The 72,089-nt window shown below is 38.1% G+C and overlaps 2 protein-coding genes across 6 annotated transcripts; one reads left to right on the top strand and one right to left on the bottom strand.

Annotated features, from left to right (window-relative positions):
- Positions 1-20,856: 20,856 nt before the first annotated feature.
- Positions 20,857-43,381, bottom strand: AASDHPPT (aminoadipate-semialdehyde dehydrogenase-phosphopantetheinyl transferase). 3 transcript variants are annotated; one of them, XM_040976878.1, is made up of 7 exons: positions 43,085-43,381; positions 41,393-41,618; positions 34,967-35,088; positions 34,205-34,366; positions 26,400-26,471; positions 24,669-24,819; positions 20,857-20,959 (listed from the first exon to the last, which is right to left on the bottom strand). In XM_040976878.1, the coding sequence occupies exons 1-7, from the start codon at positions 43,265-43,267 to the stop codon at positions 20,937-20,939; spliced, it is 939 nt and encodes a 312-aa protein (XP_040832812.1). In that variant the 5' UTR covers positions 43,268-43,381; the 3' UTR covers positions 20,857-20,936. The 3 variants fall into 3 exon arrangements, with proteins under 3 accessions (XP_040832812.1, XP_040832813.1, XP_040832814.1); XM_040976879.1 differs by lacking the exon at positions 20,857-20,959 and having other exon boundaries at positions 24,543-24,819; XM_040976880.1 differs by lacking the exons at positions 20,857-20,959; positions 34,967-35,088 and having other exon boundaries at positions 24,543-24,819; positions 41,427-41,618; positions 43,085-43,340.
- A 106-nt stretch (positions 43,382-43,487) lies between these two features.
- On the top strand, positions 43,488-58,137 carry KBTBD3 (kelch repeat and BTB domain containing 3). 3 transcript variants are annotated; one of them, XM_040976877.1, is made up of 4 exons: positions 43,488-43,651; positions 51,467-51,711; positions 53,399-53,460; positions 56,265-57,903. In XM_040976877.1, the coding sequence occupies exons 2-4, from the start codon at positions 51,694-51,696 to the stop codon at positions 57,865-57,867; spliced, it is 1,683 nt and encodes a 560-aa protein (XP_040832811.1). In that variant the 5' UTR covers positions 43,488-43,651; positions 51,467-51,693; the 3' UTR covers positions 57,868-57,903. The 3 variants fall into 3 exon arrangements, with proteins under 3 accessions (XP_040832811.1, XP_040832810.1, XP_040832809.1); XM_040976876.1 differs by lacking the exon at positions 53,399-53,460 and adding an exon at positions 48,443-48,556 and having other exon boundaries at positions 43,506-43,651; XM_040976875.1 differs by lacking the exon at positions 53,399-53,460 and having other exon boundaries at positions 43,525-43,651; positions 56,265-58,137.
- Positions 58,138-72,089: the final 13,952 nt, after the last annotated feature.

Below are 72,089 nucleotides of genomic sequence, written 5' to 3'. Positions count from 1 at the left end.
AAAGAAAAAGAAAAGATGTGTATGGAAGTGAACAGACACATAGTAGATTAAGGAAAAGGAAAAGCAAAAAAGATGCATATAAATCCAGTTAGTAAAGCTCATCTTTGCTGAGTGGTTTCTGTGACAGATTCTGCACTATGGGTTTCATGTATTATTCAAGTCCTGGCTTCTGACCCAGCTCCCTGTTAATGGCCTTGAGAAAAGCAGCAGAAGATGGGCCAAATCCCCGGGCCTCTGCACCCACATGGGAAACCCAGATGCAGCCTCTAATTCTCAGTTTCAGCCTTGCCACAAGAACTGAAGCCAGCGGAGGAACGAACCAGAGGATGGAAGATTCTCTCTCATTCTCTCACTCTCTTTTTCTCCCTTCCTGCCTCCCTCTTGTAACTCACTTTCAAGTAAATAAACACATTTTAAAATAAGAGAGCATGCAAAACCGCAGTTCCCACTAATAAGATGTTTGGTAATACACTGGTGATGACCTGAAGAAACTCTGACTTGTCCAACTACAGTTGTTATTTCTGTCACTCTCTAAAATATCTGCATGTTCCTGACCGCAGAAACATTTATTTTCTCTATCAATGTTCCTTTTTGTACTACTTATTGGATGCCATCTATACTAGACAACTCTAATGTTATTCCTTACCCCAGAAGCAAACCATTTTATACAGAATAAAACTCTTTTTTGTAATATTTATTATTATTGGGAAGGCAGATTTACAGAGAGGAGAGACAGAAAGAAACATCTTCCAACCACCGGTTCACTCCCCAGTTGTCTGCAATGGCCAGAGCCGAGCCAATCCGAAGGTAGGAGCTAGGAGAATCTTCCAGGTATGCCATGCAGGTGCAGGGTCCCAAGGCTTTGGGCCATCCTCAACTGCTTTCCCAGGCCACAAGCAGGGAGCTGGATGGGAAGTGGAGCTGCCAGGACTAGAACAAGTGCCTATATGGGATCCCAGCACATGCAAGGCAAGGATTTAGCAACTAGGCTGTCACACAGGGCCCCAGGAACAAAACTCTTAAAAATTAAATTTTTAAGACATATCTTCAGTCTTATGTGTGGTTACTGATATAATTATCAATGGTACATATACTGAAAACTGTAAGAAACATCAGGCAAATATCCTTAAAAGGGTAAGATCAGGGCCCAGCATGGTAAACCTAACAGATAAAGTATTTGCCTTGAACATGCCAAGATCCCATGTGGATGCTGGTTCCAATCCCGACAGCCTCACTCCCATCCAGCTCCCTGCTTGTGGTCTGGGGAAGCATTCAGGGATGGCCAAAAACCTTGGGATCATGTGGGAGACCTGGAAGAGCCTCGGGCTCTTGGCTTTGGATCAGCTCGATTCTGGCAGCTGCAGCCACTTGGATAGAGAATCATAGGACGGAAGATCTTTCCCTTTCTCTTCCTATCTTTATATCGGACTTTTCAAGAAAAATAAAATAAATCTTTTTTTGTTAAGGGCAAGGTCATGCCATTCTTCATTTCTTCCATTCTAGTAATGCATCTAATAGATAGGACTCCAAGAATCTTCCTGACATGAAGATGAAGTCTGTGTCTTAGGACAGGATCATGGACACGATTCCTGCCCATTTAACAAGAATTCTCAGTCATACATTCTGCTCTGTTCAATATTGGAAAGAATTTTTTAAAAAATAGTTTAGCTGTCATTAATTTGGATTACATGTATATTCAACTAAACCTTGCAGTAAGTGGTACAAGAACATAACTAATATTCTAAACCCACAGATCTAGTCCATCATCGAGCCAGATTCCAAGCCTACTCTAAATTAGATTAAGATATAATGACAAAGTCCAGGGTCACTAAAAAATAATATGGGAAACAAACACATTTTAGATTTGATTCTCCAGGAAATACTCTTAGTTGGATTTGGAGATTCAGATAAAATAAATTTCTTATAGAATTGTCTGAGGAACTGGTATCCATCAGAACGGGGAGTCAGAAACGTGGGGCTGTGATTTCGTTACAACAAACACCTTGGTTGGTCCTATGGAGAGATTCAACGGTAGATGACTCCTCAGACATATCTTAAATTGGGGCTAGAGGGCATTTCCTTGACTCAAACCTCAATAAATCATTGGATGTTTGCTATGCCCAGTAACTATGGGTAAGAAGGCCTCGGAGAAGGGGTTTAGCCAGTACACACTTCCAACTGGAGGAACGAGTACCTTGATCGTACAAGGGTCCCGAAGTGGGACAAGGGCTTCCATTACTAACAAAGCCCAAATGAGTTAGAGCCAACACAATTCAAATCGGCTCTTCAGAGCCATTCATTTACTTCAGTGTGGCACAGGCCCTGAGAAGGCACGGTGTGGAGCTCTCCGAGGAGTACCAAGGTGAGTTGGAAACATGTCCTGATCCCTAGGTGCCATGCAAAACTAATACTGACATGGTGATAAAAAAAAAAAAAACATGTAAATACATGTGTTTGGAATTCAGAGGAGAAAGGAAGTTATTTACATCTGAAAAACAAGCACTGTTTTGATGGAAATCCCAGTACTTTGGCTGAATCTTGAAAGAACATAAGATTTAAATAGATGAGAGTGGAACTGAGAGATCTTCCAAAGTGAATAAATGAATAGCTACACACAAGGGCAGGAAAAACTCATTTAGCTGAAGTAAAGAAATGAAAGGAGGTAGCAAGACTTATGACAAAGGAAATTTGATTTCACTAAGAGCTGTAAATGCCTGGAATCAGTTGCATAAGCACAGAACGGCTTCAGTTACTACAACACCACCAGAAGCATTCCAAGGATACTAAGCTGAATTAAAACAATGACCAGATCCAGTTATTTGCTTGTTGGTAAAGCAGTCACTTTGACTGTTGTACTAGATAAGCCCTGTCATGTTTTTCTTTCATTAGCTCATCTTATTATTGTGTCAATATTTCAGCCCTGATTTTTAATCTCTCAGACATCATCTTTAAAAATTACTGTTTTTCCAGTAATGGTTATCATTCATTTTATCCACTAGGGGAAGCTCAGTGACCTCAGTCAATCCAATTAGGGTTGACAAAGGCTAAGGTACAAGATGGAGACTTCCAAGGACACCCAAAATCAGCATCCATAGCATCTCTAAACTTCCAAAAGAAAACAGTTTCATGGTGAGGAAATATAAAAAAGAAAACGATTATTTATGTATAACTACGAGGAGTTTCAGTTTAGGAAAACTAATATTATCAAAAAAAACCTGAGAATTTATTTTTTTTTGTGCCAAAAGAATCTTTTAATTCCATGTTTATGAAATTTCTGAAGTCTCCTTATATGTTTTATTTCTGTTATTAATGTAATAGGACAAAAGTGAAAATAAATTAATTAAAACAAAACGGAAAAGGAAAACGTAGCTTCACTCCAAGATGACAACTTGTTTCTACACGGTGGCTGGAAGTGTAAGCTCAGGAATCATGTCCTGGGGCTTGTGGAACTCCATGAGCACCTGCACATCCACCATACCTGGGAGGCCTCATGCTGGATCTGACATTTACTGCCTCTATTGCTTGTCCTCCTTACTAAGTAGCTTTCTGCCTAAGTTTTCCTCTAGAAAATCATTAAACTGCTATTCTTCGTAAGGAATTTGAAGATTGCATTATTTGTGGCCCTAAGAATGGGGGTTGGCATCAATGAAGCTTTCTGTAAATTTCTATCATCACTGTCACCCTGATGCATGCTAGTGATTCATACAAACCTTTGCATGTTGACATCTGCACAGCTTGTGATAATACACAGTTCTCATCACCTGGTTACTTAATATTGTCTGAGTCAACTGCATTCTTGTTCTTGATAACTCAAACTACTTACATTTAAACACACAAACAACTCCCCTCCACACACCTTTTTTTAAACCCTGAACATCTCTGAGTAGTTGCACTTCTACAGATTAGACAGCAGTTTTCAAAATTCTTGGACACCTGGATCCTAGCACCCAGCATTGGCTCAGGTACACAAATGAAATGACAGCGCTTAAGTCAGCAGGACTTGCTTCTCTTCATTTGTGCTAGGTCTGTGTCAGCATAGAGAGAGTGACTGGGTAAAATGAGAGAAAACAGTATCTTAACCTGCTTTTCCTTGCAATAACAAAATACCAAGGCAAGATAGATAAATAGCCAGGTTCTAGTGTCCCACAGGAATACTATATTATGTACTCTTGGAAGAACTGGGAAAAGAGCAGACATTTGGTATAGCAGTTGAAATGTCATGTCCCATATCAGGGTGCCTGGCTCCAGTCCCTGCGTCCAGCTTTCTGGCACTGCAGACTCTGGGAGCTAGCAGTGAAGATGCAGGGAACTGCACCCCCATGGGAGACCTGAACTGAGTCCTTGGGTTCCTCCTGCCTTTGCCCCAGTCAAGTCCCTGCCGGTGTGGACATTTTGGAAGTGAACCAGTGGATGTGACAGATCTCTCCTTTCCTCATTGGCCCCTCTATCCCTGTCTGTTTCTCAAATAAATATAATTTTAATGTTACTTGGAAAAATAAAACTATGCAATAGTTAATGCGTGCACACACTTCTGTTTATGTACACACACAAAAAACTGGAACAGTTTCCAAAAATAAACGAGCAGAAATGGAAAGACTAATTTCCTGATTTTGTCAGTTTTCATTGTATATATGTATATATATATGATGAAACATTGCACCATACCCTAAAATTATACCAGTGTTATATGTAAATAAAAATGCTAAGCAAATATCTTAAGAATATGTTAAGAGTATCTTGGGCCAGGTAATTTGCAAATAGCTTATCCATTCAGGGTTCTAGAGTCTAGAAGCCCAACAGCCTGGTACAAAAAAACAGAATTTGGCAACAGCCTTCTAGCTGTATGTTAACATGGCAGAAGATGGACAATGCAAGACGGAGCAAATAAGCTGTCTCCAGTCGCTGCCTTGTCGTAAAATCAGTGCCATTTTGGGACTCTCACTCTCATGACCTCACCAAATCCTAACTACTTCCCTACTGCCTTGTCTCCAAATACCATTAACATGAATTTGAGGATTAGGTTTTCAACAAATGAACCTGTGGGTTAGAAGGTTAGTCCTATTTCTTATACGATCTTCTCTTTTCCCTGGCTTTTACTTAATAGTAGTGTCACAATAGAAGATTAAGAAGCACCACAGAAGTGCCTATGGAAAAGTATGAATATTCACTTGATTAAGAGAGGAAAAAATTCTCTGAGGTTCACAAGTTATCCAGTCAAGCATCTCTTATTTAGAACTTGGTGATATAGGGAGAAGGCTCTCACCTTAACCCATGGGCAAGATTGAAGGTCATGGCCACTCACAGTTCACACAATTCTTCAAGACAACCCTCCAGGTTGGTGGGACCTCAAACTTGCCTTTCAAGTGACCCAAAACTGCTTCCAGGAATTGTTCAAGGCTCTTCAAGATGTAAAGGGTAACTATTTGAGAAGAGCTTGAATCTATTAAACATAGTACCACCATGTTCATGTAAAACTACTTGACAGATTCAGGTATACAAAGAATACAGCAGGCCTTACCAGGTTCTAAGGTTAGGTTGCCCATTAAGCCACCTTCCAGTATAGAATTTAGATTTCTAAATTCAAACTTACCTTTCTACCTACTGTAAATATACAGTATATTCTTTATCTTTTTTTTTTTATTTGAAAGGCAAATTTACAGAGTGAAGAGGAGAGAGATAGATCCTCCATCCACTGTTTTATTCCAGAACTATCTGCAATATCTGGAGCTGAGCCAATCCAAAGCCTGGAGCTTCCTCTAGTCTTCCCATATGGTTACAAGGGGCCACACTGTCTTCTCAGCCCATCAGGAGGCATTTGAATAGGAAATGGAATAGTTAGGACTATAACCCATTTGGGATACTGGTGCTGGCAGGCAGAGGACTAGCCTGTTGAGCTACTGCCTGGGCTCCTAGAGTATATTTTAACATTTTCTTGACTTGGTTAATAACTTTTTAATATTTATGTTGTAAGTTTCAATTTGTAATTTTAAATCCATGATGCTTCAATGAGCATTTGCCTGGAGCAGCCTGTACGTTCTCTACTACGTAGGAACAAAATGGCAACCTAAAAGATAGGCAGCCTAATAGAATTTGATTATAAACAAGGACAAGTTTACTCCAACTAACAGTACTAAAACAGGTAGGGGTAGGGACGTTAAAATGGCTAGATGATCCAAGTACATTAATTATCCAGGACCTAATACAATGATATGCAAATATTTAGTCAAATGAAGAGATGAATGAACTCTAACTTTTCTGAAGTCTCAGACAACTTGAGACACTTGAAAACAGCCTCTGCTTTGATAGAAGCATTACTAATACGTGCAGGTACCTTTGTGCATGAGAAGCAATGAAACTGATGGACAATAGCAATTGCTTTGAAAATTGCATAAAACGTATATAGAAAGAACTGTATTTCGCTTAACAACCCATTGAGATACTCAATGTGTAAACCAAAGATGTTACAATTGGAAATAACTACCACTTATGCACAGCTCCGTGATTACATATTCAAAGAAATGCACGCTATTTATTTGAATGTGTAATCCTATCTGAACGGAAACATTCACAAAACTCATTTGGTCCTTTTATTTAGGTCTCTGATGGCTCATTCTAGAAGAATGCAAGCACTTTCTCCTTTTTTTATTTTTCAAAGCTATTAACTGGAGAAACATAATTTGAAACATTTTATTAAAATAACACTAAGTGATGAGTTCTTTGTGGTACTATCACATTAAATTGTAATTCATATATATATATAGTGTATGACCCCAATAACATTCTACTGAGTAAAATGCCTTAGTGTGGAGCAAAAACAAAATTTATGTGTAAAGGGAAAAATGATTCCATTATAAATAAAAGAGACACTTCTTGCTTCCCCTGCTGCTTCAATTATTGGCTTTGGGAAAATGGAAAGTAAGCCTTTATCATTATACAAATGTTTAGCAGATGATGGGGAGAGACTCCCCGGAAATTAGAATAATGCTTTTTTTTTTTGCAGTGTGTGGGCTTTTCCAATCCTTGTACCAGCTCTAGAACCACTGACAGGGGAATGGTATGATTGGAGCTGAGAGAAGTTTTGAGTTCTAGTCTGATCTTAGTGAGAGTGATAAGGGAGTGTATGCAGTTGCAGCAACCTTAAGGGGAGTTGGGAGTTGTGGTTGGCAGTTGATGATACAGGGAGATTAGGACTGGCAATCAAGCAGAGTGCACTGCCTGACATCTCTCCCCAACCATAGCCCTTTATTCAGCACTCTAATGGACTTACCATTAAACTGTCTTCCAGAAACCGAAAACTCACAATTTACCATGAAATCACCATCTTCTCTTCTTGGTTCCTCCTTTTCTTCTGGATATGTTAAAAATCTCATCCATCCTAATAAGTATTTTTTAATATTGAATCTCTGATAAATTCTGGGTCTCATTCTTGTCTCACATATGTTCAACCATAAGCATTCTTTCCTCCCTGACTCACTATCTCAGAAGGGACACTTTCAAAGATAAAAATGGCAAAATTAGACTGACATGAGAAGGATAAAAGGATTTTAAACATCTCTTTGTGTGAGTTGTAGGCTTCACATTTTCCCCTCTCTGGGCTTTATCAAGATAAGAGATAGGCACAGGTTATTACTTGGGAGGAATATTTACCTCTGGGGCTTGAGGCGAGTAAGAATGGGCTCAGAGCACCAATCTGAGCTAACTCAAGTCTCACCCAGCTCATTAAAGGAAAGAGAAGAGAAGAGAAGAGAAGAGAAGAGAAGAGAAGAGAAGAGAAGAGAAGAGAAGAGAAGAGAAGAGAAGAGAAGAGAAGAGAAGAGAAGAGAAAAGAAAGAGAGAGAGAGAGAGAGAAAGAAAGAAAGAAAGAAAGAAAGAAAGAAAGAAAGAAAGAAAGAAAGAAAGAAAGAAAGAAAGAAAGAAAGAAAGAAAGAAAGGAAGAAAGAAAGGAAGAAAGAAAGAAAGAAAGAAAGAAAGAAAGGAAGAAAGGAAGGAAGGAAGGAAGGAAGGGAGAGAGAAAGAAAGGAAGAAAGGGAGGGAGGGAGGAAAGGAGGAAGGAAGGAAGGAAGGAAGGAAGGAAGGAAGGAAGGAAGGAAGGAAGGAAGGAAGGAAGGAAGGAAGGAAGGAAGGAAGGAAGAAAAGTCTTTCTGAAGAGCAAGGTGTCTTTAGCTCAAGCAGTTGTTTGTCTTATTTCTGGTTAAGCTCAACCTATGAAAGCTGCTGGGCCACTCAACATCTGGCACAGCTGGAAGAACTGAGCCCTCAAAGTTTAGAAATCTCATCAATTCGTATCCCTACCTGATGCAATCTAGCTTTCATTCCAGTTACTTTTACAGAAACAACTCCAGAGACACGTCTTCTCCTATTCAGTACCTGTGAACTGTCAGCACTTTCCAGCCTAGTTGCTACAAGGCACTCTTGTTCATTGGCCGTCTGGGATGTATCTGGTTCCCTCCATCTTCTAAAGTTGCCCCTGTGCAGACTGAACCTCATGCTCTTCTTCCTCAGCAGTCTTTGCCTCTGTGTTCTGCATAATTCCTCCTCCTAAAATCTTAATTTATCATGACTTCAATATCCACACCAGTAACTCCTGGATCTCTTTCTCTAGTTCCAAAATCTCACATAACCTCCAGTCTCACATTACAAAATGTCTGCAATGAATCCCCTGATATTTTTCTGACTTTTCCAAATGAATACGCCCAAAGCAAAATCTAAGAATCTCCCTATCAAACCTGTTGTAAAACATCATGCTTCCAGACATTCATGCTCAGAAGTCTAAATGATATTCATTCGTTCACTGGAAAATAAAAACACTAATTGATCACCTGTCACACAGGAGGCACTGAGGCAACACTGAAATGACTGATGTGTACATATACCTGTGACAAGCATCCTAAACTCTTGTCTTCACCTGCTGCCAAGTTCTAACAACTGTGTATTGATAGTATCTTTCAAATTCATCTTTTCCAAGTATCCTGGCTACTACTTCAAATTCAGATACTTGTAATTGCTTATACAGGTCATTCCTGTGTCTGCTACTGCCTTCCCTAATACAACCCTCCTTTCCAAAGAATTTTACAATCTTTATCCAGATTACTTTTCTGAAAGCAGTTTTCAGAGGTTAGAAGCTAACAAAGAAACAGAAAGACAGCTCCATTTCAACTACATGATCACTGACCAATCAGCTATCTTTTCTATGACTCATTACATTATGAAATGAAATTAATGTGGTGAGCAGTTTCCTAACAGTTAAGATGTCCAACTGGGTCCCACCTAGAATTACTGAAGTTTGATATTAGGCTCTGGATCCTGACCTCACCTACCTGCTGAAACAGATCCTGAAATGTAGCGATAATGGTTCAAGTGATCGGGTTTCTGCAACCTGCATGGGAAACTAAGACTGAATTCCTGGATCCCAGCTTCTCCATATTAGACATTGTAGGCACTGGGGGAGAGAAAGAAAATGGGAGTAAATTCCTCCTATGACATGAATATTTTTAAAAAATGGGTCTAAATATTCTTTCCTCATCAGACATACTCAAATAACTAATGAAATAATAAAACCACTGTTCTTAACATTTTCATGTTACTTTACAAAATTCATGCAACATCAAGAAGTATGTCCTATTCCTGCCCTGGTTGCTTCATTTCCCATCAAGCTTCCTGCTTATTGTCTGAGAAAACAATGGAGGATGGTCTGAAGTCTTGGGATCCAGTAACCACATGTTGAACACCTGGAAGACGCTTCTGGTTCCTGGTTTCAAGTTGGCTTGGCTCCAGCCATTGCAGCCATTTGGGGAGTGAACCAGCAAATGGAAGATCTTTCTTCTCTTTGTAAATCGGCTCTGCTTTACGATAAAAATAAATAAATCTAAATAAAATAAGTATGTGTAATTGTAATACCTTTTTAGATATCAGGCATAACAAAGAAAAGCAATTTACCAAAACTCATACAGTTAAAACATAGCAAAACTGAAATGTATGTGATCTGCATCTATAGTATACATTCTTGCCTGACACACGGCAGGTAATAAATGTGCAATTAAAAAGGTCTTATTTAATCTCACATTCACAATTTGCCCAGGGGAGAAAAAAACTAACTAAACCCTAAATATGCAACTTGTTAATAACAACTAACCTTTTTCAAATACATAGGCAAGATTTTATTATAATTCTTGCACACATTCTCTAAACAAACCTATTAAATGCCTATTAAAAACATATTTACTATAAAGCAATGGTCAGCTTTGTAGTATGTAATGCATAGCTTATATTTTGACCTTCCCAGGTTTCTTTTTCTTTATTAAGTTTAAAAGCTGAAGCAACAGAGAGACAGAAAGAAAATTGGCAGCTCCTAGTTAATTGCCCAAATGCCCACAATTGTTGGGGCTGTGCTAGGCTGAAGCCAGGAGCTAGTTCTCTTTCGTTCTTCCACATAGCAGGCAAGAACTCAAGGAACTAAGTGCATCCCAATTTATTAGCAGGAAACCAGATGGGAAGGATAGGTAGAACTCAATCCCAGGCATTCCAATATGGGCTGTCAGGATCTCATGCATGGATTTAGCTCACTGTGTTCCGATGTCTGCCAAGGAACTTTTTTCTTCCCTGTTATGGTGTAGTACAGTATCTCATTCCAGGTACCACCTATGATTAAGGTAGTAAACTCGAACGTCACTGGTAATTTGCATTTGTCCCTTCGTTTTGGATGATTTGTTTACTTCACCATAGTCAAATATTTGGATGGAGTTTCCTGTTAGATACTTGCTAGACAGCATTGTTGCCAGCTTTGCTTGTCATGCTACTTTATCGTTTGAGTACTTTGTTCACTAAGTTTTGTCTCTTAACCCTCTTACCATCCTAAAGCCAATCTGTGCTTTTCATTTCCATTTTTTTTTTTCCTCGCCTGTTACAGAAAGGGCCAACGCCGCCAATCCTGGAAGCATTCTTAGCTGCTTTTCTTCTGTGGAAAGACTTAGGTCAGGAAACATCATTTAGGGAGCAAAGTTTTACTTTTTTCTTTGTATCCTGAGGCTTTGCATTGCATACACGGAATTTCTTTTTGAAGTGTGCAATTCAAGATAAGAAGTTTCAGCAATGTTTGGCATTATAAACCAAAAAAACCAAACTAGGAGTTCTCCACTGGATCTAAGGAACTACTTCATTACAGAGATAGTAAATGTTGCAGTAACTTGACAAAAACATTGCCAACCGATTAATCAAAATACAAATCACATGGAATAACAATGTACTTGACTGCAAATAACTTTCAAGAATCTTAAATTTTGTTTCATGTTTTCAATGCTCAAGCCTAAAATAAGTTTGAACTCTAATGTGTTACCACGTCCCTCCCAGAATATTTGCTGTTGCCAAGTAGAAAATGCATGAAGCTGAGCTGAATGCATTGTCTGGGTTTGAATTAATTTTGAGGCAGGCAGATGGATTTTTTTTCTTACAAATGGGTTTTTTAAGACGTTCATACAATTTCAGTTAACTTTTCTCTGATATCAGCTTCATTAAGATTTATGAGCCTTGTAAATAATTCTATAAGTTTTCATCAAGCTATAGAGTTGTTCTTTGAATATCCAATTCTAAGTTTGGGGAAGATAATGGACAGATAAGTTGGGCCATTCCACATGACCTAATGACAGAAAGGATCAATGGGTAGGCTCATCAACTTTTAAAACATCAGCTAAATTTTAGTTTACCAAACTGCAGGTAGCAAGGACATTAAAGAACAATCAAATTACATCAGTAACTCCACTAAATCGTATCCTTTTGGCTCACAAAATTCAAGCAAAGCTTGTGAGATTTTTTGAGTAGTCATAACAAACTTATTAATACAAAAAGTAATCTTACTGGAATGTTCTTCACATTTCCTTTTGGTTTTAGTGGGTGCTATTCCTTTTCTCTCTCAAGTGAATTCGTTAAGTATTATTCGTAGGGTAGGTATGGGGGAAGGCATTCTTTTAACTTTTCTTTACTGTGGAAGAATTCTATTTCGTTTTCAAAGACAAAGGAAAGCTTTACTGAGTACATTATTCAGGGCTGACATTTTTTTCCTTTCAGAATCTGCAATATGTCGCTTCATTCTATTCTGGCCTGTAGAGTCCTGTAAAAGGTCAGCTGTGAATTTAGTTGCCATTCCTTTATATGTCAATTGATTTTTTTCATGTGCACATTTAAGGTTCTTTTCTTTATGTTTGATTGAAGAGAGCTTGATCATCATGTATCATGCTAAATATCACTTTTGGTCAACCCTGTTGGGAGTTCTGTGCCCCTCCTTGATGTCGTTTCCCAATTGTTTCACCAGATTAGGGAAATTTTCCTTTATTATTTCATGAAATACATTTTTAAGCACAGCTTCTCTTTCTAGATATTTCCTAAGTTTGACAGTCCCTTTTTTACAGCCAATAGATACTGATAAATGTTTAGGACAAATCACAGGTTCTACTGAAGATTCTGATAAAATCATTTTCCCTTCTTTCCTTGACAGCTCTTAAAAGTGAAGTTTTCTTCTCTGATACAAAGCTAACAGCCCAATTATAAAGGACTTGCTGACCTTCAAATCTTAGCATGCAGAGCACAGTTTTTGAGGTCTGCTTTGAAAAATACTTCAAAGTTTCAGATAATGCACACTTTCACTGGCTTATCTGTTAGTACTCTAAGCCCTGAAGGGCATATTCCATATCAGCAGCATTCAACTCCCTGCAGGGCAGAAGTATAGGAACCTGAATCTGATTATTCATAACAACACAATTTCAGAACACCTACACACACACACACATACACACGACTATGGCATTGTTAATATAAAAAAAATCAATATAAGGTTTAGGATGATACATTATATGCATTGTAACTGCACACACAGCCAGAACATCTTATCAGAGGGATAAACCTGCATTCTCCACTGTCTCGGGTCTGGTCTAGAGGGTTGGCAGGAGGTTGGGTGCCCACCACATGGGACCGCAAGGCATTTCCATCCCTTTAGATTATTACAGGCTCTGGGGTTCAAACTGTCAAGCTGGAGCACCAACAGGGAAGGAGCTCTGGGAATGTCCCTGCTCTCTCTGTAGACAGGGCAGTGTCAAGGATCGGGGTAGGTTTGCTGCACTGGGTGGCCTAATGAGCCCTACAGATGATGACTATGGGAACTTGGTGACTGCGAGACATGCTGTAGCTGGGTCTCTGAATCAGCGCTGTACCTGGCAGCGGACACAGACATCCCTAACTGTGTAAAGTTGGTCACTGCAAAGTTTTGGTGCTTCTACTGAGGATATCACAGACCTTTAGTACACTCCATGCGCCTGCATGGGTGGGAGGCTGTATTCACTGTGGGCATCCTCTACTTCCTCTACTGATAATACAGGCGATGTGCAATTTGGGCGTCACTCTGGATTCTAACCCTACCCTGGAATACTAGTCAGGATTCATGGGTCCCATCCAGAACGCACCTTTGAATATCCACTGAAGGAACATATATTCCTGTAAGCCAAAGAGGTATAGTTCAACAATAGAAGTCATCAGAGAACCTCAGCAAGTATTTCCACAGATGCCTAAAAATGAGTGCAGATATACATGAAATAAGAAAAATGAAAACTACGTAACTCGTCATAAAGAACACAATACTTTCATATTAGAATGGGAAGATGAAGACATTAATGAAATATTTAAAAATTAATTCTGAATAACCATAAGATTACTCAAAAACACAATGAAACAATTGAATGAGATAAACAAATCCAATACAGAGGAAAATTTTGCTGAGACACTAAGATACTGAAGAGGAATCAAACTAAGATATTAGAAATGAACAAATCAATATGTCAAATTGAAAATGCAATAGAAAGCCTCAACATCAGACTCGGTAACGCAGAAGAAAGAACACCAGAGCTAGAAAATAAATCCTTGGAAATATCTCAAACAAAAAGAAAAAAAAAGAAAGAAAAAGTTAAATAAAAATACTGCTCAAGGTATATGGGATAATATCAAACATATCGTTACTTTCAGAGGATGTCAATTAGACTAATAGCTGATTTGTCATCAAAAGTCCCACAATGCTAGGAGATAATGGACAGACATAGTCCAAACTCTAACAGGATCAAACTGTTAACCCAGATTTCTGTATTCAGGAAAGCTTCCATTTATAAATGAAAGTGAATTAAAGACCTTCCAAAAAAAACAGAAATGGAAAGAGTTTGTTACCACTTAGCCTTACAAATGATTAAGGATGTGCTATACACAGAAACAAAGAATAACTGGGAAAGAATTTAAAAGCAAAAAAAAATTCCTAGTGAAAGTACAAAGTACAAAGGAAATCCAAAGCATCAACAGGAATATTTAAGGAAAAAATGGTATGACCAAGTCAGTACTTATCAATAATAACCTTGAAAAAAATAATAACCTTGAATATAAATGGCCTAAATTGTCTAATTAAAATATACAGACTGACAGAATGAATTAAATCACTGGGCCCTAGATTTTTCTGAATCCCCATGTGGTTGTAAACATACTCTTCTGTAATTTTTATGTCCTGTGAATTGATGACTAGCTACAGAGGGCATGTCTGATCAGATTTGGTTTTGCTTGTTAGACAAGAATATTTGTTAATTGGAATTGTATCCCTCAGTAATGTTTATATAATTGCATTTCCAATTAAAATATATGGGAAAAAGCAGTGCAATGTTTTCAGTAAGCATTTCTTATGATTTTTATGTATATACAAAATAAATACTGACTTCCTGACAGCCTGTAAAAAAAAATATACATAGGCTGGAAGTAAAAGGATGGAAAAAGATACTCGATACTAATGGAAAGCAAAAATGAACAGATATCTCCATCATAATAAAAGATAAAATAAGCCTTAAGACAAAACTATTGAAAGAGACAAAAGGAGGACATTATGTAATGATTAAGGGATCAATTCAACAGGAAGCAATGATTATAGCACATGGCTATTAAAAACAAATATAATGAAACTAAATGGAGACACAGACTCCAACATAATAATAATGAGGAGGCGGACATCAACACCCAACTTCCATCAATGATCATCCATTGATCAACTAGACAGAAACTCAACCATGAAGCAACAGAGCAAATCTACATATCAATCAACTGGCTCTACTATCTACAGGGCATTTCATCCCATAACTGCAGAACACACATTCTTTTTAGCAGGACACCTAATATTCTCTAGGACAGACCAAATGATAGTCCAAAAAACAAGTCTCAATAGATTCTTTTAAAAGAAATCATGCCATTTGCCTTTTCTGACCACAATAATTTAATAAAACTGAAGGTTAAGGACTTAAAGACATTCCAGAAAATATGCAAATCTACGGAGGGGAAACAACACACTCCTGAATGAAGAGTTGATCACAGAAGAAATAAAAAGGTAAAAGAAAAATTCCTGGATAGAAATGATGACAGCACAACATATCAAAACATATGGGATACAGTAAAAGCAGTGTTGAGAGGAAAGTGTAGGATCTGGCATGATACTCTAATGACTGCAGTCCACACCTTGTGTGCACTGGGATCCCATATGGCCACCAGTTTGTGTCCCAGCTGCTCCACTTCCCTTCCAGCTCCCTGGCTTGTGGCCTGAGGGAGCAGTAGAGGATGGGCACAAGGCCTTGGGATCATGTACCTGAGTTGGAGATTCAGATTATAGGAGGAAAAAAAATAATGGGAATTAGAGAATAGAGAAAATACAAAAATAGATAGAACATTGGCTCAACTAATAAAAAATGGAGAAAAAGATCCAAATCAATACAACAAGAGATGAAAGGGGAGTGTTACAACAGATACCATAGAAATATAAGGAATCATCAAGAATTACTACAAACATTCATACGTCTAAAAATTGGAAAATCGAAAAGAAATAATTTCTGGACACATACATTTCATCAAAATTGAGCCTTAAAGACAAAAAATCTAAATAGACCAGTAATACTAATAGAGATTGAATCAGTAATGCAGACCCCCTATCAAAGAAAAGCCCAGGACCGTATGGTTTCACTGTTATATTCCACCAGATTTTTAAAGAAAAAACTAATGCAAATTCTTCTCGAGCTATTTAAAGCAACTGAAAGGGAGGCGAACCTCCCAAACTCCTTCTATGGGGCCAACATCACCCTAATTTCACAAACAGAAAAAGAAAACAATAAAGAGAATTTTAGATCAATATCTGTGATATACTAGATGCAAAAATCCAAAACAAAATACTAGCTAGTTGAAACCAATAACACACCAGAAAGATAACTCACATGGACCAAGTGGGATTTAACCATGGAATGAATGCAGGCTCAACATATGCAAACCAATAAATCTGATACATTAACAATGCTGAAAAATAATAAAAAATGATTGTCTCAACACATGTAGAAAAGAGTGTGAATTTATTGTGGCAAGGGGACCAACCTAATGTATGATCACAACACATTTAATATTATTGGTAACAAATTTAAATGAGATCCATCAGCTCGCAGAGGAAAGTACAGGAAATGCAGAGCAAATGGATCTGAGGGTCTGGAAAAGTAAAGAGCACTAAAGGGCTAGAGGGTCACAGTGAAATAATGTTGGGAACGAAGTTTTGGAGTTGGTTTGTGACTAAAGTGTTGTCAGCCACATTAACGATTTTATACTTGAACCTACAGAACACAAGGGAACTTACCTTCTTCAAGGAACGCAACTGAATAATTTAATTTGGTTTTCCAAAAAGTCAATTCTAGCAAATATGAACATGAAAGACTCCAAAGTTCACTAGTGAATATACAGAAACCAACATACCAAAGACTCCTTACAACCAGAACATACAGCTCACTCTGTAAAACTGGGTTGGTAAATAAAAGACTTCCTGACAGAATGTTTCTGAAAAAATCAGAACCTCTCCAGAGTCCCCATCCAATTTCCATCTAAGTGGCTTTCTGTACTTCATAAATATGTGCTCTAAAACAATCCATTTGTTCTTTTCTTGCCTTGAAGAAGAAGAATCTCCTATGATTTGACTTCTTAAAGAGGAAAGAAAATCTATTTCAAATAAATCAAGTACTTATCATGATAAACAATGTGCATTATTAGAACCTGTTTCTGGCTAACTACTTCTAAATGTGTTCAGCTTTAAATGATCAAATACTGGAAATTTTCACATGCACACGACAAGCTGTCTGAAAAAAAAGTGACTGGAGTATGATGTAAATAAACCAAGGACAAGATTAATTTACCTGTGAAATATGCAATAACTGTTTTGGAAAGATTTTTCTGGCAATGATAAAGGTCTTATAATTTGTCTTATAATTTACTAAGTATTATATTTCTATAACATTAATGTGCTTAAAATGCAAAGATAGGTTAACATCTTTTCCTCTATAATGACTGATGTTCAAAAGATGTCAGTTTTGCAAAAAACAACTTCAATTAGTGATACATCTGGTATTTGAGTCATGTTTCTGTGAAAGCAAATACAAAAAAATCATGAAAATTTTCCATGTTTTAAAATTCCATTGTTCCATCAACTTTTGGAAGTCCTCTTGTTCACTGAAGCTATATCCTTATCCTCAAATTACATACCATTCTCTTTTGGAATCACGAGAAATTTTTTCTATGCAAAGGCTATCCTCAAAGAATCATGTTTATCTTCATCTTTTTTTCCTTTTCTCTTTAAACTATAATAACTAGATTTTTAAGATCTAGCTTAATTATAAATTAGTTTTACTTGTTCAACATTTAGTTTAATCCTGAAGATCCAAATAATGGATATAAACTCAATTTATTCTTTGATTTAAATAGGTATCTAGCAAACAAAAAAAGTTATTCAACAATATGTTAATCTCTCCAAGCTACTAAAAGATCAGCTTCATTCAATTATATATGAGGGGTTTCTAAGGAAACAACAGAAATTTATGCTTAGAGATTCGGCCTACTTTTTTGTTTTAAATTATCATTCATTACAAAATGTTTCATTGCTTACAGGTCCATTCTAGACATATCTTAAATTTGTCAAATGCTTGGGTAATTATCTTAGTCTTTAGCGCCTTCACAGTGTATAATTGCTTTTAACAAACACATCAATCTGGATACAATGGTTCACGTTCTTATTTTCAGGAGCCCCAAAACAGAAAAGCAATAAACAACCTTTCTATTACAGCATAAGAGTCAGTAAAAATTCCATCTCTTTACTCAAACTTCTGGGGATGGACATTCTTGCACAATGGGTAGAGTCCTCCAAGATGTGAAATCAGCTGCCCAAAATGGACACTGGTTATCAGCCTGGATCCACACTAGCACTGGAACTCGCTGGAGGGAGTGGCACAAGTGACTGCAAACAAAGATCCGTGTACCAACCACAATAAATAAAATTGTAGACCTGTTGGTGACACAGCTTAGAAATCTGCCACAAGAAGAATCTGATAAACATTAGTGCAGAGACCAAGAGGAAAAGAGACAGAGACACAATGGATATTACCAAACACTCCCCTGCAAAGGAGCAAAAGCTCTTGACAACCTCAGAGTTAACTGAGGAATACATCAAGAAAATGGAGGATACAGATTTCAGAAAACTCACTATAGCTTCTTATAAAAAATGAGAAGCACACATTAGGAGTTCCCAATTGTAAGGAGTATGTCACACAGAAAATAGCAATACTGAAACAAAATCAAGCCAAATTACTGGAAATGAAGAACACCAACAGAGAAAATCAAAAATTCGGTGGAGAGCCTGGCATGGTGGCTAAGCGGCTGAAGTCCTCACCGTGAATGCACCAGGATCCCATATGGGTGCCAGTTCTAATCCCAGCACCCCCGCTTCCCATCCAGGTACCTGCTTGTGGCCTGGGAAAGCAGTTGAGGATGGCCCAAAGCCTTGGGATCCTGTATCCGCATGGGAGACCTGCAAGAAGTACCTGGCTCCTGGCTTCGGATCAGCGCAGCTCTGGCTGTTGTGGTCGCTTGGGGAGTGAATCATCGGATGGAAGATCTTCCTGTCTCTCCTCCTCTCTGTATATCTGATTTTGCAATTTAAAAAAAACAAGAAATCTTTTTTTAAAATTCAGCTGAAAGTGTCCAGAATAGAATGAATGAGGAAGAAGAAAGAATCTCAGAATTAGAACATATTTCCTATCTCAATGGGGAAACGATCAAAAAGCTGGAAGCTAAGCTGGTCAAGCTAAAAAAGTATTTAAGAATTAAGAGACACTATTAAAAGGCCAAATATAATTTATGGGAGTTCCAAAAGGATCAGAAAGAGAAGTTGGAATTAAAGGTGTATTTAATGAAATAATAAAGGAGAATTTCCCTAATCAGGAGAAAAAATTGGGAAATAACATCAAGGAGGGGCACAGAACTCCCAACAGGGTTGACCAAAAGTAATCTTTAGCATGACACGATTATCACGCTCTCTTCAATCAAACATAAAGAAAAGATCCTTAAGTGTGCACATGAAAAAATCAACTGACATATAAAGGAATGCCAATTAACTCATAGGAGATCTCTCACAGGAAACTCGACAGGTCAGAAGAAAATGGAGCAACATATTCCAGATTCTAAAACCAAAAAATGTCAGCTCAGAATAAAGTACCCTGCAAAGCTTTGTCTTTGAAAACAAAATAAAATTTTTCCACAGTAAAGAATATGCCTCTTCTATACCTGCCCTACAAATGATAATCTCTTGACAGAGAAAAGGAATAGCATCCCCCAAAACCAAAAAGTGAAGAACATTCCCGTAAAGTAACACCAGAAGACTAAATCAATGAACAACCCACTGCTAGAATGACAGGACCAAATTACCACCTATTGTTAACCCTGAATGTAAATGGCTTAAACTCATCAAGCAAACGTCATAGATTAGTAAACTGGATAAAAACAAAACATTTTTTGCCTACTGAAGATACACCTCACCAAGATCAGCAGATAATATCTCATGGATTGTTAAGTTTTTTAGTTTCATCTCTTCAAAACACTTTCTCATTAAATTCTTCAGTGACTCATGGATCATACAGCATAATTTTTTTCAAGGTTCTAGATTTCCTTTTTCATTTCTTGAGGACACATTAGTCATTCAGTAGCATGTTATTTAACTTCACAGCGTTTTTTTCTTCCTCTTATTTTGTGGCATTTCATTTAAGGGGATGTATAGTTAACTGTGTAATGGAGGTTATCATATCCAGATGTGAGGACACACTGCAATATGCATCTCTACTTTCAGATCAAAGATGGACTCCCAATGAAACTGTTAACTATGTCTTGACAATAGGATGCTGGACTCTCTGCCATTGCCCAAGCCCGCAATGATGGACTTATGACTGTTTATGAAGAATTATACTGTTTTAACAATATAGGGAACTAAGCAGGAAAAGGGTTTTGGGGGGGGAGGGAAGGGAAACCCCAGGACTTATGGAACTGTATCATAAAACAATAATGAGAAAAAAATTAGTGTAAAATTTAATAAAAATACATAATATTCTTTTTCTTTAAGATTGTTTATTTTTATTGGAAAGGTAAATCTACAGAGGACAGACACAAAGATCCTCCATCTGCTGGCTCATTCCCCACATGGTTGCAACAGCCAGAGATGAGAGCCAATCCAAAATCAGGAACCAGGAGCTTCCTCCAGGTCGCCCAGGTGGGTGTGGATCCCCAAGACTTTGGGCCATCCTCCTTTGCTTTCCCAGGCCACAATCGGGGAGCTGGATGGGAAGTAGGATAGACTTGATAGAAACCAATGCCCTCCTGCTGCCTGGAGGTGGAGGATCAGTTGGTTCAGTTGTTGCAGGCCCAAACATAATATTCTTATAGTTGCTTTTCATGATTCTGTTTGTAAGAATGTCATGTAATTCTTTTTGCAGCTGAATATTTTCCTGATCTCATTAAGGATGAATTCATTGGGTGAGGAAAGAGCTGCTTGCCTTTAACATTTACTTTCAGCCATTCTCTTTTGACAATCAGGGATTTACATAGCGAAATTCTGAAAAAAGAAAAAGCATGCTTTAGATTTTACCATTGTAGAAATATGACTTTATACATAATACAATGTAATTCATAATAAAAAAATAAAAAATATGATTTTATTATGTTATTTGAGGATTTAGTTAACCAAAATATGTTCAACATCTACAAGTAAGTTTTTCATAGCTATTTAATTTTTTAAGAAATAGCATGTCAGGTTTCTCTCGATTTTTCACATATAGACATCAATACTCCACATTTATTCTTAATCTGTGATGGGTAAGAACTTTTAACTCTGATTTCTTCTCTATTATTATACTATATGATAGCTATGCTTATATGAGTGATAGAGATGCAGTAGCAAAGGAAATGGATCATTTGGGACCTTAAATAAACAAAAATATGGACACATGTCCAGTTATAAAGTTTTACACTTCTTTCAGAAGTTTACTGAAGGGAATGGTTACTTGAATAAATTCAATAAACTTTACATGGAGTACTATATGTGCGTGTGTGTTTGTGTGGATACACAAAGTATATATACTGTTTAACTGATGAAACAACCATTTGACATTAGTGACTGACGATATGAACACACACATTTGCCAATTCCCACACACATACTACACTGTGATACATATTTTCTCCATAAAAATGAAAGCCACTGTTACTTTTCATTATTATCTAAGAGTTTCAATAGCTGATATTTATGAAAGATATATGTACATACATTTACATTCTATCATTTTTATTCTCAAATACAAATGACAACATTTCAACTAGTTACAGGCCAAGTTACTGAAATCTAATTCATGTATGAATTTCAGATACTGAATACAGCATTTTATAGTGAAACATTTAACTCAAAATACATTTAAGTGTATTTCATTTCTGAATGTGTATATCAAGGAACATGCACAAATATCCATTTTTTTTAACATCAATCCACCAGTGTTCCTATATAGAAAACTTAGCATGACTAATAATGTCCTATATTGAGCACTATGGTACATTGCAAAGAATAATTGTAAATTCAGCAGCTATGGGAATCAGGAACACTGGTCAAGGCTCAGCTCAGCACTTAGCATTTGACAACACCAACTATTTGAAAAACACAGAGTTAACAAAGAGGGGGTGTTTGTGGGGGAAAAGATAAGGGGATGATCAACAGAGTAAGAAATTGCTAATTCTTTTATATCACTCTATAAGGAACTGGCCTTCCTTGTATAACGCCAACCCTCCCATTCCCTAATTTCTCCCTTCTCAGGAAGGTACTTAAAGATGTCCTGCATGCAAATAAAACAGCATATCTAAGAAAGATAAAGAAAGTGGGAAAACAGGGAATTTGACATAAGGGAAAGGCAAGCAATCCTCATCGACAGTAATGGGGTTCCAGGATGATAGCACGAAGAAAATGCAGACTGCATGGAGCACACTACTGTAGAAGCCATTTTCCCCAGGTCAGTGAGACTCAGAATTCCTGGTATGTCTAAACAGCTGAACAACCATTGAAGATACTCAAAAAAATAAGGACAGAGTAAAGAGTGAGGATAACCTATCAGCTACAAACAGTGGCTACATAACCTTAACAATGTAAACAAGTTGTCACAGTCAATGATGTAAACTTTCAATTATGATATAATTATGTTGGGAACAGAGGAAGGTGAACAAGAAAAGACTGATAAGAATGAGTTATATTAGGAATCCATGAAACAATGCCTAAAATTGAAATTAGTAAATGCAATACAAGCACACCATTTGAAGATCTGACAATAATAACAGTGAATTATAATAGAAGTAATTGTCTTGTGGACAGGAAATGATGAGAGATCAAAATGGTAGTACTTCTCTGCAGGAAAACACACAAACACACACACACACACACACACACAGGTCTCCTTGACTTTTGAAACTGTGTGTGGCTTTAACAAAGGACAGAAAAACCTAAAGGATAGAATCTAGCACAGTGACTGGTTCATGAAAACTTCATAATAAATGTTAAATCATTTTATTAGTACAATGACAAAATGGTTTTTCTTATCACCATTACCCTCATGCTAGGGATAACAAAATGCCTCTCTTATAAATGTAATTGGGCTTTTCAAATCACATATTACAATTAAAATTAAGAAGCATGCTTAGTTAAAAGTAAAGAAACACGCTCAATTAAAAAAGTCAAAGACATTCCAATATTTTCACTAAGTGAAGTATACCTAATTTTGTATAATTCACACAAAAATTTTAATGTCAGTTATACAAATGATGCAATTATTTATTCCTGCTATTTAACAAGACGTTAATGCACTACAACCATTTAATAGACTGGTATCAATATGATAATCTTGTCCTATTATATAATATGTTCCCATTTTAAATTAACTCCTATTCACTAAAACGAACAGACAAACAAAAACAGAGAAAGACCATGAATGGGAGGTTCATAAAAGAGATACAGCCAACAACAACAATACGCCATCCTTGTTTATAATGAAATACTAATCTTTTCTTCTGTATTTAGTCTTTACCACTATAACTGAAAAACAGTTGAGCAGGAGTATTTAGGTCACTCACATACTAATAATTGTGAGCATAAATTGTACGACCTTTTGAAGAGGATTATGCAACACCTACCAAAGCTCTAAAATTATTTATACACTTTGAGCCAATTACTCCATGTCTAAAACCTTTCATGACATGTTCATGAAACCGTTCATGAAAGGTTTAAAGACATGATTAAGCAAATATCTCAAAATGTACTAGAATATTCACCACTGCTAGCAGCAATAAACCACAACAATCAAAATGTCTGATCCAGAGGAAAATGGTTACGCTATGGCTCATTTTTCTTACCATTTTCCATTCCTGCCAAACCTGCCATAGCTTCTTCAAGAGTCTAATTTGAATAGATTACAAATGTTAAACATCAGCTCTTTCTTCAACCTGATCTGAGTCAGTTAGGGAAACCTAGGGTCTTTTGGAAGAAGTCTCCCTTGTAATAAACAAATGTGGGAGAATGGCATTTCTGACTTATAGATGCAGTTTCGTGAAAACTTAAACCTGGAAATTACAGCTTTTATAACTGGGGGGTGGGGGGGGGGAGGATCAAGGTTAAAAAAAAAGTTAACTGGGGCCAAAACAAAACAGACAAAACAATGTGTTCTCAATGACAGTTCCTCGGCAGTTGCAAATGCTACATGAAATAATAAATTCTACTGTTTTAGTACACTGTTTCTTACTTCTAAGAGCAACCTGATATCAGTTGTATGAGCAGATGAGTACTTTAGAATCACGTTATCATAGTAGTTGTGCTTAAAAAAAAAATCCCAAATTATAAAGCAGCATGTTGTTATTTTTTATGAAGTTAATATGGATTAACCTGCCAAGAAAAAGCTCTGGAAAGATACTCAAGGTGTACGAGCAGTAATCTCTAAATGATAGAATTTACACCATTTCTTTTTTACAAATTTGTGTTTTCTATGTCTTCCATAATGAGTATCTAACATTCTTAGATTCTGCCACCCCGTTTCTAGCAATTCAATTTAATTTTGGAAAAGAGATAACTATTTTAGTGAGCTACTGCAATTGAAGTTTGCTCTTTAAGAGGAAAAGTGTTGAGCTTTTCGAGATCATTTTTTGAATTAAAAGTTTCTACTACCAGGCATCTATTTTTCTGTGAATATGGAAAATTATTTTTTATTTTATCTTGTTATGATATCATGATTGTGTACCATTTCGTATTGGAATTTCCTCCGTGAAACAAAAACAGTCCCAAAATGAAGGATCTTCAGGTGTCATGGGAACAGCAGATGATATTAAATCATTAAAAGTGAGGATAGTAAATTGCCTCTGAGATGGTTTAGAGTCATCTTGAGATGAAACCTAAAAGGGGAAAAAATGATGCCATTATCATAACAATATATTACTGTCACGATCAATTTTATACTTATGAAAGTAAGTACAAAATATATTTCAGCAGTATCAACATTGTAGGATTTCTGAATACTGTTTTTACTTCTTGTATTAAGGTCGTCAACGTAACAAACAAACAGATGAAATAGAGAATCATGTTCTTAAATGTTTTGTCTAGTGGTATTTGCATAAAATGTAGATTTACTGGACTACAAAAGCAAAACATGTTTCAATAGATATGAGTTCAAAGCGATCCCAAAATGCATAATTTTAAAAAGAGAGGTTTTTCATAGATTTGTCCCTAAATGCAAATTTTTGAGAAATACTAGCCTGAGTCCATCTATAGGGTGGACCTGGTGTAAGTGCCAGGACTGTAAAAAGAGGGAAAACCTTTTCAAAAAATTATTGAACAGGAACTTTAACTGCACTGTCTATTCTGAAGTAGAGACGGTGTTCGTAATCTTAACATCCTACACATTCAAGCACAGACTGAGCACTTCTAATTTGAAACATACACTGCTATAAAATTCAAAATTTCTGGTGTGGACATGCATTACAGCAAAAAATTCCAGACCTGTCCTCATGTGACATGACTCAGTCAAAACGTAAGTACAGAAAAAAATAATGTAGAAAATTACTTCCAAACTATATAAGATGTATATGAAATATAAATGAATTGTGTGCTTAGATGTGGGTTTAACCCCCAGGATATCTCATTATCCATTTAAAAATCAAAATCTGAAACACTTGTGGTCCAGTATTCATTTTATCTGATTTATGTCTTGTGATTCTGCTGTGTTATGATTATGTCAGTTTTAAAAAGGTGGAGGATTAAGACTCAGAGACATCAAGTGACCCAATGTGCTCCTCCCCTCACATAAGGCAAATGGCAGACCTGGATCTGAAGCCCAGTCTTTCCACTATATACTATTGCCCAATAGGGTCCAGCCAGGGAAATAAAGAAGTACTACTGAATGGGCTAACGTATAGAAAACTACACCTCTACAAAAAATCTGAGGTAGTGAGCATAAAGCTAATACTTGAAAACAGATAAACTGGGTCAGAACAACTTCAGATAAAGGACATCAATATAATATACCATCATTTTTTAAGAAACAGTCTTACAAAGAATTTTAACTCTTGAATAACTTATCAAAAACATTCCATTTTCTTAGAACTAACACTGCAAATACATTGATCATGCCACGTTCTCTCACATGGATTCCTAAAAATAATGGTAAGTGTATAGGTGCATTCTTTAATTACTTTCAATCACAACTATGCACAGACTGACAGTTTCTGATGCTAAACTGTTCTACCTTTAAACAGATGAGATGGAAAGAAGCAAACCGATACTGACATTTTCTTATGTCTCGCACATGTTTGACTTGGTGCTTCACAGGATTAGGAAGGATTTATAGATACCCTTCTGTATCTACAACTTAAGAATAAACCTTTCCAGCCTGACATAAGGCAAATAACTTTTATTCTAATCAACAGAAAACATCAATTTAGGCTTTTTTTAGGAACAGAGAAATCCTAAATCTTACATCCTGATGTCTGGCTCCATCGGGTTTCCTAAGAGCCACTGCAACAAAGTGGTGCTCATCTATTTTGCTCTCCTGAAACATAAGAATACTGATTACTAACACAAATATTTCCATATAGCTAGGTTTACATTTTCTAAATCTCTCCATACACATGCCCACACAAATGCACACTTCTTAGGGGTTAAGTAATGAGCAAAATTTTACACATCCCTCAGGAGTTAATGAGCCAAATTTTAACTGAAAAGCCACTCTACCAAGGCAGTCCTCAAAAATGCACCAGCGAAAACAGAAAACTTCAATATTTAGTACTTAAGAACCTATTACAGATGCTTTGCATTTTTCCTCACATTTTGACACCTTAGGATACTCAAATTAGCAAAACATAAGATGCATGGGCCTGGAGCAGTACCCTAGCAGCTAAGTCCTCACTTTCAACACACCAGGATCCCATACAGATGCCGGTTCTAATCCTGGCAGCTCCACTTCCCATCCAGATCCTTGCTTGTGACCTTGAAAAGCAGTGGAAGACAAGCCAAAGCATTGGGATCCTGCACCCATGTGGGAGAATCAGAGAAGTTCCTGACTCCTGGCTGTAGATTAGCTCAGCTCTGGCAGTTGTGGCCACCTGGGAAGTGACACAGTGGGTGGAAGATCTTTTTCTTTGTATCCCCTTCTCTCTGCAAATCTGACTTTCCAATAAAAACAAGATTTTTTAAAATAAATTTCGATAAGGATAAATTCAAGGCAATATAAAGAAGAAATGAAATAACAATTAGACTTAAAAGGCTAAACTTATCTTTAATACAGTAAATATCTTGAATACACAGACGCAAAAATATCTACAGCATTTTTCAAAAACCGAGCATATGGCATACATTTCTATATGCATGGACTGTTACAAGAAGCACAAATCATTTGTACATACGTGTTAAGGCACCAAAGACTCACTGATATACTATTCTGAGCATTTCTATAACAGCTACTGTCACTTCCTACACTGCTCGAAACAAACAAAAAAAAATATTTGCCCTTAAGTCAAACATGAAGCCCACAATATTTATCTTTTCATAAAGATGCATTTATTTATTTATTTAGCTTGGAAAAGCAGATTTGACAGAGAAAAGGAGAGAGAAAGATCTTTCATCTGCTGATTTACTCCCAAATTGGCCACAATAGCCAATTCAAAGCCAGGAGCCAGGAGCTTCTTCTGGGTCTCCCAAATTGGTACAGGATCCTAAGGCTTTGAGCTATCTTCTGCTTTCCCAGACCACAAGCAGGGCGCTGGATGCAAAACGGAGCAGCTGGGACACAAATTGGCACCCACATGGGATCCTGGTGCATGCAAGGCAAGGATTTAGCCACTGGACTATCGCGCTGAGCCTAGTCCATAATATATATCATATTATCATAAACGAAGTTACTCTCTATGAGGCAGGGCCTTCTACTATTTACAATGAATATGTTAACAAGAATTTATAATTAATTTTGACTAATTATTTTTGGAAAATCACTCTTAACAACAGTTCTATAGTCCCTATATCAAAAGATACCAGAGATTAGCTGTGGCAGCAATCAGTTTTCACTCAGTTTTTGGCTAACATGCTGGATGTCCTTTTCAACTATCCATTGATCTTGAAACAATCCAATATTCAATTAGATTCACTTCAAAATGAAGTTTCATCATGTTTACTCCTACCCTACAAGTATTATTTCAGTATGAAATTTGACACAATGAAATTAGAGTAGTAGTTTTCAAACTGGTCAATAATCTTTGTTACTATATCATGTGTTACAACTATGTTTTAATATTCAATGTTCATTACAACAAAAGTGTTTGGGACGCAATATATAACAAATATTATGTTTTTAAAAAAGTCTAAGGCAGCCAGTTACATTTGCCGTTAAGGTGATTCATCCAATTATTTAATGCATTGAGTTGAACTTACTGACTCTTCAAAATTTTCTAGATTTCTAGGAATTATCTAGTCTTGTAATTTTTCATCCATAAGATTAATGTGAATATAAAAATTCTTTATGATCACCACCAAGTCCAAAGGGAGCAAGAACATTTTACCTAGGAAAAAGTTTATATCATTAGATTAAAAAAGTGATTTGCTTCAGCAACACTGCACATCAGACTTTAGCAGGCATTCCATCTTATAAATGAAGTACAGTAAAATTGTTCCAATTGTAGATTAAGAATGCTAGTCATAAATTTCAGTCCTAGTTGATAAAGTCATTGTCTTGTAAAAACCAAGAATCTCTAATTTATCTCATCAGCTGAAACATTTTAGTGGCCTTTTCAAACAGATATTAGGAGAATGTAGTCCAAGTATTGAAGACATCTGCCGAGGCAGATGCAGGAAGCAGCAGGGACTGCTCGAGTCCTGGAGTCCCTATCACCCATGCAGCAGACTGGACTGGACTTTGACTTCTGACTTCCGGCTTTCAGCCCACCCTAGTCCCAGCAGTTGTGAGCACGTGGGCAATGAAACAAGTAGGAGCTCTCGTCCTATGCTTCTTCTCTCCGTCTCTCAAATTAACTGCAGCCTATAAAAATATTAGACTTGCATTTTTATTTTTCCAGATATGCTGGTGTGGAAAATAGTGTGCGTTTACAATAACGTTTTATTAGCATGGACTTAGAGAAGGAACAAAGTTATTAAAGAGAGCAGGGGTCAATGCCGTGGTGTAGTAGCTTAAGCCTTCATCTGCAACGTTAGAATCCCAAATGACCATTGGTTTAAATTCCAGCTGCTCCACTTTTGATCCTTGTTTATGGCCTGGGAAAGCAGTAGAGGATGGCTCAAATCCTTTGGCACTTGCACAGATAACAGGAGACCAAGAAGAAGTTCTTAGTTCCTGGTTTTCAATCAGCCCACCTCTAACCAATGCAGCCAGTTGGGGAAGATCTAAGTGCCCTATGCCTTTTCTTTCTTTTTTTTTTTTTTTTTCTTAAAGGAGAGGGCAAGTACAGACTAGGGAAGCCACAGAATTAGAAAAAGCAAACAGGATTGGTCAAAGTCTAGCAAATTTTCATTTGGCTGCAATGTAGAGCACATGGGGGAAATGGCAGCTAAAGACTAAAAAAGGTGGCTGAAGCTGAACAATGAAAAATAAATTCATTTATCCTAATTGGTTTCTAGTATTTTGCATTGGTCAAGGCAAATATAAAGACGACGCATCCTAGGAATTGCAGGAAACAGAGATTTCAGAAAGGAATGTGTCACTGTTAATTAGTCCTAGACTGATCAGTATGACAAAGGAGAAAGAAAGAAGAACCAAACATATAGCTTAATGTTTCTTATGTTGGATGACTGGATAAAAGAAATGCAAAGCTAAAGAAAAAAGCTAGAAGAGCAATTACAATTTCGGCCTACTTGTGGATTCTGGGGAGTGTCTTGATTCAAAGTGGGTTTGAAGAGTGAAACTAACTGAGCTAAAGATCAGGTAGTAATATATACACAAAAAGATGAGCTCCTTGACACTGCAAATCTTGAAAGTAATCAATGGGAAGAAAGGGTAGATACTTGGGGAAAATGTACATGCACAGGACAGAATTGAGTGACATTAATTTTTCTAAAATGTGCTTTCTAAACATGATGTTCCTTTCAAATACAGGATGATACAATCATCCTCCTCAAGTGACTACAATGGTCCAGCCTGGGCCAGGTTGAAGCCAGAAGCCAAGAGTTCCATCAAAGTCACTTCCAGTCCTTCAGTCCCGCATCACGGCCTGGAACCAGCAGTGCACTTACTAGCTGACTTCTCTCACATTCTCTGCTCTTGGGAAATAATACACAGTAGAACCTCCACCGCCTCTTTGTGATGGGAGGGAATTTCTCTCAGCTGGGGTCTTTCCAAACACTTTAAACCCATGAGCTATCAGGTTCTAGAGCAAGGGTGGGCAACATCCAATTTGGGGCCATAATATTTACAAAAATCATATGATACAGCCTTGCCAAGGCAACTGCATTAGAACTCAAAAATCCAATAAATTTACAGCACAATAATTTTTAAACTGATACTTCTGTATGGCTGATAGCCTTGTTGTAGAGTATTTTTTTAAGCCTTAAGAACTCAAGTATCTTTGTCATCCATGGAAGTGAGGCTGATCTATTGGCAGACTCTTCTCACCTCATCTGCAAATCTCATAGACAGAAGACACTTCTAGCATGCCAGGTTACCAAGCTCACACATCTGTCTACTACACCAATGCATCTCTCTATATAGGTTAGCCTGAATCTTGGTCACTTAGCCTTGCCACACTAACCACAGCAAATGTTGCTTATGGATGGTTTGACAGCTGCTTTATGTAAAAAAGGAGATATTGCTCAACATAATACTCTCTATACTTACTTTTGAAAAGCTTCAATACAGCCTTCAAATAACAAAATACAATCATTGTTCAGTTAATTGTTGCTGACTCGCTATCAAACCTCAACTATATTTAATTAATCTGGAAAACCAGGAAGAATGACTTTCATCTAACACTATAGTTAACTTTTGAATATATACAAAATTAAATCTTCACCTAACACATCATAAACAGTATCAAAGGTACTCATCTTGAGAAAAAGATTAAATGTAAATGTCTACAAGTAAACCAGTTTATGCAAGCTAGCTAAAAGTCCATCCCCAAATCAGCTGGATTTTTAACTTAACAATTTAATTATAACTAATTCCTGTAAGAGGAAAAGTTTAATAACCCATGCTAAATTTAGAATAATGTTGATAGTCCATCCTTCCTCTAACTCAAAGTCTAACTGCCTTGCACTGCTCCTTACTGTAACCCGCTGAATGTGCCCACTGAGCTGTCTCATGCCTGGCTACCTGTGTTTTCTAGCTGAAAAGAGTATTTTATTTTTTTTACTGAACATCCGAAGATTAGCATTATGTCCATAACAAAATCTGTAAGAGCTTTTTATACATCAATAAACTAGGTATAATGAAGACTCCAACAGGTTAGCCAGAGCATGCCTGTCAATTTTTTCCAGTTAACAAATAATTAGGAAATGAACATAAAACTTTCCTCCTGGTGAATACAGCTGCTAAAGACAATACTAAAACTTTTTAACAACACTTTTTAACTAGCATCATTGAGCATAAAAAGGATTCCACATAAATAAACTTTTAAATTGCTCAAGTTTTCCACTTTACAAAATGTTTTATTAGTCTGACTATATTTTGAACTTTTTCAAAAATAAGATCCTTAATAAAATTTACTACCATTGGTAGAGTAAGCAGTTTTTGACAAAGCTCAGTTCCTTCAAATTAGCTTCGCTACTGAATTCTATTATTTCCCTATGTATCATGTTGGTCATTGTTTTTTTTTTTAAAGATTTATTTTTATTATTTTTTCATTGGAAAGGCGGATATACAGAAAGGAGAGACAGAGAGGAAGATCTTCCATCCGATGATTCACTCCCCAAGTGAGCGCAACAGCCGATACTATGCCGATCCAAAGCCAGGAGCCTCTTCCAGGTCTCCCACGCGGGTGCAGGGTCCCAAAGCTTTGGGCTGTCCTCGACTGCTTTCCCGGGCCACAGGCAGGGAGCTGGAAGGCTAGCAGGGCTGCCGGGATTAGAACCGGCGCCCATATGGGATCCCGGGCATGCAAGGCGAGGACCTTTAACCACTTGCGCCACCGCGCCGGGCCCATTGTTGCTCAGCCTCCTTCACATTTTGCCTTTTAATTATTACTATTCTCAGGTTTCTGTCCTAAACTTTTCTTTCCTTTAATTTAAGTAATCTCATGGCTTCAACCCACACTTCTCTTAATGGATCAAATTCATAGCTGCTCGTTAGGCAGTCTGGCAGTTTCAATTTCAAATACCATGTTCATAAGCTAACAGAAACATGTTCTTGAATATGATTTTCTTTACCCAATTCTACATTGTTCACCAACTTGACATCTACATTTTCGTATTTCTGTGACATATCAAACTAACACCTTTTGATCCTAATATACATTTCAATAGACAGTCCTACAAGTCAGAGAACTACTCACAACTTCGAACCTCATTTCCTTAACCTTCACATATCATCATAAACAGGAGGTAATCATCATAAAACATCAATTTAGCATTAATCATTCCCTACTTAACACCTTTCAAATTATCCTGAGAAAATCAATAAATACTCCTATGTTATGTAGCATCCCAACCCCTTACTCTGTAAACAGCTTCTTTGTTCACCACTGGGGTGATTACAGCAGAAACAACATTCTAATATAGTGTATCCTTTGGGCTCACCACATTTTATACAAGCAGGACAATCCGCAATGGACATTTCACTGACTACAGTAATTGGTCGGGACATAAACACCTAAACCCAAACAAAGCCACGAAGGCTCCTCTCCATAGTTTGTGTGCTCAGCACAGAGAGGATTCAGCAGGGTTTTCTGGGTGGTTTAAAACTGCTGTGTAAGAGCAGTAGGCAACAGTGTTTCCTGCCATGCAGAACCCAGCTTGATGTGTAAGATAAGAAATGAGTGGGAGAAAAAAATAAAACAGGCTAGGTGCTTTCAAGATGCTGTTTAAGATGCCCACGTCCCAGGCCTGGCACGATGGCTCAGTGGATCACATATATGCACAGGGTGGTATCCCGGCTGCTCCACTTCCCATCCAGCTCCCTGCTTGTGGCCTAGGAAAGCAATAGAGGGTGGCCCAAAGCTCTGGGACCCTGCATCCTTGTGCGAGGCCTGAAAGCTCCTAGCTTCAGATTTGCTCAGTTCCAGCAGTTGCAGCCACTTGGGGAGTGAACCGGTGGGTGGAAGCTCTTTCTGTCTGTCTCCTCTTTAAAAATCTCCTTTTCCAATAAAAATAAATAAATCTTAAAAAAAAGAAAAGCCTATGTCCCATACCAAAGAACGTCTGGGTTTAATACCTGGCTCTGACTCCTTATTGCAGCTTCTTTCAAGTGCAAACCTTGGGAAGCCAAAGGTCCTAGCTCTAGGAGTTATGTCCCTAACCCCCACGTGAGCCTGGATTGAGATCTCAGCCCCAGCTATTCTGGGTATCTGGGGAATGAATCAGCAAAGTTGAGCTCTCTGTCAGTTCTCTCATTCAGACAGCTAAGTGGGAAATGAGTCAACCATAGACACTCTCAGTTTCTCACAGATAAATGGACAGATCAAGAGACAGACAACTGAATAACTGAGAGTAATGAAACTGAGACATGCACAAAGGCAAAGTAAACATATTTATATACAAAGTAGTTCTCCTGAGGATGGCACTGTGGTGCCATGGGTATAAACCACCACCTGTACTGTTGGCATCCCATACGGGTAGCAATTCAAGTTCTCACTGCTCCATTTCCAACCCAGCTCCCTGCTAATGCCCCTGGGAAAGCAGCAGTGGCTAACCCAAGCCCTTGGACCCCTCCACTGACACTGGAGACCTAAAAGAAGCTCTGGAATCCTGGCTTCCGCCTGGCATAGTCCAATATAGCCATTAGAGAAGTGAACCAGCGGATGGAAGAGAACTCTTTGACTCTCCTTTCTCTCTGAAATCCTGCTTTTCAAATGAATGAACACATTTTTAAAAGCAGCTCTTTCTTTTTCAGAGCTTCTTTCCCTTTCCCATTCTTAACTACAATGATTCAAATGATTCACCTTTCTAGCATGAGCTAAAATGTAACACAAGCTTGAAGCATTCTTCACTTAACATTCAGTGCATAAAGACCGTGTCCCAGTTATGTCAACTTAATAAGTCTCCTTAAGTTAATCTCATATATATATATATATATACACACACACACATATGTATATGCAAATTCTTATTCTTCTAATTCTATAATCTTACCTCAAATGCCCATTCTTTTTCTTCCTCACCATCCAGGAACAAACGTGTTTCTTTATAAACTTGGCCTATCTCCAAGTTTAATGGAGATATTTCAAATTCAAGACGTTGTAATTCGAATCCCAGTCCAACACCAATGGCTTTTATGTAGCTTTCTTTCAATGCCTAAAATAGACAATTTTCTCTTATTCAGAAAGTAAAACTTGTCATAAAATACACAGGATTAATATCTGCATTTATCACTTTATATTACATTGTAATTTTTTTAACCCTTAATATAACATGGAAACAATGTGACCATTAAGGGGGCAAATCAATTAAGTTTTCTCCATTCCCACATAAGTAACCTGCAATAATAACAGAACTTTTCCCATAAGGTAGGCATGAGAAATAAACTTATGAAGAGCTTGAAATGATGTCTTCCGGCATACAGTAAGTAATACATAAATGTTTATCAAGTAAGGTTCATGTATATAAGTTCCTTTAAGACGGAAAACATTACTTGTAAATGTTGGGAAATGAGATGTTTGGTTTTAGCTTTAAGAAAGAGCACCTTCTTTAAAAAAGTACCGTCTAACTGAGCATTAAGTATAGGTTAAATTTTCTAAAATGTCATTCTAACACTGTATGAACAGAATTCCTAAGTCTTAACATCATCACCTCTTTGTTTCAAGCACTACATGCGCTTGAGAACCAGAGCTACACAGCCCTTCTAAGACAGTAACAGAATCATCATAGACTTTTATGAGAATTCCAAAATTATACCCAATTCCTATAAAACATATCCAGCTGAGTCCATTCATCTTTAAAGCTTCTGATTGTTTCCCATTCTTTGTTTGTAAACTTCCTTTTCATAATATGAAAGAATTCAGGAATTGAACCACGACCTGTCAATTGATGAAATAAAATAATTAAAACCAGTTCCTCTAATAGAAAAAGGTTTCCTATTGTAAGTTTATTAAAGATAGCATAAGAAGATAGCTATAAATTAACTCACTTTTTAATACAGAGTAACATTAAATATTAAATCAACATAAACTAGGAATTAACATATAAAAAGTCATCAGCCCCAAAACAGAATAATAAACTATACTGATGCAGAAAAACACAACTTTACCAAGATATTCTCCAAAAAATCCTCATGAAATTTTGCACCCACATCTATTCATGAATTTTTAATAATTAAAAGGAAGCTTTTTATACATGATATAATACTTATCAGGAATCTATAACAATCATTCCTAAACACAACTATACTCTTTCAGGTTTAAATTTCTTACTGTGCTATATGTGTACCAAAGAGAAAATGGAGCAATTTGTTATAGTTTTGTAAAAACTGGTAGAAAGTAAAAAAAAAAAAAATTTCTTTTTAAGAGGCTGTTGTGATTAGAAAGTTTACATATATTTCTTTCAATGGTTTTTTTTTTTTTTGAAAGTACATTATATTTGATATAATTTGAGAGAGACCCTGATCCCCTGCTTCACTCCCCAGATGCTTACAAATGGAAATGAGCTCATGTGGGGAGCAGGGACTCAACTACTGCTGCCATCTCCTGTGGTGTCGGAGGGTACACATTAGCACGAAGCTATGATTAGCATTAAAGGTGAGACCTGAATTAGATTCCTAAGAGATGTGGACATCCCCCACGGGGTCTTACACTACCAAATGCCCACCCCAAAATAAGTATTTTCTGCATATTTTGTAATATTATGTTTTTGAGTAAGAGCAGACTACAATTTCTTTTTTTTTTTTTTTTTGTCATCCACAAGATAGAGCAGGTTATTTTGTGAATACTCAACTAAAAGCACAACACTGCCACACTGTGGCCGAATGGTGAAAATACAGTGACTGTATATTATGTTTAGTGCATACTTTACTAGGCAGGAAATTACACTAAAAATCAGAATAGAAAATTGTTCCTTAAATTATTTGAAGACTGTACAACTACTGGACACATAATATGGCAAATTCTCCTAATAATGTTATCGATCACATTTATTATTATCTCCTATTTAAGCATCCCATTTAATACTGCAAAACTTAAACAACTACATTTACACATAAATAATACAAACATTACTGAAAAACACAGAATGGCTAGCCAAGTTTAGAAAAACTTGACTCTCCATCTCATAGCTTAATTTTTAAGTAAAGTAGCATTAGACATTAACAAAGTATTCTACAACACCAATTAATCAAGCCCATGCAGAAACTAAAAAAGCTCATGTTCAATGTAACAGTTATCTACAACAAAATTTTTTAGAGCCAATACTAAGCAGGCCTATGAAAATATCCTACTAGTGTCAGACCCTCACAGTTCATCTGAATCTCTATGTCCCTAGGTCACCAACGTGTGCGTGCAGAGTAGCACCTCAGCTAGCTTAGTACTTTTCCTAAAGAAAAGTGTTGTTTGTTTATTTGTATGTGTAGGTAAGCAATGTCTGTGTGCTCATTGTGAAAGTATCAAAAGTTGGCTTTAGCTAGTACATAATAAAACATTACTTTAGAAGTCCAAAATTTAATTTCCTCCTAAGTATTTGATTTCATACAGCCAGATTGTATGTAGGCCTGCCTATAAGGGAACTGAGTTAATATCTATCTAGTAAGTCTGACTTATCAGCCCATTCATCCTTCACCGTACCAAAATATAAAACCAGTATGGCAGTCTGAGCTGCCAGAATATTCATAAACCACATACACAAAGCCTCTTGTAAGTGACTGACAAAGGTTATCTAGAAGTTTTTAATCAGCATAACAGAAAAAAAAAAAAACCACTAGATTGAGTTATGACAATCTAAGCTTGAGACTGCACTGTCTTAAATATCAACTGCTCTTGGTGGGCTTTTTCTGAAAAGAATCATAATTTTTATTTACTTGAAAGGCAGAGTTAACAGAAGAAAAGGGAGAGATCTTCCATCCTCTGGTTCACTTCCCAAATGGCCAATTTTGCCCGAAGGTTGTGCCTGGCTAAAGAAAGGAGTTGGAGCTTCTTCCCATTTCCCTCTTGGATGTAAGGACTCAAGAACTTGGGCAGCCCTCCACGCTTTGCCAGGCACATCAGCAGGAAGCTGAATAGGAGGTGGAGCAATCAGAACTATATGGAATGCCAGTGTCTGAGGCTGGGCACATAACCCACCACTCCGCAAAACCAGTCCCTTACTGTATATCTGTTGTTAAAATGGATGTACATCAACATATAGAGGCATTAATAAACAGGTAATGATCAGGCCCATGAAGCTACAGCTACCTGGTTGAAAATACCATCCAACAAACAAGGACTGACGGAGCAAAGACAGAGATGCAGAGATGCTACTCTTGAAGTGCCTGGACACAACATCGGCTCCCCCCCCCCCGGGTTTGTGAACCATGATTTCCTATTCCTTTCCAACTTCTTTTTAGAATAAGAATGTCTATCTGCTTTTCTCACCACTGCATACGGTAACTACAAAACAGAGAAAATATAATTAAGAGACTATGTATTTCAAAATTTCTTGGCATCGAACATTTGACCACATTGTTCCACCAACTCTTTCAAGTACCCTTACAGTTCCTATAATGCTTTGTTTTCTAGTCTCACCTCAGAAGAGAAATTTTGCCCCCAGACAGACCATAGCTTATTTACAACAATTCAGATGAGATCTGCTACTTTTAAAGTCAGCATTCGATGAGAATTTAACAAGAAGATAACTGTGGGATGAGTAGACTTGGGGATATTGACTATGGGTGACTGACAGAAGACTGATACTAGGCTGCGGAGTGTCACCCAAAATTCATGACCATCTGGAACCTCCTAACACTTTTGGGTGTCCACAGACGTAATCAAGGTAAGATTAGAGGACTAGTGTAGTCATGAGAAACACACATACAAACACAGAGTTGAAGCAGGGAAAGCCACGTGAAGGGAGAGGTAGAAGCTGGACTGACGAGACTGCTAGTAGCCAGCAAAAATCAAGAGGCAAGAATTCTTTCCAGAAATCTTCAGAAAAAGCAAAACCTGGCAGAAACTCTGAATGACTTCTCTCAAGAAACACCAGAGAATAAATCTCGACACTGAGTCATCCCACATTGGGGCACCTGGCTCTTCCACTTTCTCTGCACCAAACCCAAGTACCTGCTAATCATGTGCACCCTGAGGGGCAGCCGGTCGCAGCTTACATACCTCGGTCTCTGCTAAGAGGGACAGCTGGCTGAGCTCTGGGCTGCGGGCTTCAGCCTGGCCACACCGGCGGATGCAGGCCTTTGGGCAGCGGACCAGTGAACAGATGTATGTGCATGTGGCCGTCGGTGTTTCAAATAAGTTTTAAAAAAAGGTGAATCAAAGCCATAAGGAACTTAAGTATTTTCAAAATTTTAGGCTATATTCACACACTCTATGTTAGCTAACTAACTTTGCTTTATTTTGTACATTTCGCGAAATGACTTAACAGTTCATTAAACTATGCTTTCTTTATATTTGTACCTTTAACGGTAGATGCAAATCAGAAAATGAGGAAAAATTAACCAGAAGTTCCCAACTGAGGTTGACAAGTTAGGATGATGACGAGGGCAGAGCCTTCTTCCCACAGTGAGAACTGTACTCACGGGTAGCAAAGCAACACCTCACTCTTGAGTCTGAGTTAATTCTACTGCAGGAATGTTAGAGCTCATGGGAGTGAGGGGTCTCAAGGACTGGGTCAGTCACAAGACAAGTGGCTTGCTGTATAAGAAGCGCCATCAACCTCCCCCTCTGTCTTTCCCTTGCGCAGGTGCCTCTCTTCACATACCCACTGCTCCACCATGCTTCAGGCAGGTGCGGCCCTCCCAAGAAGCTGAGCAGATGCTGGAGCCGTGCTTCTGTAAGCTAAATGAAACTCTTCCTAAGTTATTTAGCCTTGGGTAGCTGGTCACAGAAACAGAAAACAAACTGCACCCAAATGCTGGCAATAATGGCAACAGTCTGTCAAAACACTACGGATGCAAACATCTCCCCCAGCAGCCCGAATCAGCCGTCTGAACAACCGAAATTAACAACACCATGGCAAGTGTAGTTCCTTACTGTAATTCTAGGTTTTACTTTCCACCACTTAGCAAGACACTTAAAAATATTCCTAGCACAATTTCCTCATTTATTTGGGTTAAAAAAATAATTCAAATGCATTCTCATCAAGAAGTACTTCAGAAATCAGGGGCATGGTAACAACTTCAGTGCTGACTGGAAAATATGTCTTCACCTTCAGGTTGTGGGCAAATCAAGTTTCTTGGCAATAAAGCAATCAAGGAAAAGAAATGGCAGCCAGCATTGTGGCATACTGGTTAAGGCTACACATGACACTGGCATCCCATATGGGTGTCAATTCATGTCTGGTCTCCACTTCATTTCCAGCTCTGCTAATGGCCTTAGAAAGAGCAGTGGAGGATGGCCCAAGTGTTTGGGTCCCCGCCATGCGTGTGGGAAAAAACTAGCTTTGGTCTGTCACAGCTTGAGTAAGTGCAACCATCTGGGTAATAAACCCAGCAGACAGAAGATATGCTTTCTGCCTCTCCCTTTCTCTGTAAGTCTGATCTTCAAATAAAGACAAAGAGAAGGCCTGGATAGTGCCACTGGCTAAGTAAGATAGATGAAAAAGACAACAGGAAGGGGTGAAAGGTCTAATAAGACATAAAATAGGAAATGAACTCTAATTACTTGTTTACTGCTTTCTATAAACCAACAATGCTCATGAATTCAAATAGTAACTAAACCCGCTTCACGAGGCATCATTTTCAGATAGAGAGCAACCAACTGGGTCAACCTTACTACACAACACCACACTCTAGACAGTAGTGGCCTGCCACTCTTTTCTGATTTTAGGAAAAGTTCTTGTAGAACAGCAAAGCTATATTAAACATATAGAACCTGCTGAGCAGAATCTTTCCTTAAAAAGTACATGCATATAAAAATATATAAAAGTTTCAATGCAGTCAAGGTCAAGTACCTTTAATGTTTCTGAAATTACTGAAATCTCCTACAGAGCAAATTTGGTAGGGAGTTATCAGGAAAGGTTTATGAATATGTAGAAGCCTACACTATAGCTGCGCAGCACACACTCGCTCAACAAACACTAAGCACCATAACGCATTAGACAAGGTACTAAGACATGACAGTACTCAAACTCTGACAAGGCCAACACAGATCCTGCTCTCAAGTAGCTTACAAGAACCAAGAAAAAGACAATCCATCCTCATCATTAGGAATAATTATAAACTGAAATAATTTAATTAGGATAAAGGAAGTACAAGTGCCATGAACCTTGAGTGAAGTTTCACAACAGTATTTCATAAAGTAAGACTGAGGTGAAATCCAACCAGTAAATGCAGAATTGTCTCTACAGCAATGGGGCTGGAGACAAAGCTAATACCAGTCTTCCAGATAGAATCACATAAACCAAAGCACCTGTGGGAGAGGCTGGGCAACAACAAACTGTACTGTGAGATCAAGAGAACATGGTTTCTCCTATGAATTACTTTTGGTAAAAATAACACCACAATCACTATAGGGGAGTTTGAGAAAACTAAATCAGAAAACAGTAAAGCACTTAATATACCTAGCACACGTTCACCAGAAGTTGGTGACTATGACAATTCTAGAATAATCAAGAGAACTGTGTTTAGCAAATAATACTAAAATTTACCAAAGGGATTCAATTCCACACTAAATGTTCGAAATTCCAAAGCCACAAGTATTAAATTTCTAAGCTAATATATGTACAGTTAAAATATTTTAGGAAGGTTTGCTTTTCATCCTACATAAATGCGCTAAATAAGCTATATTTTAAAATAGCACAAACCCATGTATCTCTAAGAACTGTGATACCATACCACTGACATTTTAAAAAAAGAATCCAACAATTCACGCATAAACTGTGGTAAACAATTAAGTGAATGTACATGTCAGGATACCGTTCAAAAAGGAAATCTTCACATTTCCCTTTACTTCCTATAGCACTGTATATATCTCCAGTAATAAACCACCATTTACGTAGATGTCTCCTACACAGTTAAGGAAATGCACCTCTTTTACAAACACAAGCTCTTAGATGCAATGCTTTGGGTTTTAAGCAAGACTACCTAAACTTGAGGAGCTGTAACACATTACCTAACTCACAGTACTGAACAGGTAAGGATTGAGAAATCAAGACACAAAACTTCTGTACTGCAAAAAGCAGTATTACCGGGAAAACTTGTTTTCATGACATCAACTCCCACTTGCAGCTCAGGCTCCGCAGCCAGCACCGCAAAGTCTCCTTGATGAGAGACATTAAAGTTGAAATTGGGATAAGGATTCGATGAGTCCTTGGCCAGAACGGGCTTTCCTTTTGCAGTTCTTTGTAAACGAATGTGATTCCAAGGGATATTCAATTTCTCGGCAACTAATTTTCTTATCATCAGACGACCAGCCTGTCAAATACATAAAACATTCAGTATGTACCGATGTCTATATAAGATAGAGATGCACTGCTTCTAATAGACAATCATTTTTGCTACTTCCAAGTTCTGAAAGTACAAATCATAACTAGCGCATTAGGAATTAAGTAATGTTTGAGTAGACACAACATTAAAGATTTACTTAACAATCCTCCCAGCAGGCATCCCTCTGATTGTTTCTCTGAGTCCATGTGCATTTGCCTAAATTCACTAACCGTATAGAGAAGCAGATAGGCGGTCATACCACATACAGTATCCTATTATGTATTAGACTTTAAACTTATACAGTATAGAGAACATCCCACGCCCAGAACTTTCAATGAGACAATTACCACCTTTGGATGTCCTAACACCCTACAGTGTTTGCACATTTCTCACTTCACATCCCTGGCTCTGGGTGACCTACCTGTTAGGGCTCTGAGGGACAACTACAAGAAAAGTAACGACGACTCCTCCTATTGGACATGTCAGGCTGCCTTACATTACAGACCTACCGAACACATCTGTACCTACGTGCGAGGGATTCTTCCAGATGCTATATATTCCAATGATCCCTCGGCACTGACAACTGACGATGCATGACCCTGTCCCACCCTCACCTCATAATTACAAAATTACTAAAAATACACCAGAACTCCAGAGGCTGAACAGCCAATAACCCTTACAACGTTTCATTATTTTTTTTTCTCCTTCAAATCAAATGCTGACTTATAAAATACTTTCAAAATATTCCCAACTGGGCCTATATTTAAAATGGAAAGTTGTTTCAATATGGGAAGGAGTGTCTGAAGTTATAGCAATGGGTACCCGTTTCAAACTGCATTCTATGGCATTCGTTTTCAAATCCAATTTGCCATTTGTTGCACAAAAAAAAAAAAAAAAAAAACACGCGACTAATATCTAAATGTCTACTTTAAAATATTGTTTCCCATGCTTTCCTGTCAGGAGGGTGAAGCCGAGGATCGCAGCCTCCCTGGGCCTCGGCCTCACGGGAACTGGCTTTGGGTTTTCCAAGGGTGCAGAACCCAATAAACTCTTCCTGGGGCCTACCACGCGCAAGGTGCCTCGGACAGCCATGGAAAATTTAACAAGCAGCCTAAAGCAAGGGCGATGCAAAAACAAAACAAAACAAACAAAAAAAGGCGGGGTGGGGGGCGGGCTTGAACATTCCAGACATCTTTTAAAAAATAAAGTATAAGCCATTATGAGGAAAAAACCGACTTGGTAAGCCTCCCTTCACTGACTCTCTGGTTCAGTTGGGTCTCATATTTTGGATTACCGGGAGCAGGCGCGAAGGAGGCCCCGCAGGCGGCCACAAAGCCCGCTGCGGACAGGCCGCGAGTTCGCGGACCCCAGGGAGCCCGAGGTCTCCACAGCCCGTCCCACCTCCCCCGACGTCGGCTTCCTCGGCTCTAAACGCCCCCCAAAACCTGGAGTACCATGGCTGCCTTAGCGTCCCGGGCAAAGACGAACTGGCCGATGCGCTCCTTCTCCTCGGGCTGGATCGACCGCACCGCGAGCAGCCAGTCGGCTCGACTGGGCAGCCAGGTGCCACAGGAAAAGGCCCAGCGGACGCCCTCCATGGATGGCACCAAACACAACCGCTTGGCGGGGAAAACCATATACTGTTAAGAAAGGACCTGGCTGCCACCTCGGGTCTGCCTGATGGCGCGGACGCTAATGCGGAGCCACCCCCTTCTTCTCGGCGTCCTGCGCAAGGGGCGTGGCGCCGTCCGACGTCATCGCGCGCCGCCCAGCCAGTCAGAGCCAGCGGCCCGCGGGGACCAGGATGGAGACCCGCCTCTGCGTCCTGCGGCATCCGTGACGTCGCGTGGGCGTGGCCTCGGGGAGGGTCGCACCAGGGGCGGGGCCGAGGCTGCGAGCCTCACGGTTAGTCCACTCACACTCGGGGATGCGCTAACGGGACAGCGGGGCGAGCCAATCGCAGGGAAGCCTTTTGGAGTTAGGGAGTCTTGGGGTGGAGACTTGAGAGACTGCAGTTGCAGGTGGGTGAGCTCCGGGGTCTGAGGGAGGAGTGGGATGGCGGCGCCTTATTGCTAGATGCTGTGGTTAGCTTGTAGGATCCCGTAGAAAAGAGGATTCCCTTTGGCTGCAGCCGCTTCTGTGGGGTCTTCGTTTCTGGGCGCGGAGCGGAGGGTCGGGGGGAGGCGTCCGCGGTGTCCCCTGGAGTTGTGCAGTGCTGCGGCCTTGAGTTGGCGTCTCTCCGCCGTTCCTGTGGGTTCGAGACCCACCCCTGACCCTCGCCGCTCTCTGCCCCTAGCAGCCATCCGCCCTGATATATAACCCGCCTCCGATGCGGGTCTCCGACCCCACCCACCCCCGAAGGCGAGGCTGCCCCTGGACTGGGGCGTTGAAGAGACCCAGGTGAGGCTTTGCGCTGTCCAAACCTGGCTTAGAGCCTCACTGAGAAAGCAGGATTCTGTTGTCTAGGGCTACAGGACGGAGTGCATAGAAGGTGGCCCTTCAGACCCTGTGCTTTGGCACACTTTCTCAGAGTTTATGCAGGGGTCGTAGCGACGTATGTCGGTGTTCCTCTAGTTCTGTGTACACTTCTGATGACACAAAGCCCGCGGGAACGCCTTGGTCCATGGAAAAGTTGGTCTTTGCAGTGAATGTGCAGTGAGTCGGATGCCTAACGTGGTAGTAGATTAGATGCTCTAAGGTGTGATTCATCCGACTCCTGGCTTCCTTTGGCTGCCAGGAAGCATCAGAGGAAGGTCAGCAGAGGTAATCCACACAATGACTTATTATTTCCACCTTTAAGTGGGTTCTGTTACAGTTTTTTCTCTATACATTTTCCTATTATGTTTCCCCATTATCCCTTGGAATCTTTTCAAGTTGATGCGGTTTTTTAATTCTTTCCCCCCAGATACACAGAATTATTTGATACATCAGTTTAGCTAATACTTACATAAGTTTGTGTCAGGTACCGCATTTAGGATCTGCAGGGAGCTGACCATTCCCAAGGCAGGTAAAGGAAATACACCATAAACCTACAGTAAGACAAAATGTAAAGATCTTGTGACATTAAGACACTCTGCCACATACATGTGTCAGTAATAAGTGTCTCGGTTTTCCACTTTCAACTTTTTGTGTCTAAGCATTGTATCCTAACTTTTACTTTTCCAGTCTTTAATTTTGTGTACTTTCTGTTTCTAAAACGTATCTGGGTACAGTATCTCAAATAGGATTCTGTGTGGTGATTATTATTTATGGAGAATCTGAGATCAGAAAAGCATTTATGCATTTATTTGAATGCAGACTAAGGGATTTTTGTTCTGTTCTCTCACCATTGAACTAACCTTTCAGCATTAGCTTTATTGAGGCTAATATTCCTCAGGCAGTGTCGTGATTTCTTTGTCCAGTCTGGCTGGAATATTCTTTCCCTCCATTATCATTTTGATGTGGTTATCTGTCAGGTTCAGATGGCATTCCTGCCTACCCAAACAGCTCAACATCCCTGCCCCACACCCTCCACTCAAAGCCTAGGACCCTGGTCAGTACTCTGAATAGCTTTGTGTAATCACCCTCCTTCACCTCAAGGTTCAACTTCTAGCTTACCTTCTCTCAGGGCCTACTATAATGCACCCTGTAAACAATATTGTTTATACAATTCACTGGGCAATTCTAGTACTGCTTTATGACATCTTTCTTATCATACAGAATTATACAGGTGTGTGTTATCTTGTTAGATTGTAAACTGCCTGAGAAGGAGTTTCGTGTAGACTATAACCGTTATGATTATTTTTTTATTTCTATATAGATAGTACATATATTTATGTATACTATATATTTATATAAAATTGTGTATTTATATGTAAATAGAATATATGAGTAAATACTATAAAATGGCTTCTATGATAGATTTTATTCTCACCAGTTAACAAATTTTTAAAAAAATATTTTGTTTTTGCTTCTGTCCTGACTTTTAAAAAAATTATAAATGTGTAACTATTAATTATAAATGACTCCCTAACTATATTCAACAAGCAGAAAAGTTCTCGAAATATTTGTATTGCTCTACCCAGGGCCAGAAGCGTAACACAGAGGCTCACCCAGCTAGTGAGCAATGATCTGCTGGGTCCTGACCTGTGGATTCCTGTTCTCAGCAATGTCTGTTTCCAGTTTTATGTGACTTTGGCTAAATCACATAATCTCTCTTAAGTATTCATTTCAATACAAAGTCATCCAGTGAAGTCATCTTTAAGTGATTTTTAGATAATGTTTACTAGCTTTCCATTGGGTCACAAATTTTATTCTATCTCAGATCTTTTTGTTTCCTCCCAAGACTTCATTATATAACTTCATAATTCTCCCACCCGCTAAGGGTTCATCTCCTTTATTCCCTATGTCCAATGTGTCTCCGAGTCCTTTTGATTCTGCTTCTAAAACACAAATAAACTTACCTATTGCTCTTTGCCACCATTGTTGACACTCTCATTTAATCACCACCTTTCTGCATCTGAAATAGTTTCCTAACCCTGGCAAATAGGGCAGTGTTTTCTTTCGTACGTGCATAAGTGCCGTGCTGCAACCTGTCTTCTGAGCTGTCTGTAAATTCCTTCCCATAAGCGCTCTGCTGTGTTGCTTCCAAGTTGGACTGAGAAGTTGAGATGGACTGAAGAGTCATATAACACGGAAATTAAGAGCTGAGTGTTTCGAGAATTGGATGCTAGTTAGCTAAATATTCCTCAGGGGTTAAAAAAAAATGAGAGAAGTGAGCATGTGATAGTAATGTGGTGACACTGATGGGGCCTTTTACGTAGGATAAAAGAGCTCTATTGTAGTGGGTCAGGATGATGACAGAACATAATTCTGCCAAAATGTTCTTTAAATTTTTTTTTCTGGTAGAAAAAGGAGCATAGCTCAAAGGAAAGATTTTTTGTTTAAAGCTTGTTTAAACTTGAAAAAGATGCTAGAATTTGTATGGTGATGTGAAATGCCCAGGAAAGTAGGAAAAAATATTGATATTGTTGTGCCCAGATTTTGTGATCCCCCCAAAATCATCAGGAGTCTAAAATCGATGCAAACACTTAAGGGCAGTTTATTCACACTAACTTAGGCTCCCAGCCACCAGCCCAGCCCAGCAGGACTAGGGAGCGGTAGCAGCCACATTGGCCAAAGCAAAGTTGAGCTCTTTTCCTAGTATCTAGAATAATCTCTTCCTGTTCATAATTCTTTTTCATTAAACATCTGCTAAATAATCATTTTTTTAAAACGGCTTGAACTTTACTCTTCTAATGCATTATACCTATGTCTGATAGTTTTCCGAAATGTCAGAACATGTCACTATCCAATTTCACGTCATCAGTAGTTCCTGTTACTCTCAGGGAAAAAAAATCCAGCCCTGTGGACTCAAAGTTTCTGCACAAGGTAGTACAGTTGCAGCCTGCTCCTAACACCCTCATGAATTACACTCCAGCCACAATGGCTGCCTTTAGTTTCCTGATACTGAAGGACTCCTTTCTCATTTTAGGACTTTATACAACAGGACTTTAAAAGTTCAAGACAACTTTTGCAATATTTTAACTTCACCTTTTCCATGAACTTTTAAAAAAACTTTTTTTTATTAGCGATGATGCTTACATAGTTGGTCAGGGTGGGAAGGGTTGAGGGTCAGGGGATAGTGGATGAGAGCATGCTTTACACGTTTTCTTTTTCTTTTATATCGGGTAATGGGGATGCAGGGGAGAAACGCCCAGCCTCCCCACCGCCAGGGAACTGCCACCTGATGTCATCCCAGGGGCCACATTGTGGAGCAATTTCTAAGTGTTCTGTTCTCGTGTTTTCGACAGTTCTTTGATGCTGCTGATAGTGCTGCTCCAAGGGTGAGGAAATCCTGAGATTCCATGAGCTTTTGGAAGCCTTGTTGTGCATAATGGCACCCACCAAAAACCACTCCCTGTGATTCAGGTCTCAAATGTCACCTGGGAAAAGCTTTCCCAAATGTGTTAGATGACAGAAAAGGCTCTTAAGCTAGACTGTCTGAGTTTAAAACCCAGCTCCCCACTTACTTGCTGCGTGGCCTGAGGCAAATTAGATTCTCAGAACTTCAGTCTCCCTGTCTGTCACTTAGGGATAATAACAGGCTCTGCTTTATTCCATTGCTTTGAAGATGAAAAGAGTATCTGTAGCATTTGGGACAAAACCCAGCACACAGCGAGTAAGCATTCACTGTTAGCCATTGCTGTCACCTGAAGTTGAATGCCTACCAATTTTATTTTTGTTTCCCGCTTGTATTTATAGCAGCTTATAATTACTTGTACAATTTCTTGTCTTCCTTACTAGATGCTAAAGAGCTAAAAAGCAAAGGTCATAACTGCTTCTTTTCTCCAGTGACTATCAGGGCCTACCATAGTTAACACTCATAGTATGTAACATATATATCACTCTAACATATGAAGAATAGATCACAAGTCATGGTAGGTACTAATGTCAGTGACCAAACTCCTGTTCCCAGGGCCCAGTGAAATCAACAACCAAGTCAGTCACAACAGAGCTTTAAGATTCTAATTCTGACAAGTGGAATATGCTTTTCTTTATATTGTTTTATATCAAGCTTGATTCTTATACTTTTGTTGATTTAAATATTTGTAACAACTTTTAGGGGGAGACATAAAAGTGAAAAAAAATGGTTGTGACAATTCAGCATTCTGGGTAGAAAAATGTAACTTAGTTCTGATTCCTAGTCCTTTTTGTATCCATCAAATATCATTCTCTGTTTAGAGGATTAATGACATCACATTTCTGAAACAAGTTTCCATTAGTACCTCTAGGGTTTTCTTCCATGATGCTGATATTCCTGGCTTCAAATTTACTAATCATATAATGATAGATTTGTCATGATTTGTACCCAACCAAAGTAATTATAAGACACCTGTCATTTTCAGGTATGTGTGCAAAAATTTGTCTTGTGTGAAATATCATATTTGAGTTTAGAGAGTATTTGTAAAAAAAAAATTACAGATCTTCTGCCAAGAAGACTAAGAATCATTTCATAACACTGATTTTAACTGTTACTATTTACATACCACTTGACAATATTAAAATTCATGATATCATCAAATGTCATAATAACCCCGTGAGTTGTGTTCACTCTGATGGGGAAGCCAAAGCAGCCTCTGAAAGGTAACCTATGAGTCACTGCTAAGTGATGGACTATTTAGAACCCTCTTCCTTTGTAGAAGATTAGTGTGCTGTGCCACCCAGTGTATGTATGTATGTATTTATATTAAAGATGTATTTATTTTTATTGGAAAGTCAGATTTTACACAGAGAAGGAGAGACAGAAAGTTCCTCCATCCGCTTCACTCCACAAGTGGCCACAATGGCCAGAACTGAGCCAATCCAAAGCCAAGAGCCAAGAGCTTTCTCCTGGCTCCCCATGCAGGCACAGGGTCAGAGGCCTTGGGCCATTCTTGACAGCTTTCCCAGGCCACAAGCAGGAAGCCAACAGGAAGTGGAGCAGCAGGGACACAAACTAGCACCCAGGCAGGGTAAGGATTTAGCCACTAGGCTGTTATGCCAGGCCCCAAGGTGCATTTATTTTTAAGAAACTGCCTGGGTAATCATTTGTGGCAGAATTTGAAAGGCTTTTTGCTTGTCTGATACCCATATCTGAGCGGCTCGTTCAAATCCTTAGCAACTCCAATTAAGATCTAGCTTCCTGCTAATGACACCAATGGAGACAGTTTGTGATAGCTCAAGCATTTAGGTGCCTGCCACCCATTTGGAAGACCTGTTAGTATGGCAGTCCCACAAGGGTGAGCCCACAATTACCTCACAGAATCTGTTCCCAGACCCAGTTCTCTCACATGCTGGTTAGTGTCATGGCCAAGCCTGTTGTAGTCAACCTGCCCTGACACTCACTAGTGGGTAGTGTGGTCGAGCCCTGCTTTCATGTGTACCAGAAGATGGCAGTTGATGCCAGCAAGCCCAGCTCAGGTCTTCCATGTGAGTAGGTGGGTAGGTATATTGGTTTGGCTCCAAAACGTCCTCTGATTTCCCTCCTCCAAACCATCCAATCTCAATCCCTTCATTTACCTGCAAGTGTAGTAGCCTGGTTAGTAGAAGTTCCCCAGAAGTCACTCTTTACCTGTCACATTCTCCCTCATCATTCCTCCTCCTCACACATCCCCAAACCCCGTTCCCTGAGTAATCCACAGCCCCCTATGTCTGCGAGTGCACAGATCCTGAAACCCAGATGCCCGGGGCCCAATCACACTCACGCATGGGTCCCCAGACCCTGTCTGCCAGGGTGCTATTGTCTGTGCCCCCACATATCTTAAGAAAATGAAAAAAGGTAACCATGCTGTCACATTCATGTAGTTAACACATACTTGGCATTAACCAGGCCTAAGATGCCTGCCAGCTATTAGCTGTTTTTTCTCCCAATGGTATAACACTTGCCTAGGTACATTGCAGCTTAGTTGCCTACAGCTGAAATGTGCTAATATTTTTTCCATCTTCTTTTCTTATGGGATATTTTAACTTATTTTAAAATTCCACTTTAATTTTCCTATAGTGACTCAGTATTATCTTTCTGCATAGATAGATAGATAGATAGATAGATAGATAGATAGATAGATAGATAGATAGATAGATAATAAGTTCAGCTTTTCCCATACTACTCCAGTGGGGAGACAGGACAAGTGTTGAAACATCACATTATAATCTACCATAGGTGGAATTCCAGACCTGTATTGTACTTCTATAGATATGAGTGGCCATAAAGCCCTAATTTTTTTGTTGTGTTCAGCTGGGATTTTTATTTAAAACTTGTCTTTCTGGGATGCTCCTTTTCTGGTCTTGTGGCTAAAGAGAGAGTTTCTTTCCTTGTGGATCTTTATGTATGTCTTCAATGATGCTTCTGGATGGCCAGCTTCTTCAATATCTATATATAAGAAAACTAAGAGCTCACCACCATATTGTTCTGCATGTCCCAGTGTCATTTGCATGTATGATTTCTTTCTCCACTTCTCAATCTTCAAATATTTTTTTAAGCAGGAAAAAACATAAAAAGCATATCCACTTGCCCTGACTGGAAGTAGAAATCTCTGTTTCTTTATACTGGTTATGTTTCTAAAAACTAAAAACTGTGTGAAGACCTTGGGCAAGTGCCTGCATCCTCCTGCCTCACCAAATGCTAGCTATAATTGTCATGTATGTGTTTCTTGTTAAGAATGATTCTAAGGACAAGTATCTGTTAAGATGCTATTTGGGGTACCCACATTCCATTTCAGAATGTCTGGGACTCAGTTCCATTTCTACTACTGGTATCAGTTTCCTACTAAAGTTGTACTCTGGAAGGTATCTGATAATGGCTCAGGTGTTTAGGTCCCAGCCATCTCCTGAGAGTCCCAAGTTGAATTCCAAGCTTCTGGCTTCCGCCTGGCCCAGCCCTGACTACTACAGACCTTGAGCGAGTAAACCAGTGGGTGGAAGATGTGCTCTCTGTATCTCTGACTCTTTCCTCTCTCCCTCTCTCACTCTCTCACTTCCCTCCATTTGTCTCTCCTTCCATCCCTCTCCCTTTCAAATAAAATATAAGTAATATATATTCTAAAATATTAAATTGTCATGGTAACTTTTGGTCTGTGCATTTACGATTGGATAGCATGCGCATTATGTTTACTTGTTGGGCTTTTATTTGATATTAAAGTCAAGTAATGTAGTGTTATTGAAAATTGCACATTGAGTGAAACAAGCATGTGTTTACTAGTTCTGTGTTCTTGACAGATTTTGGAGTGTGACGTTTTCATTAGCACTCTACTATATTGGTGATTTTTTTCCCGCTCTAGTTCTATGAACAGATGAAACTGGCTATGGAGAATTCGTATGATGTCAGTCAACAAAACTCATGCAATGGAATTCCAAATGAGCAGAAAAACAACTTCCTTGTATCAGAAGACCACAGTCAGAAAATCTTAAGTGTACTACAGAATTTTAGGGAGCAAAATATCTTTTATGATTTCAAAATAATCCTGAAGGATGAAGAAATCCCTTGTCATCGCTGTGTGTTAGCAGCATGCAGCGACTTTTTCAGGTACTTTATCTTGTGTATGCCTCCGATTATAAGATATGTTATCAGGAAACTATACCATTTTATAATGTTCTTATTGTTTTACTACACAGTTTGTCCCACGGGAGTTTTCAAAGATAATTTTACTTCTTAAAGAAAAATCTACTAGAAACAATAGTAGTAACTCTGAGTCGCATAATTTAAAACAGCCTTTTTAAAAGCATGAGTCTCCCGGTACAAGCACAGTAGTCTAGTGGATGAAGTCCTCGCCTTGGCGCGTCCCATGTAGGGGCCAGTTTTAATCCCGGCGGCCCCACTTCCCATCCAGCTCCCTGCTTGTGGCCTGGGAGAGCAGTCAAGGACGGCCCAAAGCCTTGGGACCCTGCACCCGCGTGGGAGACCCGGAAGAGGCTCCTGGCTCCTGACTCTTGGCTTCGGATTGGCTCAGTTCCAGGTATTGCAGCCACATAGAAAGTGAATCAGTGGATAGATAATCTTCCTCTCTGTCTCTCCTCCTCTCTGTGTATCTCATTTCCCAATAAAAATAAATAAATCTTAAAAAAAAAAAAACTAAAACAGAACAAAACAAAACATGAGTTTCCCAAAACCAGCATTTCGCAATGTCCTGGGATTATTAGTCTGTTGAAATATTCCAGTGGGAAATACTACTTTTGATGTTGGATCACCTTTTTTTTCAGATTTATTTATTTTTATTGGAAAGTCAGATATACAGAGAGGAGGAAAGACAAAGAGGAAGATCTTCTGTCCTTTGATTCACTCCCCAAGTAGCCACAATTACCACAGCTGAGCCAATCCAAAGCCAGGAGCCAGGAACTTCTTCTAGGAATCGAAAATGGGTGCAGGGTCCCAAGGCTTTGGGCCATCCTCGACTGCTTTCCCAGGATGGGAAGCAGGGAGCTGGATGGGAAGTGGGGCTGCCGGGATTAGAACCAGCAACCATATGGGATCCCACTGCATAGAAGGCGAGGACTTTAGCTGCTAGGCTACTGCGCCAGGCTACGGATCACCTTTGTTTGAGGGATGCTGTGCTGCATCACTTTAGAAAAAGAACAAGTTGGGCAAATAAGTTTAAAAGAAAATGAGTCGCAGAGGAGACAAATATCAATCATGTGCTGTATCTAATACCCAGGAGAGGAACTCTAACCCGTAGAATTTTTAATTTGCTCTTTGTCAAATATATTCCTACGTTAGGGAAAATTCTTGTAGCTAAAAAGCATTTCTTTAGCGCTTTCAACTTGTTCTGATATTAAGGAACTTTCTAAATATAATTTAGTTTCTCTTATAGATCACCCTAGAATAAATTTCCTAGTCATGACACTGCAGGAATGCACGATAATCAAGCTTGTTTCCACTTCCACAGTTTAAAGCTCAAATACAATACTATGTGTTTGATAACAAGACTAGTGCTATGATAATTTTGCCAAGCTAGAACCATCCTGTGAGAACTCTTAATAAACGGACAAGCCACAGACTAAGCCTGTCTTGGTATCACCCAGGCCTTCAATATTTTAGTTTAGATTTAATATTGTAATAAACTTGATAAAAAAACAGATATAAATACAGTTTTTATACTGTTTTAATTTATAATTTAACCTCTGTTTTCCTACAAAGTTGGATTTTTTTTTCCTTACCAGTTGGATTTCAATCAACTAATGTTTATTGATATTTACTGTATACTCCAAATCTATAGGAATTCTGGATTGAATGTGGAAACATTTGCTCAATTTTCACACCATACTTTACCGGAGACAGGTCAGCTACAAGCATCTTGAACTAGTTGTTTGTGCAATTGGACTTTATGTGTCTTGTCAGATAGTTTGAAGTTACTCCACTTTGGACTCCCTTGAATTTCCAAGTATTTTTTAATGCATTCTTTTAGATTCATTTTTGCATTTTTATTGGAAAATCAGATACAGAGAGGAGGAAAGACAAAGAAGAACTTCCATCCACTGATTCATTCCCCACATGGCTGCAATGCCTGGAGCTGAGCCAATCCAAAGCCAGGAGCCAGGAGCCTCTTCTGGGTCTCCCATGTGGGTGCAGGGTTCCAAGGCTTTGGCCCATTCTCCACTGCTTTCCAGGCCACAAGCAGGGAGCTGGATGGGAAGCAGAGCCACTAAGATGAGAACCGGCACCCATATGAGAACCCTGTGTTTCTAAGGCGAGAACTTTAGCCGCTAGGCTACCGCACCATGCCTTCCCAAGTATTTTTATACCCTACCCACTATCAGGTTCTACTTATGTCTTTCCTCTTCTCTTCTAAACCAGTTTTTCTTCCACTGTTTTCTATTCGCTTTTCGTTCATGTTACCTATTCATCATTGCAAGCAAAACATTCTAATGGTTAAGTACTTAATCTCTTAATTCATATATTCTAATTTAAATTCCAACCCTAACACAGGCATGTGACCTTAGTTAAGTTGCTTAACCTCTTCAGGGTTCAGTTTCTTTAAGTAGTGATTGCACAATGCCTACTATATTTAATTAGTATCTATTTTGGGCTTCATTCTCATTTTCAAATCTAGCTAAATGAAAATATCGCATGTGAACAAATAGCTTGATTTTCCTGTCATGTTTTCCTGCTAATAAGAGTTTCATATAAGCATTTGAACTTGTAGCCTTCTTGATGAAGTTGTTTTTATTGACTGTATCGATAGCTAATTTTTGCCTATCAATTTGTTCAGCATTCTCATTTTTATTGGTTTGCTTTTAATTTTTAAAATTACTGTTAAAACTGACAAAAAATATACTTTTTAAATACCAAAAATATTAAGTCCTTTGTTATATTTGGTATTTGGAAAATGAATATAGAGTTTACATAAAAATATGTATAAAAATAGAAATTTAACAACATGCATTCATTTATTCAAGACCACTAATTCATATTTGTGTTAGAAAAATTAGAAGAACAATGTTTAACAAAAATGCACAATATATGAAACACTTTTGGGGTGTCGAAAATTATGATAGCTATGTATAGTCCATCATAAAAATGGAGATAAAAAATGAAAAAGATATCAAACATATGTTATAGAAACAGCTTTATGATAAAATAAATTTAAAATGAGTTCTGACTGAATATTTTAAAGATGAAGTATAGAAATTTATTTTTACTTGTGCCTTCTCAAAAGATAAATTGAAACATATACAATCTGATAGAAAACATTTGATTTCTTGAGATGACACTAACAGCTAATACTTTATATTGGTTTATTCATTTGTTCCTCCCAATAATCTACTGGGAAAGATATTACTAGTATTCCCATTTTCAAATGAAGAATTTGAAGTACATTAGAATTAAGTCCTCTCCCTAGTAGCACACGATAAGTAGCAGAGACTAGATACCCAGCCTGGTGGCTAGTTCTGGCAGCCATACGCTTAACATTATACTAAACTGATTGTAGGTGTTTTGATAATCAATAGAACTACCATCACAGGTTAACAAAGAAATTGATACACAAATCTGAAAAGCCTTGCATTGTGTATCACAGGTCATAATTTTCATAACAATGCATGTTTGGTTATGTGTCACAACTGAATTATTATGTGAAGGTACCTTATCGCCCTTTCTTTTCTTGAGAAAGTATTCTTTATTTGGCAGGCACCTCATGTTATTCAGTTGATCTGTGCTGCTTTAACCCATCTAGTTGCCTTCTGGATTAGACTCTATTAGGTAAATTGGTTTTCACCCAAAGTACTTGGGCACCTGGTGACCTCACAAACATGGTTTATACAATACTGGCACAAATATAAACTATTATTAACCAGAAACAACAGCAAAATACATTTTAATCCCTGCCCACACAGTTTCCAAATAATCTGTATTTCCACATTAAACTCAGCCAAACAAATGCCCAATTTTTTTAGACTCCATTCTTACTATGTGGGAATAAAAGAGAATTCACTCTGACAAACTTTCAAGCTGGCCTCATTTTTCAAAATTGAGGCTATATCTCTATCTGTCAACAGCTGTTACTCATTTTTTGGCATTTTGTCTTGGTGTGATGCACTGCACCTATTTAGTTTCAAAAAATTACATTCTGTTTTCCCCAACATGCTGGATCAATGTGCTTTTTTACATGTGTTTCTTACTCGGTGGATCTGACATCTCACTATGCTCCACCTTTCATGTTACATTAGTGTCAAATCTAAGAATATTTGAAAAGCATTCTAAATCCTAAACCCCAAACCATCATATTTTATGTAGATTTAGTTAGCAGCATAATTTATACTAATCAACCCATAAAGAAATTCTGCCACTAGTGAAAGCTTTTCCTAATTTTATGAATAATATGTAAGAACAGATCAGTATATAAATTTGAACACTTTTATTGTCCTATTTTAGATTAATCACTGTATCTCAGCTATAATAGAGGTTACTATTGGCAGAAAATAATAAATACAAATAAATAAAATACACATTTGGATAACTTATTAGAATGCTATTAGATATGATTTTATGATTAAATTAAGGGTACAGAAACTGTTAGGGTATATTGAAAATAAGTGTGGAATAAAGTATTCCTGTTTACTTGTTCACGTTCTTTATTTTTGCAGGGCTATGTTTGAAGTAAACATGAAAGAAAGAGATGACGGAAGTGTTACCATTACTAATTTATCCTCCAGAGCAGTAAAAGCATTTCTTGATTATGCCTATACTGGAAAAGCAAAAATAACAGATGATAATGTGGAAATGTTCTTCCAGCTGTCATCATTTCTTCAAGTTTCCTTTCTATCCAAAGCTTGCAGTGACTTTTTAATAAAAAATATTAATCTTGTCAATTGTTTACAGTTATTATCTATATCAGATAGCTATGGCTCTACCCGTCTGTTTGATCATGCATTGTACTTTGTACAACATCACTTTTCTTTGTTATTTAAATCCAGTGATTTCCTAGAGATGAATTTTGGAGTACTGCAAAAATGTCTGGAATCAGATGAGTTAAATGTTCCTGAAGAAGAAACGGTACTGAAGGTTGTTCTTAATTGGACTAAACATAACTTAGAATCAAGGCAAAAGCACCTGCCTCACTTAATTAAAAAAGTAAGATTGCACCAGTTATCTGAGGAGACACTTCAAGATTATCTTCGCAATGAAGAATGTTTACTCAAAAGTACAAACTGTTTTGACATAATCATGGATGCAATTAAGTGTGTGCAAGGTTCTAGTGGACTTTTTCCTGATGCTCGACCATCCACAACTGAAAAATACATATTTATACATAAAACTGAAGAGAATGGAGAAAACCAATATACGTTTTGCTATAATATCAAAACTGATTCGTGGAAAATACTGCCACAGTCACACTTAATTGATTTGCCAGGATCTAGTCTATCTAGCTATGGAGAGAAAATATTTTTGACAGGGGGTTGCAAAGGCAAGTGCTGTAGAAAGGTTCGACTTCATATTGCTGAGGCCTATCATGATGCCACCGATCAGACCTGGTGCTACTGTCCAGTCAAAAATGATTTCTTCTTGGTATCAACTATGAAAACACCAAGAACCATGCACACCTCAGTTATGGCTCTCAATAGATTATTTGTCATCGGTGGAAAGACCAGAGGATCTCAGGACATTAAAAGTCTCTTAGATGTTGAATCTTACAACCCTCTTTCCAAAGAATGGATATCTGTTAGCCCATTACCTAGAGGCATATATTATCCAGAAGCAAGTGCATGTCAAAATGTGATTTATGTTCTTGGATCAGAGGTAGAGATTACAGATGCCTTTAACCCATCACTCGATTGCTTCTTCAAATATAATGCTGTAACTGACCAGTGGTCTGAACTAGTAGCAGAGTTTGGGCAGTTTTTTCATGCAACATTAATTAAAGCTGTCCCAGTAAACTGCACACTATATATATGTGACCTATCGACCTATAAAGTTTACAGTTTTTGTCCAGATACTTGTGTTTGGAAGGGTGAGGGGTCTTTTGAATGTGCAGGCTTTAATGCGGGTGCAATTGGAATTGAAGATAAAATATATATATTAGGTGGTGATTATGCACCAGACGAAATCACAGATGAAGTTCAGGTCTACCACAGCAGCAGGTCTGAGTGGGAAGAAGTTTCACCGATGCCAAGAGCCTTAACTGAATTTTACTGCCAAGTAATTCAGTTTAACAAATACAGGGATCCTTGGTTTTCTAATCATTTCTAAAATTAGCATGTCAGAATGTGCTTAGACATTCTATAATATACCAGTTCTAGTAACCTACAGTAAATTTGTTTACCATAGAATTAGAAGTTCTTCACAGAGTAATAAAGTGTTACTGCTCTTAGAGAATCACTATGTATGTACGCGGTAGATGAATAAACAGTTCCCAGAAACTTTAAAATAGGAAATGCATTTTACCAAAAACTATATTGAATATAATGTAGTCTTGGAAAATCCAGAATACTTGGTGTTCTAATGTGTAAGTAAAAGTCAGTCATTAGCTTTAGACACTGTTTTTGACATTCCATGAAAGAATATTAAAAACATCAAAATTTCACATATTCTATCTAGATGGGGGAAATCTCTTGGAGTAAAAATGAATGTAAGAAGTGAAAAATCAGTTACAAAATAGGTGAGAATTCCAACTTGTTACTTCATGGGAAGAGTTGCTGAATTCATATCCTTTCTGATTATTTTTACCATTTGGGGGTTAAGAAATTTTCTAAAATGCAATGTGTGTACTTTAGTCTTCTAAACAGCACAGTAAATATAATTTTCTTTTTTTTGAAGATTGCACTCTTAAGAGCATAATGTAATAATGCCAGTGGAATTTACTTAAATGCTTTGTATAAAATTGCTGTTTCTGTTAGTTTTTAGTATCCATTGGTTTAAATTTCTAGCAAAATCATCTATTTTCTGGCTCAAGCTTAGCAAATTAACATTCCTGATTTAATGAGTAGTTCTGTATTAAGTCTGGCTTGAATTCTATCATAAGTAAACCACGGAGTGACATTTTTGGATTCTGGGAAGGTAGTCAAATACTTTTTTCATATCCTTGTCAGGTTCCAATAAAATAGAGCTTGTAGAAAAAATTAACTTCTGCACAGGTGGGCCAGCATTGGTATATTTCTTAAACTTGTCCTAATTTGAGCTACAGCAAACATTTTTCAAGATATTTACTGTCATTATCAGTGTTCAATAATGATATGTACCAATTATAAGGCATCATTTTAATTTACTACAGTTAACTTATTCATGAGCTACTTTCCAAATCAAAAAATGACTAGGCTTTTAGCATTGACAGTATTCAAAACTTGCATTTGTTTACATGTTTAACCTTCAACCCAAACAATAAAAGAATATAAATTATCCTTGTTCTCAGCTAGATGATTCTGTCTGGCAAAATGGTATGATTTTTTAAACAATTTGAACTATGTAGGTGTTTTAAGATTCCTGATTTATATCTCAGGTAATGCATAATTGTTTTCTCTGGAACCAAAACTACTTTCCTCCACTCCCTAGTAAGTGTTAATCTACAGCAAATGTATGTGAATGTATTGAATCTTTAGAAGTATGTTTCTAAGTGAAAAACTGAAGGGTCTTCACCAAGTTCATGAAAATGTATATTATTAAATATCTATGCATGGTTTTCAAGATTATTGCATCAAAATAAGTTTATCTTCTAATTTCACTTTCCATGAACTTTTGGGAGCACCCTCATGCATTTCAATGAAGATTCTTATTTTACTATATAAATTATGCAATCATAAGTCTTATTTTTCAAAATTAAGCAGAATATTAGAGTACATATTCGTGCATTCCAAAATCAGGAATCATCCCAAATCAAATGACAATAGCATAAAGCTTACTGTGTAGAATTGGTGGCCTTAATATAAAGCACATAATTAGTTGAATCATCATTTCTCCTCTGTGTGTTGTGTATTTAAAAAGAAAGAAAAATTTGTGGAGGCCTTTATGTGGATATAACATTGGAAGAAAATTATGTAAGAATAATACAGGGAGTAATTTACATGTGCGTTTACTGAACTGCTAAGCAGATATAAATAGACTTTATTTTAAATAAATTTTGTTTTAATCATTGGCTCTAGGAATGGTTTATATGTTCCAAAACTAGAGACTAAAACTCTAATCCCTTCCTAAACCTGTTTCATCCTCCTGATTTCCTGTATTATTCTGATTGATCATTGATTTATGGCAAGATTTGGAGATGATAACAAGGATGGGTGCACTTGAATAAACATCTCTTAGAAGGCAAGAGTTTCTAAGTTCCTACAACCTGTGACCTGTTGTTTAATGACTTTCACATATTGCCCTTTCCATCTGTACCTTTATGTTCTTCACCTGTCACCACTTCAAAAAAAAGTTTCTGTAGGAGTCAGCTCCATATTCTTTACTTTTTAAATGAATTTTTCGCTGTTGTTATTGTTTTCTTATTTCCTTGTTTCAGTAGTTGTCTGTTCTGGGCTTGATTCCATTAAGTAATCTCTCCAATTTTGCATCTCTTTATAAAGGTGGTGTTTTCATTTGATCTGTCTGTTGTATTGAGAAATAGTATTGTCTTCAAGAAGTTCAACAAAACAGACTAAAAGAGGTTATATCTTCTGGTCTTGCCCATCACTGTGGCTTCGCTATTTAATCCTATACATCATTCTAGACTCACACTCCATTCTGGATTTCTGACTTGCAAATCTCAGGGATCCTTGAGCTCCACCACACTCAGTGCCTATGGAAGAAGCTGCTTTCCTGTCTGAAAGATTAGGTAAGAGAAAACAAGCTCCCTTTAGGTCTGTTAGTTTTTTTAAAGTCTGTTTTCATTTCATTAAATCCTTTAGCCAATGCTACAGTATAACAGACAAGATAATTGTGTTCATTATTCTTCCTGCTGTCATTCATTTGGAAAAAATTTTTAGTATTTCTGTTTTAAAGACTTAATTATTTGAAGGCAGAACACATGGAAACAGAGACAGAATCTTCCATCTGCTGGTTCACTCTCCACATGGAAACAGCAACTGCAGTGGGACCTGTCCAAAGCCAGGAGCCAGGATGATCTTCTAGGTTTCCCATGTAGGTGGAGGGTGCCAAGGCATTGTACCAACTTCGCTGCTTTCCCTGATGCATTATAGGAAGCTGGTTTGGTACTAGAGCCATGTAGGACTCATATGGGATGCTGGCACTGCAGGTCGCAGCTTCACTGGATGCACCACTGTGTAACATTGATGTTACCCCTGTTTAATATTTCTGAGTCATTATTTTTCTTGCTCTACTACATAGGGATTAATGTATGCAAATTATTTGAATATTGCAATGTATTCTAAAATTCAAAGTAAATATATGATATTATTAAATGTAAAGTGATTATCATAAGGTTAATTCAAAGTTAATGTACACTTCTTGAGTGGCCCACAAACTTGAGTTAAATTGTGAAGCACCTTGTTTTCATCTACAGCCTTTGATACTAAGTAGGATGAAGAATATCTGTCTAATCAAAATTATTATCCCCATAATACCCTGGTACTCTTACACTGGGAGAGAATGTAAGCTGTGTCACAGCAATGCTCATTGCATGCTACCCTTGAGAGCTAGAATATTACTTGACAGTTAACCATATACTGTAATGATTCCATCTTTCCCTGATGCAAAGATGACCAATTGAATTGCATGTACAGTATTCATAGCACAAAGGAATGCCTTTGAAAATCAGTCAAGCACAGAAAGATATATTTGTTTACATTTTGGTATTTGGAGGGAATAAATACTATTATGATCAAATACATGCATAAATATATCTACATACTATATATGTTATGCACACATATATGTTACTTTAAGAACATTATATTGAGTGCTCTGGAAACTCATGTATTTAGATTTAAAGTATAGGTTTGAAAAATTCCCTCTAAGGGACAGACAGCTCTAGCAAAAAAAAAAAAAAAATCTAGAAACAAGGGCTGAAATATACAGGAAAGCAAATTTCTGTTCAGTGTAAGAAATGACCTTACAACCTTTATGAAAGTCATGCATTAAAATAAGACTACTTATTAAATACTGGCATGTGGCAGATTATTATTATCCTAATAATTTCCCTCACAGGATGCACAACCAAAGAATTTTGCATTCTATTTATACTTTTTATCTCAACCATTTTCTGATATATTGTTAATTGCTTCCTCTTCCAAGTTATTTAACATTTTAGGCATTCTACATAACTTAACTTTAATATTTCTGCATACTCAAACATTTTTAATAGCACTTGAGTTTTGAAACTGCATCAATTTAGGACATTTTCATTGAAAGGGATTTTTTAAATCACTCAGGAAGTCTTAAATGGTGCTGACATTTCAAATGAGCTGCTAACTGGGACTTTTTTTTCTTCTGTCTGCCATGGGTACATGTTTATTTTTTAGTAAATAAAATCTAAAGTGCTAAATTTTCCTCCTGCATTATTATATGTATTCCCTGGCAAATGTCATTATATAGCCAAATGTAGAAATTTTAGCCATTTAATTGGCAAGAATATATATCTTGAAAATCTAGATATTGCTTGGTTTTTTGTTTTTTTTTTTTTAAAGAGAGCTCCCATTTGCTTATTTATTTCCCAAATACCTGAAAACCAGGAAAGCAAGAACACAATCCAGGGAGGTCTCCCACGTGGGCGATTGAACCCAATGTTTCAGTGATTCCCGCTGCCTGCCAGGGTCTGCATTAGCAGCAGGTACAGTCAGGAGTCAGAGCCACAAATGAAACCATAAACCACAGCAGATAATACTATGATACCTGGTCAAATTCAATAGCAAAAGATGATTGGATCATAAGCTATTTAATACACTTACCCAAAATAACTCTTCTAAATCCTATGTTCATAGGCAATTTTGAAAACATTTTTGCAATGTAATGCAGCTTCCAGCCTCTTGTAGGAAGTCTCTAAATTTTAATACATATATTTGTCAAATGTATTTTTATTTTTGATTTCTACTTCAGAGGTAAAAAAAAAATCATTGTCTATTTTTTAGCAGTTCTATTAGAAACGTCTTAACATTGAACACAACTTAGCCTCCTTTAATAACTTTCTATTCTAAGTCCTGGTTTACCATCTCTACATGCCAGTCATTCAGCCTTTTGATAGAGGAACACATCACCTATTCCTTCAAAACTAAGACCTCATTTTTCCTTCACATTTAAATGCTTAGTATTACAACATCTTCCACAATGGCTGAAATTAGACACTTTGTACTTATGTAATTACTGCAGAAAACCTGTCTCAGTTCTGTCATCTTGGGGGGCTTTGAGTCTGCCCAGCATTGCAATCTTTTTTATGTAGGAACCTTGCTGCATTATCCATTCTCAGTGTACTTAATAACTTAAATACATCTAATCCCACCATCCAGCACTCTAGCTTTATAAATTCCATGTAGGCCACTCCCCACCCCACCCCCAACGACAAGTAGTATTTTGGGGGAGAAAAGCTAAATTTTAGTAAGTTGCTTATTGAATATGTTCTTCAGAATTTTACTTTCTAGAATCCAAAAATTAAAAAAGAAAGAAAGGAAAGGAAAACAGAGAGGGGGAGAGAGAAAGAAAGAGGAAGAGAGGAAGGAAGAAAGAGAGAGGGAAGGAGGCAGGAAGAAAGAAAAGAAGGAAAGAGGAAGGACGAAAGACAGTCTTTGGTGGTTAATGGGAAAATAATTTTCTCACACATCGACAAATCAGCCTTATGGTAAAAATAAATTTAAAGATTCATCTGAATACAGTTATCTACAGTAAATTTCCAAGTTTCTAAAAAGGCTATAGCTAAATAAGCATGAATCAGGCAGCTTTGTTCATTTCATCAACTTTGACAACACTGCAATCACAAAGTTTATTATTCTTGGTCTCAAGGGTAACATCTGCTGAAATGACTTAACATGTCAACTCTGTTAATGATTATCACATTGTTGTATGAATATTTCTTTTCATGTGTGTCTTCCTCATTTCACAGAAAAGGCTAGTGGCTAGGATCTGTATTGATGAATTCTAGATGCAGCAGTTATAACAGGGTCTGTCATATAATTAGACATCCAATAAGTCTATATTCTGCCAAGCCAATGTGTGAAGCAAAATATATATGTTGTTACCAAATGGGTTTATCTATAATACATCTGTACATTTGGCAAATGTTTCAAGTACATGAAAATTATTTTAGAATTTTACATTTTAGAAAGTCACCATGTTGTACAGTAGTTATGTATTAATATGTATGTTGATCATTTTGGCAATATTTTATAATGTGCTTATTTTCAAAGTCTCTAAGAAAATTGTTTTTAGGGGGTTATTTTAGCAATGTAAAAGTTAACCAGAAACATTGTCAAGAGTGAAATTGCATTATATTGTGTAGTATCCATCTTTGGAGAGCATATGTAATTGATTGTATAGTGTATATGTATAGTTGCTTATTGAAAGTAAAATGATAAGTTTGAAATTCTTTACCCAGTCTTCAAGAACTTTGGAATCATTTGTTTTGAATGAATTTTGGTTATAATGTTTTTGGTTTCTTTTTTTCAAAAACAGTAATGGATAAGATTATGACTCTTAAGTTTCATTAGTACACTCGCAGCCTCATTTCTCCTATATAGCTTCATTACTTCTATGACTGTTCTCTCACTTGGAAGGGGGGAGGTGAGGGCAGAGGGTCCACATGTTACATGCGTCACCTCCACTAATGGATTTGGATTTGTGCCATATGCTATGAATTATAAAGTTAGCATTTTTCTGCAGGTCCATAGCAACCAACCCACATGATAAAACATTTCCACCCATAAAATAACTTATTAAAATGTATGTCAGAAAAGATATATATTTTCTGTACTTATTATTATTAGAAATAAAAGCAATAGAGAGAGATGGATTCTAGGGTTCTCGTTTTTCTTCTCTTTTCCTTCTCAGTTATCCTCAGGTCTTGAATGGCTTTGTTGGGTTTCAGAACCTCTGATAGTATGATGGTGGGGAGATTGCCAGGAGGGGATTCTGTAGCTGGGATGTAATCGACAATTAAGAGTTTATGCCAGACAGCATGCTCTGAGATTACTAGAGCGACAGCCTCAGTTTTCCGGGAAGTGATAGCTATGGAGACACCTCCCATGACTGAGCTAAGAAAGAACATTTATACACATGACCTGCAGAAGACAGCAGTGGGACTAATAGAATGTGCAAAGCCAGGAAAGGGACAGCTTGCTTCACAGGACACCAAGCACACAGAGTTTTCAGAGTCTGCAAGCTTTCCTGCAGTTTACATCCCCAGGTGCTCCGTGTCATAATTAAACTATAAAAATTCTGAACTAACAAAAGCATCTAAATTGTAACAGACAAGGCACTACCATGCAAGGTCTTTTTCAGTGTTTGGACAGATGCCAGCTTTGTTCCAGGTTCTTGTCATTTTTCTTCTTTATGGAATGGATGAGTTTCTCCCCTGTTTCCCGTGTTCCTATGTGAAGAGTTGTGGTTTACTCACTAAATGTCCTGGAGTCCCAAGTCCTTACCGGCAATGGTCCACACTGAGACATAGTTACTGTATACACACAGTCCTTGACAAATGAAGGATGTCTCCATCCGTTATGCTTACATAAAGCCAACTGTCTTCCCTGAATTTCTAAAAATTTTATATGTTCACTCATTAGTCTCAGCCTGAATTTATTGCTCCACAGTTCTTTCCTTATTACCTCCTATTTCGCTTGTTCCTCTGGCTTTGTATAGTTCACTTTGCCTTCAAGCATGGACCTATTCCCTTCCTTTTAACCATGTACACACAGATGCCTTTAACAGAGTCATTATAATCCTATGGGTCTCATAGGGAGATGACCAGTCAGCACGTGCTTAGGCATGCTTCTCTGAAATCAGAGGTCTCCTCTCTGTCAACATGTAATACTCAGACCCCTACCAAGTGCAGCTTCCCTTCTAAGTCAACAAGCCAGATGGTTAATCGTCACAATCTGATATATGGCAGTTCTTTGCCTAAATTCAGAACCCACCTGAATCAAGCACATTCTTCCAACGGTAGAAGCAAAAAGGAGGCCCAGCACAGTAGCCTAATGGCTAAGGGCCATGCATGCACCAGGATCCCATATGGGTACCAGTTCTAATCCCAGCAGCGCCCCCTTCAAATCCAGCTCCCACGTGGGTGCAGAGGCCCAAGGCTTTGGGCCATCCTTGACAGCTTTCCCAGGTCACAAGCAGGGAGCTGGATGGGAAGTGGGTCCCCCCGAGATTGGAACTGGCACCCATATGGGATCCTGGCACGTGGAAGAGGAGGACTTTAGCTACTAGACCACTGCGCTGGGCCCCAGTTTACACATTTTGACTGACATATATGTACATGTTTTTCCAAGGAGGAAATATTTAGAAAGGAAGATTCTTTCCACTTTGGGTCCAGAAAGTTTCCAAATGTTTATTAAGTGTTTTGAAAAACTTGAAGCTAATATAAAATACTAATTTTAATATGGGCACTAGAACAATCTATTTAATAAACATTAATTACTTAAAACTATTAATTGAATTACTAAGTTTTATATAAAATTCGTGGTTGTGAGGTGAAGTAGTTTTGTGTTTATTAAATTTTATAGCTAAACAATGTAATTCATAAGGTTTAATGAGTGTAAAACTTAAGACAGGCAATTTAATAATGTTCATGAAAACCTTAGAAATTTGCGGAAGCTATCTCAAGACAAACATTAATATAAAAAAGATCCTCCCATTATTTATAAGGCTAGATCCTGCTATCCTGCTACACCTGGTAAGTATTTTGCCTTTTTTCCAAGTTCAGGGCTAGTTTAACTGCTTTTACTCTGTTAATAATTAGTAGATCTTCCACAGGAAGTTAATTACTCTTCCCTAACCCACACAAAAATGTATGCTGCAAAATGAGTTTAAATTTTTTAATCAAGAAAGCTTATCCCTATGGGCTTTCCAGATTTTAAAATCCAATTAGCTTTAGTATCTTTCCTTTTAGAGATTAACCACCCTTTTATGTTTACGTTATGAAACATTAATTGGAATTCAAACCATTTATAACTTTTCTAAAATAATCCTTTAATGAATCAGCAATTTTTCTATTTCTTTTACAAATACTATTCACTTTAAATCTATTCCTAAAGGAGCAAAATGTTATCACAACATTCTTCCACTGAAATACAGTTCGCATTTCTCTTATTTATAAGCACAAATTAATATGCACTCTTGCTTCTAAGATTTTTAGGAAAAAAACATGCAATACTTAAAATAAAGCATTTACTTTTTTTAAGTAGGTAAAATACTGAAGGTCTAACTGTCTAACCAATATTTTTGTGACAGGTTGTCATTCATTAATGTGCCTGTCAATCAGTGGTCCTCAAACTTGAGTCAAAGCTAAAATAATCACACAAGGAGTGTCTCAGTTAAAAGTTCTAAATTTAGGATCCCAACCTTGGAGATTTTGACTTTAATAAGTTCTAAATTGCAGAGCTTGGAACCCCATCTTTTCAAGGCATGCAAGTTTTTTTTCTTTTTTCTTTTTCTTTCTTTCTTTCTTTCTTTCTTTCTTCTTTCTTTCTTTCTCTTTCTCTCTCTCTCTCTTTCTTTTTCTGAAGAACTTTTAAAGTGTTTTTCAAAGGCAGATTATACAAAGGGAGGAGACAGAGAGAGAAGGTCTCCCATCCCCTAGTTCAATTCCCAAATGGCCCCAATGGCCAGAGCTGAGGTGATATGAAGCTGGGAGCCAGGAGCTTCTTCCATATCTCCCACATGTGTGCACAGGCTCTAGGACTTAGCCCAGCCTTTGCTGCTTTCCCAGGCCATAAACAGGGAGCTGGATTGGAAATGGCTTCCATACTGGATGCTGGTCCCACAGGACAAAGGATTAGTCTGCTGAGCACCACAATGGCCACTAGTGCACCTTCTAAGAAGCCTTTAGGACAATTTGAAAGGTATGTTGCATGCTTGACAGAAGGCTTAGCCAATGGGAAAGGTTCAACAAACGTCTCTGTCTCCTCGTTTTCCTTGTTGTATGTTTGAAAAACACCGCTGTCCTCAAGCTCTCCAAATGCTGCCACAACTTCTCATTTCCCATAGTAGATTCAAGCCAAGAGTTTCTCATTTGTTCACGCATCGATTCAACCAGCATTTCTTGATCTCCCACTAAGTCTTATCACTGTATAAGGTTTGAAGGTATGACAAGAAAACCTTGTTCTGTTTGAATCACTGAGCATCCTGCTGCTTCTGCCCCCCTCTTGGATCTGCCTCATTTCTATTACTAACACTTTCAGACTGGCTCCATTTTTGTTTTCCATGCTCTCACAGGGCCTTGGACCTTAGAAAATTCCTGAGCTTTCACATTTGCCATGTCTGAATGCACACCCCTGGTATTCCTTAACCCCAGCTCTCAAGCTCCAAAAGCACAGATATCATTAACCCAGATGAAGAATAACTCCCAGGTTGCCTAGTTTCCTGTGAGCAAAGGAATCACACAACCAGGTCACAGACCTGGAGGACTTTTTAAAATGGATGAATCTGGTTCAACACAGTAGCCTACCGCTTTGTACACACAGGGTTCCTATATGGCGTCCAGTTCTAATCCCAGTAATCCTGCTTCAAATCCAGCTCCCTCCTCAGGGCCTGGGAAAGCAGTCGAGGGTGGCCCAAAACCTTGGGATCCTGCACCCACCTGGGAGACCCGGAAGAGGCTCCTGACTTTGGATCAGCTCAGCTCTGGCCATTGAGGCTGCTTGGGAAGATCTTTCTCTCTGTCTTTCCTCCTTTCTGTATATCTGACTTTCCAATAAAAATAAATCTTTAAAATATGGGTAAATCTTAGCAATCTGCAGGTAATTTTGAATCTCCTGAATGATTTATTTTTACAAACTGCAATGCAGAAGAAATGTATACAATTTTAAGTGAATAAAGTTCAAAAGAAATTTTTCCCAACTGTCTTTCCTACACCAATTATGCATTCAACCCAAATAATGCATTTTATTATTGAAGCTTCATATACTATGTCGAGCTTCTCACATGATATTGAATACCATTTCTCATGAGTTTCCCATCATAAATTCTCATCAAAATAATATAGATGTGAAACAGCAAGCAGAGGTCAGCTTATTGATATTTAGAAAAATAAAAATGAGGTTGTTAGCCATGAAATAGTTAACTTATATACAGTGATTCCTTTCATTCATAATTTGAGTCTTTTTTGATCCTGGGAATGTAATTAATGTGCATTCAAGGAGAAAAAAGAGACAGAAGTAGTACAAATTCCATGGGACCAGAACTATAATGAGAATTTGTACACATCAGTTAGAACCTCGGTAAAAGAGGACATCAAAGGGAAATCAATTGGCAATTCCATAACAGTAGTTGGAACAACAGCTGCTGCAGACTAGTTTATCAGCCCTTTGCATCTCAGCTGACACTTCTGGCCTTGAGTGTGTTACAGTTGCATATGGCCAAGGGTTAATGGAAAGTTATGTCTTGGGACATAGATATTAGGAATAGAAAGCATCCAGAATGAAAGGGTATGCAGAGTCCAAACAAGAAACACACCTGCAGCAGGGGCTTCCTGGTTACAAATTGCCATTCTCATGGTTTCCCTTTGAGCAGAGATGAGAAGCCTACACACAAAGAACCTGATGCTTAATAAATGGAAGTAGGTTTCATTTCGGACACATACTACTACTATTCTCTTGATTTCTTAAGGTGGTAAGTTCAGTCAAGTGCTTGTAGAATTGCAATCACATAGTTAACACCAACACAAGGCAGTTAAGCTGTGGGATCATACCAAGAAGTAAGTCAACCCTCTTCTATATATTTTTTTCTGCCTCATTTCTTCTCAGTCTCTAATGCTGGTTCCTTTTCTATTCCCAAACTCCTAATGTTAAAGTGATCCAAGATTCAGTTGGATCTTTTTTCTTAAAAAGATTTATTTATTTATTTATTTATTTATTTATTTATTACAAAGTCAGATATACAGAGAGCAGAGACAGAGAGGAAGGTCTTCCATCCCATGATTCACTCCCCAAGTGAACGCAACGGCTGGTGCTGCGCCAATCCAAAGCCAGGAGCCAGGAACTTCTTCTAGGAATCGAAAATGGGTGCAGGGTCCCAAGGCTTTGGGCCGTCCTCGACTGCTTTCCCAGGCCACAAGCAGGGAGCTGGGTGGGAAGTGGAGCTGCCGGGATTAGAACCAGCACCCATATGGGATCCTGGTACATTCAAGGCGAGGACTTTGGCCACTAGGCCACCGCACCAGGCCTGATTCAGTTGGATCTTATTTTCTCCATCTATACCAATTTCCTGGGAGATCTCATTCAACTTCAAGGGCTTAGATGCCATGGATCTACTGATACTTTATATATATATGTATATATATAATTTTTTAAATAAAATTTTATATATTTGAAAGACAGAGAGACAGAGAGAGTGATTCTCCATCCACTGATTCATTCCCCCAAATGGCCACAATGATTAGGGCTGTGCCAGGACAAAGTCTGGGATTCCATCTGGGTTCCCCATGTGGATGGCATGGGCACAAATACTTGGCCCATCTTTTGCTGCCTTCCGAGGAACATTAGCATGGAGATAGATTGGAGGCAGAGCAGCCAGAATTCAACTGTTGCTTGAATATGGTATACCAGTATAACAGGCTGTGTGGTTCAACCCTCCGTGCCACAGTTCTAGCCCTCCAAACAGACAGCTGATCCATCCATACTTTGTAATTTTATATATCAAAAGTCCTATGTGTTATCTCTAGTTGTGAATATGTAATAAATACCAAAAGCTTACATTACCCAGTGTTAATCTCCCAGTTTACTCTCTTACATCCCAGACACTATCAAACAGTATTTTCATCTTTCTGGTTTCTCAGACCAAAGAATTTGTAGACATTCTTAACATCTCCTGCTCATACTATTTTTATTTCTCAGAAATACCTATAGATTTCCAAGTCATAAAAATGATCAGAATAATGACCTCCTTTGCCCTCACCTCAAATATCATCATTTGTAATTTGGATTCTTGTCAACCTTCTTGCTTTGTTGTGGTCTTAGGCAGCTAGTTCAGGGTTATGAGTTTGAAAGCCACACTCCCCCTATCTATGCCCACCTGTGATGCTCACCTATCATCACCTGAGAAGGGATGGTATTGCATGGTGAGTAACCACTCCTCTCACAAGCTTCCATAAAGGCCTGCGACAGGGAGGGGCTTTCTCTTGGTCATGTGCTTCCGTGGCTCTTACATTCTGACTCTTGGCCTCCCCGGTACTTATGGAGAGATGCCAAGGACAGGTAACCCCTGAGAATGCCCCTGTATGTCTGTATTCCTCACCCTGTGTTCGCTGCTTGGGCGAGCCAGTGAAGATGCAAATGCTAATATGCTTTATATTTCTAATTTGTGTACTTTCAAGAGTTCCAGGAGAGGTGAGGCCTAGCAGTAATAAAAAATTGACAGAGAAGCCAAAAAAAGGTGAATGTTTGCAGCTTTATGTGTCCAGGTTGTTTGCTGCATGTTTCTTAGGATGATTTATATTATTGGGGAAGCTGAAACATAGTCTTAAGTTTAATGGATGGGTTTCACGGTTCCTCTCAGGGTTTTGATTTAGACTGGATTGTCACATGGACCTGTCATTTGCTAATTTCTAGTGGGCTCTGTTATCACCCATCTTGGTTAATAAAGACTCCTTAATACATCCTAGACCTATGTGGCATGATCTCTCTTACACCCTGCAACAGCTCCTTGCTTGCCCCTGCTTCCACACTTGAACATGTCTATAGTCTGTTATCAACAGGATAGCCACATTGCATGGGTCCAATCATGTCACTCTTAGGCTCCAAACCTTCCAGTGGCTCCAGACTTGTGTAAGAACAACCAAAGTCACTGGAGAGAACCCGTTTCCTCTGCTCTCTCAATCCTCTCTTACTGCACTCCTGCGCTCTCACACAGTACAGGCAGTCTCTCCCAATGTCTGCACTAGATATTTCCTTTGCTCGAAATGTTCTTCCCCCAGTTACCCACATTGATACCATTCCTCTTGCCCTTCCCACAAAGCTCAACTTAAACCACCTTCTCAATGATTCTTATTTTGATAATCCCATTTAAAAACACCCAACCTCTCACATTTTTTTTTTGCTTTCTTTACCCATGGCGCTGTTCATCTTCTATCACATACTCCATATATTCATTTTTTGTTTCATGCTCATATGGAGGAAGAGATTGTATTCATTTCATAGTTATACCTCATGTACCTAGTGATTGGAATAGCAAAAGATCCTAACATATATTTGTTGAATAACTGGATGGCTGAGGTTTTAGAAACGTATGTATTTTATCTGTTTCAGGCTCCATGCCAAAACCAATTTCAATGCATTATAAAGCAGGTTGACAGCCAAGATGAACTATTCCAGGTAATGAGATTAGCTTTTGTCTGGTGA

The sequence above is a fragment of the Ochotona curzoniae genome, unplaced genomic scaffold (assembly GCF_017591425.1).
Source record: "Ochotona curzoniae isolate NIBS_2020 unplaced genomic scaffold, NIBS_Ocur_1.0 contig_2723, whole genome shotgun sequence".
In the NCBI taxonomy this organism is placed as follows: domain Eukaryota; kingdom Metazoa; phylum Chordata; class Mammalia; order Lagomorpha; family Ochotonidae; genus Ochotona; species Ochotona curzoniae.
This window is presented reverse-complemented; position numbering and strand designations above follow the sequence as displayed.

Bases quoted from the DNA above. Each gene is read 5' to 3' on its own strand.
- AASDHPPT (XM_040976878.1), bottom strand. From the start codon at position 43,267: ATGGTTTTCCCCGCCAAGCGGTTGTGTTTGGTGCCATCCATGGAGGGC. The intron at 35,089-41,392 runs GTAATACTGCTT...ATCAATTGACAG, and splicing joins CATGAAAACAAGTTTTCCCG to GTCGTGGTTCAATTCCTGAA. The intron at 34,367-34,966 runs GTATAATTTTGG...TGTCTATTTTAG, and splicing joins ATATGTTTTATAGGAATTGG to GCATTGAAAGAAAGCTACAT.
- KBTBD3 (XM_040976875.1), top strand. From the start codon at position 51,479: ATGAAACTGGCTATGGAGAATTCGTATGATGTCAGTCAACAAAACTCA. The intron at 51,712-56,264 runs GTACTTTATCTT...TTATTTTTGCAG, and splicing joins GCATGCAGCGACTTTTTCAG to GGCTATGTTTGAAGTAAACA.